The sequence below is a fragment of the Chiloscyllium plagiosum genome, unplaced genomic scaffold (assembly GCF_037043375.1).
Source record: "Chiloscyllium plagiosum isolate Xiang-an unplaced genomic scaffold, Cpla_swu_hap1 HiC_scaffold_25, whole genome shotgun sequence".
Lineage (NCBI taxonomy): Eukaryota > Metazoa > Chordata > Chondrichthyes > Orectolobiformes > Hemiscylliidae > Chiloscyllium > Chiloscyllium plagiosum.
Window position 1 is genome coordinate 51,044,684 of NW_028270163.1, and position 72,089 is coordinate 51,116,772.

Here is a 72,089-nt window from a genome sequence, read left to right on the forward strand (position 1 = left end):
CATCCCTGCTGCAGATAACACCCTCAGCAACAGGCCAGACACTCACTGCTGCAGATAACACCCTCAGCAACAGGCCAGACACTCACTGCTGTAGATAACACCCTCAGCAACAGGCCAGACCCTCACTGCTGCAGATAACACCCTCAGCAACAGGCCAGACCCTCCCTGCTGCAGATAACACCCTCAGCAACAGGCCAGACACTCCCTGCTGCAGATAACACCCTCAGCAACAGCCCAGACCATCCCTGCTGCAGATAACACCCTCAGCAACAGGCCAGACACTCACTGCTGTAGGTAACACGCTCAGCAACAGGCCAGACCCTCACTGCTGCAGATAACACCCTCAGCAACAGCCCAGACCCTCACTGCTGCAGATAACACCCTCAGCAACAGCCCAGACCCTCACTGCTGCAGATAACACCCTCAGCAACAGCCCAGACCCTCACTGCTGCAGATTTGCGGGCGGCAAGGTGGCTCAGTGGTTAGCACTGCTACCTCACAGCGCCAGGGTCTTGGCGATTCCAACCTCGGGCGACTGTCTGTGTGGAATTTGGCACATTCTCCCCGTGTCTGCGTGGGTTTCCTCCGGGTGCTCCGGTTTCCTCCCACAGTCCAAAGGTGCGGTCAGGTGAATTGGCCATACTAAATTGCCCATAGTGTTAGGCGCATTAGCCAGAGGGGGAGGGTTACTCTTCAAAGGGTCGGCATAGAATTGTTGGGCCGAAAGGCCTGTTTCCACACTGTAGGGAATCTAATCTAATCTAATAACACCCTCAGCAACAGCCCGGACCCTCACTGCTGTAGATAACACCCTCAGCAACAGCCCAGACCCTCCCTGCTGTAGATAACACCCTCAGCAACAGCCCGGACCCTCCCTGCTGTAGATAACACCCTCAGCAACAGCCCAGACCCTCCCTGCTGCAGATAACACCCTCAGCAACAGCCCAGACCCTCCCTGCTGCAGATAACACCCTCAGCAACAGCCTGGACCCTCCCTGCTGCAGATAACACCCTCAGCAACAGCCCAGACCCTCCCTGCTGTAGATAACACTCTCAGCAACAGCCCAGACCCTCACTGCTGCAGATAACACTCTCAGCAACAGCCCAGACCCTCACTGCTGCAGATAACACCCCCAGCAAACGCCCGGACGCTCCCTGCTGTAGATAATACCCTCAGCAACAGCCCACACCCTCCCAGCTGCAGATTACACCCTCAGCAACAGCCCAGACCCTCCCTGCTGTAGATAACACCCTCAGCAACAGTCCAGACCCTCCCTGCTGTCGATAACACCCTCAGCAACAGCCCACACCCTCCCTGCTGTAGATAACACCCTCAGCAACAGCCCGGACTCTCCCTGCTGTAGATAACACCCTCAGCAACAGCCCGGAACCTCCCTGCTGTAGATAACACCCTCAGCAACAGCCCGGACCCTCCCTGCTGTAGAAAACACCCTCAGCAACAGCCCAGACCCTCTTTACTGCAGGTAACACCCTCAGCAACAGCCCGGACCCTCCCTGCTGTAGATAACACCCTCAGCAACAACCCAGACCCTCCCTGCTGTAGATAACACCCTCAGCAACAGCCCAGACCCTCCCTGCTGTAGATAACATCCTCAGCAACAACCCAGACCCTCACTGCTGTAGATAACACCCTCAGCAACAGCCCGGACGCTCCCTGCTGCAGATAACACCCTCAGCAACAGCCCGGAGCCTCCCTGCTGTAGATAACACCCTCAGCAACAGCCCAGACCCTCACTGCTGCAGATAACACCCTCAGCAACAGCCCAGACCCTCACTGCTGCAGATAACACCCTCAGCAACAGCCCAGACCCTCACTGCTGCAGATTTGCGGGCGGCAAGGTGGCTCAGTGGTTAGCACTGCTACCTCACAGCGCCAGGGTCTTGGCGATTCCAACCTCGGGCGACTGTCTGTGTGGAATTTGGCACATTCTCCCCGTGTCTGCGTGGGTTTCCTCCGGGTGCTCCGGTTTCCTCCCACAGTCCAAAGGTGCGGTCAGGTGAATTGGCCATACTAAATTGCCCATAGTGTTAGGCGCATTAGCCAGAGGGGGAGGGTTACTCTTCAAAGGGTCGGCATAGAATTGTTGGGCCGAAAGGCCTGTTTCCACACTGTAGGGAATCTAATCTAATCTAATAACACCCTCAGCAACAGCCCGGACCCTCACTGCTGTAGATAACACCCTCAGCAACAGCCCAGACCCTCCCTGCTGTAGATAACACCCTCAGCAACAGCCCGGACCCTCCCTGCTGTAGATAACACCCTCAGCAACAGCCCAGACCCTCCCTGCTGCAGATAACACCCTCAGCAACAGCCCAGACCCTCCCTGCTGCAGATAACACCCTCAGCAACAGCCTGGACCCTCCCTGCTGCAGATAACACCCTCAGCAACAGCCCAGACCCTCCCTGCTGCAGATAACACTCTCAGCAACAGCCCAGACCCTCACTGCTGCAGATAACACTCTCAGCAAACGCCCGGACGCTCCCTGCTGTAGATAACACCCTCAGCAACAGCCTGGACCCTCCCTGCTGTAGATAACACTCTCAGCAACAGCCCAGACCCTCACTGCTGCAGATAACACTCTCAGCAACAGCCCAGACCCTCACTGCTGCAGATAACACCCCCAGCAAACGCCCGGACGCTCCCTGCTGTAGATAATACCCTCAGCAACAGCCCACACCCTCCCAGCTGCAGATTACACCCTCAGCAACAGCCCAGACCCTCCCTGCTGTAGATAACACCCTCAGCAACAGTCCAGACCCTCCCTGCTGTCGATAACACCCTCAGCAACAGCCCACACCCTCCCTGCTGTAGATAACACCCTCAGCAACAGCCCGGACCCTCCCTGCTGTAGATAACACCCTCAGCAACAGCCCGGACCCTCACTGCTGTAGATAACACCCTCAGCAACAGCCCGGACCCTCCCTGCTGTAGAAAACACCCTCAGCAACAGCCCAGACCCTCTTTACTGCAGGTAACACCCTCAGCAACAGCCCGGACCCTCCCTGCTGTAGATAACACCCTCAGCAACAACCCAGACCCTCCCTGCTGTAGATAACACCCTCAGCAACAGCCCAGACCCTCCCTGCTGTAGATAACATCCTCAGCAACAACCCAGACCCTCACTGCTGTAGATAACACCCTCAGCAACAGCCCGGACGCTCCCTGCTGCAGATAACACCCTCAGCAACAGCCCGGAGCCTCCCTGCTGTAGATAACACCCTCAGCAACAGCCCAGACCCTCACTGCTGTAGATAACACTCTCAGCAACAGCCCAGACCCTCCCTGCTGTAGATAACACGCTCAGCAACAGCCCAGACCCTCACTGCTGCAGATAACACCCTCAGCAACAGCCCAGACCCTCACTGCTGTAGATAACACGCTCAGCAACAGCCCAGACCCTCACTGCTGTAGGTAACACGCTCAGCAACAGCCCAGACCCTCACTGCTGTAGATAACACCCTCAGCAACAGCCCAGACCCTCCCTGCTGTAGACAACACCCTCAGCAACAACCCAGACCCTCATTGCTGTAGATAACACCCTCAGCAACAGCCCAGACCCTCCCTGCTGTAGATAACACCCTCAGCAACAGCCCAGACCCTCACAGCTGTAGGTAACACGCTCAGCAACAGCCCAGACCCTCACTGCTGTAGATAACACCCTCAGCAACAGCCCAGACCCTCCCTGCTGTAGATAACACCCTCAGCAACAGCCCGGACCCTCCCTGCTGCAGATAACACCCTCAGCAACAGCCCGGGCCCTCCCTGCTGCAGATAACACCCTCAGCAACAGCCCAGACCCTCCCTGCTGTAGATAACACCCTCAGCAACAGCCCAGACCCTCCCTGCTGTAGATAACACCCTCAGCAACAGCCCAGACCCTCACTGCTGTAGATAACACCCTCAGCAACAGCCCAGACCCTCCCTGCTGCAGATAACACCCTCAGCAACAGCCCAGACCCTCCCTGCTGTAGATAACACCCTCAGCAACAGCCCAGACCCTCCCTGCTGTAGATAACACCCTCAGCAACAGCCCAGACCCTCCCTGCTGTAGATAACACCCTCAGCAACAATCCAGACCCTCATTGCTGTAGATAACACCCTCAGCAACAGCCCAGACCCTCATTGCTGTAGATAACACCCTCAGCAACAGCCCAGACCCTCACTGCTGTAGATAACACAGTCTGCAACAGCTCGGAATCTTCCTGGCTGCCTGTCTGACAGCAGGTGGTGACTTTACTCGCAGGAGCCGCCAAAGAAATTAGGCCGAAGAGGATAACCACTCCCAACATCAGCTGCCAAGTGAATATTAAGAAAGGCTGCCATCCAATAACTATTTAATTCCAAAGCTCAGCTCTGTCTGCCAAGAGGAGATTACTTCACGGCCCTCCAACTGTTCAACCGATTTGCAGTCTTTGAGCACATCCTGTTAAGTGCTCCTAAGCAGGTTAATGTCTCTGACATTATTGTCTCATCTGACCCGAAAGGTTCAGGACCCACTCCCGAGAGCTGAGTACATATTATTGGCTGACCATCCAATGCTGTACTGAGGAGCTGCTATCTTCCACAAAATAGATCAAACTGAGCTCCTACTTGCCATCACAGTTTAAAGATTTTATCACACAGAAGAGCAGCTGGCTTCCTCTGGTGTTCTAACCTATATTTATCCATCAACCCAACAGGACCCAAATTACCTGTGTTTATATTACATTGCTGTTTGTAGGAAATTGCCCCTGTACAAATTCACTGCCACACTTTCTACATTAAATCAGTGACTACATTTAAATAGTGCCAAACCCAAGAAGCACTAAACTGCCCAGAGTCCAGCATTAATCCCGATTGGAATAACTCCACAGAGGCTGGTATTCTGTCACCAAGTCACCCTCAGTTATTTACAAAAGTCCTTGACACTGGTCCAGCTCCCTCAGAGGCAGCTCTCAGAGTGTGAGAATGTCTGACGCCCTCTTTTTTCTTCTTTTTCCACTCAACCTCCTGTTTATTGTTTTTTTACCCCCACACTGCCACCTAACTGCGGTAGTGCTTCTTTTCTCCCCAGCACCCATGTTCTGTGTGTGTGTGCAGGTGTGAGACACAGTGAGAGACACAAGGTGACGTCCTCTTTTTCAGGTCTCTCTGATTGGACCAGGTTACCACCAATCCCAATCAAGGATCTCATATTCGATGAGACTAGATTAGAGTGGTGCTGGAAAAGCACAGCAGGTCAGGCAGCATCTGAGGAGCAGGAAAACCGACAACCTGCTGTGCTTTTCCAGCACCAGTCTAATCTAGATTCTGATCTCCAGCATCTGCAGTACCCACGTTTTTCTCATATTCGATGAGGTCCACCTAGCTGACCTACAATCACTACATACAACGATCATTGAGTTCCTCATAGTCTAACGCTAATTCCAATGGTTAGTAACAAGACCATCTCTTTGAGAAACTGTAGAACTGATTAATGCAGGAACCTTGGTTTGTTGATCTGGAATTGTTGAGGGTACTCTTTATGATTAAGTTTCTTTTAAGCCTCTATTTTTAGGGAACAATAAAAAAAACTTACGAAAGTTTTGAAAAATTGAACAATCTATTAAGATCACCAAATGTAATCCCTATTTTTGGACCAGATTACTTAAAAACAAGATAGTGAAATCATCAGACAGATAATTAGAATATTTCAGGCCCAAGAGGAAAATGAACAAAAGAGATAGGACGTTGATTTGCACAACTACTAGTAACAAAATGTAGAACTTTAATCATTCATAAATATACAAAACATGGTCCAGTACATATTATAACAAAAACTTGCATCTACAGAACAAAATTAACACAATACAATGTCCCCAAGTGCATAAGATATGGAAAAACTGTTGGCACCAAGTCAAACAAGGGTGTAATAGGAAAGATAACTGATAGCTGTTAAATAAGTAGGTAACTCCCTGTCTTACTCTGGTATTTAAAGTGCAGCAAACATTGTTCACCACAGTTTTAAAATTTTACGTTCACTTAAGTATTATGCTTTGTTCTAAGTGGTATTAATTACAGCGATAGCTGGAGGTAAGTCATTGGGAGACCCTGGATATATAGGAAGCCGCAGGGATAAACAAGGAATCACAGCAAATTAAGACACTAATGTTTGTAAGACTTGTCATTCTTCAGATCATTATAGGGGCTGGCAAAAACAGTCAGTGCTAAATATGATCATTGAAAACCTTGAAATGCTGACAGTTGGCAGCAGAAACGGAAAATTCTTTAAACTTATCAATTAACCCGTTGATAGCTTCATTCAAAAAGACTGGAAGCAATGATATTCAGAGAGTCAAAGTTCAAAAGGAAATGAACTCAAGCAATTATGTAGATGATTGAAGAAATTCTGCAGATCTCACATTGCACTTGCAGCTCACAAACCTCTCCAGGCTGACAGAGGAACATTAGCACTTTTTGTCCAGAGTCACAGACTGAACATTGGTTTATGCTCTTGGTGCTAGTCATGGTATGTTGTCTGGTAGTGAAATATGCCTGAATCAGGGAGTGCTCTCAGCCGTCCCTGAGCTCAAACAGTGCCCGCAATTTGACATCTTTAGGATCAATAAGGTCCTTGGGCAGCTCCCCATCATCATTTGCCACGTCCGCTCTGGCTCCCTGAGACAACAGGTACCTACATGGGTCAGACACAAATGAAATACATGATTTTTACCACAGAAATATCCAAGGTTTCATTTATATAGTACCTTTCACACAACTACAGGACTCTCCATATTTAAATCCAATGAAATACTTTTGGAGTCTAGTTAACTGCAGTAATGTAGGATATATGACAGTCAATTTACACACAAGAATCTCCCAAGGTCAACAATATGACAATGGTCATCTTTAAGGTACATAAGAGCAGCAGTAGGCTATTCAACCCCTTTATTCTTTCTCTGCCATTCCAGATCATGGCTGAATATGAACCTGTACACCATGTTCCTGCTCCATCCCCGTATCGTTTAATGTCATTAATAAATAGAAATATGTCAAACACTGTGTTGAATGTTCTTCTCAGCCAAGCTTCCAATGGTGTCTGAGGTACAAAATTCCAAACTGCCACCACTCTGAGTAAAAATGTTCCTCCTTATCTCAATCTTAAATGACTTCCCTTTTATTTTGAAACTGTCTTCCCTGTTTCTAGACCCCACACCCTGGGGAAATATCCTTTGTGTGTTTACTCTGTCCCATCCCTTCAAGAATTTTGTAATTTTTCTGAGATCTTGACATCCAATCTTATAAATGCAAAGGATACAAGTCCATTCTCCTCATCTCTCCTCCCAGGAGTCAGTCTAGTGAACCTTTGCTGTACTCTCTGTGTGGCACGTATACCCTTCCTTAAACAAAGAGAACTGTGCACTAAACTCAAAGTTTAATCTAACCAGTGTTTCAAACAATTGGACCAAGATTTCTTTGCTTCTGTACTCAAATTCTTGAAATAAAAGCTAACGTTTGCTTTCCAAATTGTTTGCTCTATTTGCGTGCTCATTTTTGTCTCTTTTTTTTAATTAGGTTATTTTTCCTAATTAGCCTGTTCAAAGATGTTATTACACACCTCTGGAACAGGTGGGACTTGCACCCAGGTCCCTCAGTCCAGGGGTTGGGACATTACCACTCAACTCCAGAGAGCCCCTGCCTGCATGCTAATCATCAGCAATTTAGGAACAATGACACCGCTCCCTTGGGCATCCACACATTCTAATCTCTCTCAGTTTAAGAAACATTCTGCTCCTTTGTTCCTCCTGCCAAAGTGGATAAACCCTCACTTATCACATTATATTCCATCTGCCATGCTCTTGCCCATTCACTCAGCCTGTCTAAGTCACTCTGAAACCTCTGCATTTTCCTTACAACTCATTCCCATCGCATTTTGTTTCAGCTATACGTTTGGAATGATTACAATTGGCCCACAAAGCATTGATATAGATTGTGAATAATTGGGGCTTAAACACTGATTCCTTTCAAGGGCAATAGGGGAATTAAGGGATGGGCAAGAAATGCTGATCTTGTCAGTGATGTCCATTTTACCTGAATTAATAAAACAAAAAGGGCTGATCTTTCATCTCCAAAACGTTCCTGCCCAATCCCTGCATTCCTCAATATCCTAAGAATGTAAAATTCTTATGAAACCCTCTCTTGAATACAGTCAACGACTGAACTTCCACAATCTTCTGAACTAGAGAATACCAGAGATTCACGACCTTCTCACTGAAGAAATGTATTCTCCCTCAGTTCTAAACAATCAAACATCTATTCTGAGACGGTGACGATGTGTTCTAGATTCTCTAAGGGATAGGAGTGGTTTTCTAATGTGTACCTGATCAAGTCGCTTAAGCACCTCATATATGTTTTAATTAAACATTTAGCTTTTAATCCTCTTCACAGAATGTTCTATTGATGTAAAATGTGTGTGTACATGTGTGTGTGTGATTGTGCATGTGTGTCTGTGTGTGTATGCCTATGTGTGTGTGTGTGTGTTTGTATCTGTGTGTGTGTTTGTGTGTCTGTCTATCTGTGTGTGGGTGTGGGTGTATGTGTCTGTCTGTCTGTCTGTCTGTGTGATTCTTACTTTGCTACTTCCAAGTGCCCGTCACTGCAGCTCATGTGGAGTGCAGTCCATCCATTCTCGTCCTTCTGCTCAATATCAGCCCCATATTTGATCAGCAGTTTCACACATTCCAAATTTCCGGACAGGACTGCTTCGTGTAGCGCTGCCATTCCTAAAATCAAAATACAAACCAACCATTTAATTAAGAAAAGAGCTTCCAAAACCCACTGTCAGAGCAATTCTTTAATTTCACAGAAGTAAATCTGACAGCAAATTAATTTCAGAATGCATTGCAATCTGTACAGTTCACATTTCATTCTGGAGGCAGCCAGAGCACACCAGACAGATAATATGCCCCAGCCAGAGGGCTTCATTACTTGCAGAGCAGCTACAGTAATTGAATCAGACTTTTTAGAGACCTTTCAGCCCGTTGGGTGCACACTGGTCATCAAGCATCCATCCATTTTAATCTAATTTTCCAGCACTTAGTTTTATATACTATGGCATTTCAAATGTTCAACTAATTTACTATAAATGTCTTGAGGATTCCTGTCTCTACCACCCTTTCAGGCAGTGGGTTCCAGATATCGGAGTGAAAATAACTTTCCTTAAATCCCCTCTAAACTTCCTGCTCCTGATCTTAAGCTGTGCCCCCTGGTTATTGACCCCTCTACTAATGGGTAAAGTTTCTCTGTTGCCTCTATCTATGCCCCTCAGAGGTTTGTACACCTCAATCAGATTCACTACCCCTCAGCCTTAAATACTAGAGTCAAACTATGGGCTAGGAAAATCCCACAACTCTGTCTGTAAATTGCTCCCCCCGCCATATACGATTCAGCATTTAATATAGAAGCTGTTTGTACTCCTGGAAATCTGGGACCAAAAACAGGGTAACTGCGATAGGGGCGGTGTGTAACAATGTGACAGTAATATTGGTGCAATACAATAGGTGTGGCAGAGAAAGTGTGAGCATGTAATAATGATAAAGTAACAGGGACTAGCCCTTTGGGCTCAGTTGGCTGGTTGCAATGTGGACCAAAAGCATGGGTTCAATTCCCGCACCACCTGAGTTACTATGAAAGATCCCACTTCTCTCCTCACTTGAGGACCCTCAGGTTAAACCACTACCAGTTGTCTCTCTCTCTGATGAGAGTTTGCCTATGCCATAGAAAATTGCAGTATTTCGACAGGCCTTTAAATAAAGATATATTTATTGGGACAGATGCACAAAAACATTTGATGGTTTTAATTCAAACAGATGCCACTGAATTTTCTTTGTAAATCTCCCTATTTGCCAACAATGAGTGGTGCTGGTGGGAACTTACTCCCCAGCAGCAACTTCCCCATTCCCCTCTCTCCCTGTGTGGGAGAAGGGTAGGCATGGACTCATAGAGATGTAAAGCATGGAAACAATCCCTTTGGTCCAACTCATCCATGCCGGCCAGGTATCCTAAATTAATCTTTCCCATTTGCCAGTATTTGGCCCATATCCCTATAAACCCTTCCTATTCATATGCCCATCTAGATGCCTTTTAAATGCTGTAATGTACAGGCCTGTACCACTTTCTCTGGCAGCTCATTCCATATACATACCACCCTCTGTGTGAAAGCAATGCCCCCTAGATCCCTTTTAAATCGTTCCCCACTCACCCTAAACCTATTTCCTCTACTTCTGGACTCCCCCTGCCTGGAAAATGACCTTGGTTATTCACCGTCTCCATGCCCCTCATGATTTTGTAAACCTCTATAAGGTCACCCCTCCAACGCTCCAGGGAAAACAGCCTCAGCCTATTCAACTTCTCCCTATAGCTCAAATCCTCCAACCCTGGAAACATCCTTGTAAATCTTTTCTGAACCCTTGCAAGTTTCACAACAGCCTTCCAATAGTCACTGAGCCCTGCTGTACTCACTGGTCAGGTATAAGGTCCTACAGTCACTGAGCCCTGCTGTAATGACCAGTCAGGTATAAGGTCCGACAGTCACTGAGCCCTGCTGTACTCACTGGTCAGGTATAAGGTCCGACAGTCACTGAGCCCTGCTGTAATGACCAGTCAGGTATAAGGACCTACAGTCACTGAGCCCTGCTGTACTGACCGGTCAGGTATAAGGACCTACAGTCACTGAGCCCTGCTGTACTGACCGGTAAGGTATAAGGTCCTACAGTCACTGAGCCCTGCTGTACTCACCGGTCAGGTATAAGGTCCTACAGTCACTGAGCCCTGCTGTACTAACCGGTAAGGTATAAGGTCCTACAGTCACTGAGCCCTGTTGTACTCACCGGTCAGGTATAAGGTGTCCAGCTTCACCTTGCTTGCTCTGATGAAGCGCCCGATTTGCTGTAGGTCACCCTGGCGGATGTGATCCAGGAAGACTATGTCATTGGGGAAGTGGACTGTGCGGACTGGCTTCAGTCTGCTAGTTGGCACCGCACACCTGGAAACTTCTGTGTAGTATTTCATAGCAAAGCCTCGGACCACCACTGAGTATTTAAAGACAGAATAAGCGCCTGTCCTTTCTCCCTCTGTTGAGTGGTGAGCTGCACTGCTGCTGCTCAGTAAACCATCCCCCTGTCAGTGAGAAGATCCCAGCTTTATACAGCAGCTTGCTCTATTTCTGGGGACAGAGAGCTGACTCACTGAGGGAGGACAGAGGGCGGACCGACACTCTCTCTCACATGTGCCTGACGTACTCGGCACCTGTTGCAAGTTACATGTTATGGAGCTGATCCACTTGCCTGTTGCAGAGCCGGGAGGGGGAGGATCAGAAGGTGAATGAGCCTTCCCAAAACAAGATCTCACCCCAGTCTCACCTTGGGCGTCCTCCTCCAGTTAAATTGATCATCTCACCAAACACAAGTTGCAACATCCTCAAACTTCAGCTGCTATCCCGAGGGAGATTACACAGTTCTGCAACTTGGCTGTTTATAGTCATGGTTTTTGCTGTGTTCAGGGGGACAGGTTGTCCCTGTTTATCAAGTTCAGTAGAGGGAGAATGAGAGCTGGGACTTTCATTCGGTTACAGAGAATGTGCACATGACATGGGCGGGTTTGTGGTGGGTGGGTAGGGGATGAATTCCTTATTATTCCAGATGCAATCATGGGAGCAGGATGGCCAAAACCTCCTCTACAAAGTATTTCCTCTGTAACACCCTGGTCCACTCTTCTGTCACTCCCATTTGATGTATGTAAAATATTTCCAAGTCAGGTTGGTGAGTGGGTTGGTGGGAAACTTGCAGGAGGTGGTGGTCCCATGTATCTGCTGCCCTTGTCCTTCTGGATGGAAATAGAAGGACATTGGAGGTAAAGAATGTGGGGAAATAGATGGTGACATATTGAAAAATATCCATATTGCAGATGAAGAAGTGCTAGGTGTCTTAAAATGCATAAAAGTGGATAAATTCCTGGGACCTGATCAGGTGTACCCTAGAACTCTGTGGAAAGCTAGGGAAGTGATTGCTGGGCCTCTTGCTGACAGACAGAGGGTGGTGGTGGGGGGGGGTTGCTTTTCAGATTGGAGGCCTCTGACCAATGGAGTGCCACAAGGATCGATGCGGGGTCCACTTTTTTTCGTCATATATATAAATGATTTGGATGTGAACGTAGGAGATATAGTTAGTAAGTTTGCGGATTATACCAAAATTGGAGGTGTAGTGAACAGCAAAGAAGGTTACCTCAGATTACAATGGGATTTTGATCAGATGGACCAATGGGCTGAGGAGTGGCAGATGAAGTTTAATTTAGATAAATGTGAGGTGCTGCATTTAGGAAAAGCAAATCAGAGCCGGACTTATACACTTAATGGTAAAGTCCAGGGAGTGTTGCTGAACAAAGAGACCTTGGAGTGCAGGTTCATAGCTCCTTGAAAGTGGAGTCGCAGGGAGATAGGATAGTGAAGAAAGCGTTTGGTATGCTTTCCTTTATCGGTCAGAGTATTGAGTACAGGAGTTGGGAGGTCATGTTGCGGCTGTGCAGGACATTGGTTAGGCCACTTTTGGAATATTGTGTGCAGTTTTGGTCTCCTTCCTATCAGAAGGATGTTGTGAAACTTGAAAGGGTTCAGAAAAAATTTACAAGGATGTTGCCAGGGTTAGAGGATTTGAGCTACAGGGAGAGGTTGAATCGGCTGGGGCTGTTTTCCCTGGAGCGGGAACCCCAGGAGGTTGAAGGATGACCTTATAGAGGTTTATAAAATTATGAGGGGCATGGATAGAATAAATAGACAAAGTCTTCTCCCTGGGGTGGAGGAGTCCAGAACTGGAGGGCATAGGTTTAGGTGAGAAAGGGAAAGATATAAAAGAGACCTAAGGGGCGTCTTTTTCACGCAGAGGGTGTTACGTGTATGGAATGAGCTGCCAGAGGATGTGGTGGTGGCTGGTAAAATTGCAACATTTAAAAGGCATTTGGATGGGTATATGAATAGGAAGGGTTTGAAGAGATATGGGCTGGGTGCTGGGAAGTGGGACTAGATTAGGTTAGGATATCTGGTCGGCATGGACAAGTTGGACCATAGGGTCTGTTTCTGTGCTGTGTATATAAATAAATAAATAACTCTATGGTCATGGGTTTAGAAGGTGCTGTCTGAGGATCTTGCAGTGAATCTCTGCAGTGCATCCTATAGATAGTACACACTGAGCTGCTACTAAGCACCAGTGGTGGAGAGAGTGGATGCTTGTGGATGTGGTGCCAATCAAGTGGGGGCTGCTTTAACCTGGATGGTGTCAGGTTTCTTGAGTGTTGTTGGAGGCTGCACCCATCCAGGCAAGTGGGGAGTATTCCATCACACTCCTGACTTGTGTCTTGTAGATGGTGGACAGGCTTTGGGGAGTCAGGAGGGAGTTACTCACTACAGGATTTTTGCCAGGCCTCTGACCTACTCTGACCACACGAATGTGGCTAGTCCACTTCACTTTCTGGTCAATAGCAATGCTCAGAATGTTGAGAGTGGGGGTTTAACAATGATAATGTCATTGAATGTTAACGGGAGGTGGTCAGATTCTCTCTCGGTGGAGATGGTCATTGCTTGGTATTTGTGTGGTGCAAATGTTACTTGCCAGTTGTCAGCCCAAGTCTGGATAGTGTCCACCTCTTGCTCCATTTGAACATAGATTACTCAGTGTCTGGCGAGTCCTGATTGAACATTGTGCAATCACTGATGAACATCCCCCATCTCTGACCCTATGATGGAGGGAAGGTCATTAATGAAGCAGCTGAAGTTTGTTGGGCTGATGACACTATCCTAAGGAACTCCTGCAGAGATGTCCTGGAGCTGAGATAACTGACCACAGGCATCCTACTGAGTGCCAGGTATGAATCCAACCAGTGGAGAGATTTCATGCCTTTTCCTCACTTCCCTGCCCCCTAGGACTTGTTGATTCCAATTTTGCCAGGGCTCCTTGAAGGCACACTCTGTCAAATGCAGCCCTGATGTCAAGGGCTGTCACTCTCACCTCACCTCTGGGATTCAGTTCTTCTGTCCATGTTTGAACCAAGGCTGTAATGAGGTTAGGAGTCGAGTGGCCTTGGTGGAACCCAAACTGGACATCATGAACAGGTGCTGTTTGACAGCACTGTCAATGACAGCTTCCATCACTTTACTGATGATTGAGAGTAAATTGCAGGACTATAAAGCTTAGATCTAATCCATAGGTGGTGGAATCACTTGTCAATCACTGACTGAGGATGCTGCTTGACACACAAGTAGCTCTCTGCTGTAGCTTCACCAAGTTGCCACCTCTTTGTAGGTGTGCCTTTTGCTGCCCCTGGAATGCCTTCCTCCACTCTTCATTGAACCAGAGTTTATCTCCTCACTTGATGGTAGGGTGGGGGTTATGCCAGGCCATGAGGTTGCAGATTGTGTGGGGTATGTGATTCTGCTGCTGTCGATGGCTCATTGTGTCTTGTTGAGGCCCAGTTTTTTAAAGTTGCCAGATCTATTCACAGTCTATCATGTTTAGTGTAGTGATGGCATCCTATAAGACAATGGGGTGCTTTCTTAATGTGAAGGCAGGACTTCAGCTCCTTAAGAAATGTGCGACAAACAAGGCAGGGCAGAATGGTGAGGATGAGAACCAGCATGTTTCTGCATCTTCACAGCCACCTGGTAGAGACTGGGTCTCTTCCCAGTCTAGCGGCTATGGCCTTTAGGAATTGACTAGCCCACTCAGTAGTGCTGTTGCTGAGCCACGCCTGCTGATAGATATTGAAGCTCCCGCCCAAAGTACATTCGGTGGTCTGGCCACCAATTGGTGTTCAACTCACTGGAGTACTGCTTCACCAGCCAAAATGGTGGTATTTGGTAATCAGTAGGAGGCTTCCTTGCCCATGTTTGACCTGATGCCACGAGACTTCATGAGGCCTGGAGTCAATGTTAACAAATCCCACTTGACTGTATACCACTGTGCCACCAGCTGGGTCAGGGCTGTCCTGCCAACAAGATTGGACATGCACAGGGACAGAGGTATTACTTTGGACATGACGATGTCAGGCTAGTCTGTGAGAGAGTTCTACCAATTTTAGCACTGGCCCCGAGATGGTTTCATTCTTTTCTATAAAAATACTGAAGCTGTTGGACATAACAGGCTTAGTCATTTCAGAGTCAACCACATTGCTGGGGTCTGGGGTCACATGTCCACCTGAGAGGTGTCCTTCACCAAAGACATTAGTGAACCAAATAGGGTTGATGGTCACCATTAGTATTTTAATTCCAAATTCAAATTCCGCCAACTGCTACCCTGGCATTCAAACTAACAGGCTGACACTGAACTGGAAACTTTAACTGTTTCTCTCCACAGATGCTGCCAGACCTGCTGGGTTTCTCCAGCAATTTCAGTTTTTGTCCAGAGCAGTATCTGGGTTGTTAGATTACTAGTCCAGTGGCAAAACTCTATTACATCGTTGCCTCCCCCCTCATTTCTGCTTGTGGTAGACAAATTATCTTACAGGATTCCTACTTTAAAACAGTGACGATAATAACTGCACTGCCTGCAACATGTTTTTGAACTTCAAGGTCATAAAAGGTAGTCAAAGTTAAAATCACACATCATCAGATTATAGTCCAACAGGTTTATTTGGAAGCACTAGCTTTTGGAGCGCTGCTGCTTATAAGGCCTCAAGGAGCAGTGCTCTGAAAGCTAGTGCTTCCAAATAAATCTGTCGGACTATAATCTGGTGTTGTGTCATTTTTAACTTTGTACACCACAGTCCAACACCGGCATCTCCACATAATAAAAGGTAGTAATATTAGTGTACGTTCTGCCTCTTGTGCAGTGGTAGTGTCCCTGTCGTGGAGCCAGGAGGCCGGGTACAAGCTCTGCCAAATCCAGAGGTATATTACCTTGCATCAGAACAGGTGGATTAAAATTATTAATAAACGCAAGTCTTTTCATATTCTCATACCAAATCCATCTGCTCTTAAGCCTACCAGGATCAACAACTGAATTACATGTAGAGAGACCTTTAGTCCCAGCCTGTTACCATTGGACCAGAGCCCCACCAGTCTGTAAATAAACTCCCGTTTAAGATTTACAGAGGACTTAGCAGCTGACTGATCTGATTGCGGCTTTAACTCCATTTTCTGGTCTGCAATCCATAACCTGCAACTCCACTGTACCATCAAATATGTTCAAATTTAATTTAATACCTCCACTTCCCTTTTGCAGAAAAGAATTCCATTTATTAATAACCAAGAGAGGAAAAGAAATCATCTAATCGGTTTAGAATAAATGGTCTCCCTCTCAAGACAATATCCCTTGATTTTATTCTGTATCAAAAGGGGAAACATCCTCCTAACAATCCCTCAGAATCATACATTTCAATAAGATCATTCTTTCTAAACTCTGATAAGTATAGGTCCAACCTATTTGAACGTTCTAACTGTACAGCTAATTAGAAATATTATTTAGAGCAGGTACTGGAATCCAAGGTAGACAAGCAGGAGGCTGGGAGAACACAGCAAGCCAGGCAGCATCAGGAGGTGGAGAAGTCAACATTTCAGGTGCAACCCTTCTTGGGTACTAGAAATATTATAGTTGGATTACTACAAGGACAAGGTTTGAATGGCAATAACACAGAAACTAATTCAACTTGAGATCAACAAGTGTAAGATTGCATGTCAGACAAAAATAGGTTCACCAAGTTTCATGACCCTCCAAAGTTTCTAGCCACTCTCAGCAGTAGACAAAATCCTTCATTCAGTCAGCGTGAAGTGTCCTCCTCATTGCCCTGATGGGTCAGCAGACAGTCTGCAGGTGGCACTCCCACCTGAGGCAGTAGGTTGTGCCTTCACAGACCACTTCAGAAACTGGAAATCAAAATTCAAGCTCACACCGGCTTGTTGACGTTTGTCCCATCCAGACAAGGTCCAAGATCTCGGGAGTCCCCGGATTGTTCTCTGAGTCAGACCGAAAACAATCCACAGCCATCATTCGGAATTTCCCCCATTATTTATCCCCAAACCAACATCATGAGAGTCATCAATCACAATCTGCTTTAAGAAGTGCAGAAATTCAGCAGGTAAGGCAGCATCTTGTTTTGAGTTAAATAGGGCATGTTTTTGGAAGAAATTAAGAAAATTCTTGAATAATGCAGTAAATGGAAAATATTTTTGGATTGCTCCATGGAGAGCTGGCATTGATTCGATTGGATGAAAGATCTCCTTCTGTTCTGTAAATGATTGGGATAGATCATTGACCCAACTGTCACCTCTCCTGCTCAGTTTAAAAATGTAATTTTTTTTTTAACATTCCTCTTATTTATAGCTATACTCCCCTCTCTGCTCTGAAGCAGGTATACACATGACCTCATCTTCCCAAAAATGCCTGACCCAGCGTGGTCTCAGGATTTAGGCTCATTCAGCTCCATCTCATTCCTCACGAATTTGCACGTTCCTCCCTTTACCATCACCAACATCTTTGAATATCACAGTCTTTTCAAAATAAAAATCAACTCTCTCCCGGTTTCATGTAATCGCACCTTCAACATACAAATGTATGACTTTTCAAATCTTTGAAATCTAAAACACAGATTTAATCCACTTCCAGCTCATCTTCCTGATTAGTGTGGGCACCCTTTCCCTTCCAATGGCTGGCCTGTGCCAGGTCCTGAATGGATTATGCCCAAAACGTCAACTCTCCTCTCCTGCTCCGCTTTTCCAGCACAACACTTTGACTCCAGCAGTTTCAGTCCTCACTTGCTCCTGCTGCATATCTAATCAGTTATTTTACTGCCAGCTTTCCCCCCAAAGATACTGATTCCTAAGCAGGTATAGTACTCATCTGCCTAATAAAAAGCAAGTCTGTCTGCTTTATGGGATTATACAGTACACGTCAACTGCCATGTTTCACAAGCCCACTTCAAACCAATTCATTGACTGTATTGTTGACACATTACATCTCCCCAAGCATCAATGCAAGTTTAAGGCTGTTACTTGCAGGGAAGATCACAACCAAAGGGAACAATAAAGGCATCTTCTGCAGACACGTTAAAGGACGCACTAAGTGAGAACAGGAATAAGATATTGATGGGATTAGATAGAGATCAACTTGAAGCTTTTAACACCACAGACTGGCTGGCCTGCTTTTGTGCTGCAAATTCTGTCCCATCCTAGCAGCTTCCTGGTCACCAATGGACAAGGTTAAATTTAGACTGCTGTCCCCTGCCTGCAGTTTAAGAATTCATGATCTGAAATGCACATGATTAAATTGCTGAGGTGAACGTTTACATTATAATACAAGGAACTACATGTCATATGACTGGGAATACGCAGTATATGGCTCAAGCATGAAGGCCAGGATGCCCATTCTGTCCTATATTCACCGAGACTGAGATCAGTCATGTCAATATATCATTAACAATAACACCAAAGCAAAAAGAGGTTTTAAGCTTACAAAAATTCATTGGAACAATTCCATTGCTCTGGTCAGTTAAGTGATAAAACATATGCTTTAATCAGGAACAGCTTTAGGAAGGGGAAATTCAGGGGTACTTTTTAAAAATGCAGTTTTATTGGATAAAAGTATAATTATAAAACATGGCTGAAAGCAAGTAGTTAGTAACTGGATAACTAGAAGTAAAAACTTGTAGCTATTAGAAAGAACAGGTACTACGAAACAGCTTAAAGCATCTTTGGGTATTTTAAAGGACAAAATAGAGGAATTTGGGATTTGTGTAACTTGCCCTGAATTTTGCTGGCAGCAAACCAGAGAGAATTGGGCGAGGAGTGAGTTCAGGTTGTTTCCCTCAAAAAGAGATGTTAAAACACAATATTTCTTCCTTGTCTACAAATGTTAATGGTAGCACAGGTCCAGCATTTATTGCTTGTCCCTAGTTGCCCTTGAGATGGCAGCAGTGAGCTACATTCTTGAACCACTGGTCATCCTGGTGCTGAAAATTGACCCATAATTGCCTTAGTGAGGGAAATTTCAGGATTTTGACCCAGATGCACTGAAACAAGTGATGTATCTCCAAGGCAGGATGGCGAGCGGCTTAGAGGGGAACTTGCAGGTGGTGTTCCCATGTGTCTGCTGCGCTTCTCCAACAGATGGAAGTGACGGTTTTGGAAAGTGCTAACGATTCCAGGTGAATGTCTGCAGTGCATTTCCTAGCTAATACACACTGCTGCTACTAAGCATTGAAGTGAATAGAGTTTTCTGTACTTAGTACCAATCTAGTGTGCTGCTGTCTTCTGGATGGTGTCAAGCTTCAAGTGTTGTTGGAAATGTACCCTTCTAGGCAAGGAGAGGACTCCACACTCACTTGTTGTTCTTGCTGCAGGATTTCTAGCCTCTGCCCTGTTAGTGTAGCCAGTAGTGATGGTAAATCTAGTCAACAGCAACTCCCAAGATTTTGACAGTGGGGGAATTTGGTGATGGTAACAGCACTAAAATGTAAATTGGTGGTGGTTAGGTTGCTTTGTACTGGAGGCAGTCATTGCCTGGCACAAACAATACTTGCCATATCAGCACAAACCTGGACATTGCCCAGTTTTTGTTGCATTTGAACATGGACTGCTTCAATATAAGAGTCACAAATGGTGCTGACCATTGTGCAGACATCTCCACTTCTGATCTTATGACAAGGCTGACCATCTACAGCTGCTCAAGTTCCAGAAAGATGCACAGAATTCCAGGTTTAGTACATGGCGACACTTCTATTTAATTTTAAACACCAATCGCAAGCTGGGAGGTCAAAACAACATGGTGGCACAGTGGTTAGCACTGCTGCCTCAGTGCCAGAGACCCTCAGGTTCAATTCCCACCTGAGGCAACTGTGTGGAGTTTGCACATTCTCCCAGTGTCTGTGTGGGTTCCGTCCAGGTGCTCCGGTTTCCTCCCACAGTCCAAAGATGTGCAGGTTCGGTGAACTGGCCATGGGAAATTGCCCATAGTGTTCGGTGAAGGGGTAAATGTAGGGGAACTGGTCTGGGTGGGTGGCTCTTCGGAGGGTCGGTGTGGACTTGTTGGGCTTAAGGGCCTGTTTCCATACTAAGTAATCTAATCAAATATCAGAACAGCTAAGTCAGCATGTTTACCTGGATTAGAGGCTCATGTGATTCACATTACCACAAACCAAGCCTTGAGAAGGGAATTTTAAGAGCGCTCAGGATTGTGAAAGAGTTCACCATCAGGTCAGTTTGCCAGCAGCTGAAGGCAAGCCCCAAAGCCCTTTGGTATTCACTTCACAGGGACATGTACAGACTCACAATCCAATCAAATTCATCAACTGGGCCTTTTCAAAGATGGTACTAGATGATTAACCTAGTGCTCAAGGTAGCAGCTCACCACTGCCTTCAAGGACACCTAGGATCAAGAAATAAACAGGTCCAGCCAGCAACAAGAAAATCAAAAAGAGGTTATAGAGTCAGATGTACAGCATGGAAACAGACCATTCGGTGCAACCCGTCCATGCCGACCAGATATCCCAACCCAATCTAGTCCCACCTGCCAGCACCTCGCCCATATCCCTCCAAACCCTTCCTATTCATATACCCATCCAAATGCCTCTCAAATGTTGCAATTGTACCAGCCTCCACCACATCCTCTGGCAGCTCATTCCATACATGCACCATCCTCTGCGTGAAAAAGTTGCCCATCTTTCCCCTCACCCTAAACCTATGCCCTCTAGTTCTGGACTCCAACCCCAGGGAAAAGACTTTGCCTATTTATCCTATCCATGCCCCATAATTTTGTAAGCCTCTATAAAGGTCACCCCTCAGCCTCTGATGCTCCAGGCAAAACAGCCGCAGCCTGTTCAGCCTCTCTCTGTAGCTCAGATCCTCCAACCCTGGCAACATCCTTGTAAGTCTTTTCTGAACCCTTTCAAGTTTCACAACATCTTTCCGATAAGGTGACCAGAATTGCATGCAATATGCCAACAGTGGCCTAATCAATGTCCTGTACAGCCGCAACATGACCTCCCAACTCCTGTACTCAATACTCTGACCAATAAAGGAAAGCATACCAAACGCCTTCTTCACTATCCTATCTACCTGCAACTCCACTTTCAACGAGCTATGAACCTGCACTCCAAGGTCTGTTTGTTCAGCAAGACTCCCTAGGACCTATAAGGTTCATTAGAGTCAAGGAGCTGAATCAGATACAGGTAGGTACACTGAAGATAGATTAACAGAAATTAGATGATTTAGCACCCCAAGGTCTAACATTTAAATAGTTAACTATTGCTTGCTTCAGAATGGCTGCTTTCAGCAATAGAAAAAAATTGTCACGTTAACAAGATTTTCCCAGTCAAACATGAGAAACTTAACCCTTGTGGCTCATTTTCCTGACTTTCCCCTTGTTGAAAAAGCAACTTATAGACCAGCATATACATATGCAAAATGGAGAGAGTAATGATTAAACAAGTTCTTGTATGCTAGCCAGGCCAGAGGTATTGGACCTTTACTGTGGACTGGGCAAGGCAAGTGATCTTAAACAGGTGCAGACTAAACTTTCAGATGTTGATGTCCTGTCACCATGTAACCCTAAAACAGTTCTTCACATGGTCTGATACCACCAGGTTTCCATGATGCACTGAAGTCAGATCTTAGACAATCACATCCTCACCCATTATTCAAACACTCATCAACCCTGATCAATTCCCAACTGAAGTACTGTCAAATAAGGGTACCCTTACTGCTGTCCAAACAGGTCAGGATTTAGATAATTTATTCCAACTTAACTTAGATGCCATTCTCAGGTCAGTACAACCTGAGCAGAGAATCCTTGACCAGTTCATTAAGTGGAATCTGTAGGGGTTGGAAGTAATTATGTTTCACTGACCTCCAAACAACTGTGCAAGCTGCTGTGAAGTACAATTAATCTTGGTGCATAGGGAGCAGCCTGGTTTGAACTATGCTGCTCCTGAATAGATCCACCAAATAGAAAGGTGTATCTGAACAAGGTGGGGCAGCCCAGAAAGGAAAGAGCTAGCAAGGTTTAAAGTCGAGATGAGACATTATGGACAGGTCATTCTGAAACACAGCTTGTGGGTCTACAAATCCAGTACACTGGATTTTAAAGCCCAGTCATGATCAACTTGGAGTCAGACTTGCTGAGAGACTGCACTATAAAGACTGCAGGTAGCTAGTTTCTGGAGATTATTCTATTCAATTTGAAAATGGCTGACCAGCAATCCCAACACAACATCTTTAAGATCAACAAGCCTCAATACAAACAAGAATTTTTTTTTTAAAAAATGAGCTAAACAGAATGAAAGGAGAAGTCACAGAATGGAGAAAAAAAAGGTTTAATTTTCCTTTAATTTTATCCTGACCACCAAATCTTTTGCCTCTGTTTAAACAGCTCGGAATGCTCAAAAGAATTGCACAATTCACATATGAAGCTTTGTCACCCCACCCTTCAACTGTTGCATGGTCTCCCCCCACCCCACCCACCCTTGAGCAAAAACAAAATGTTAATCAGCTTGGATCCAAATTCAAACATCAAAAAGGTTTACTTTGAAACAGAAGTGTCCCTGAAATGCAAAACTAGAAGCCACATCCTTTTAACAATACTGCAGTTGATGGATTTTAATGGCTTGTATATTTCTTCCCCCTGCCCTGCCCCAAAATCAGTGGCCCCTAGTTCAACATTCATCACTTTCTAGGCAACACAGACACTAAGTGAGAGACAACCTTCCATCACTAGTCAAATATGTAATGTTAATACAAACAAGTTTAAAAACCCTGTACAAAAGTACATTACATGAATCAGTAACAAGAAAAAAAGTCCCAAGTGTAGATATCAGTTTGTGGCTTCAAAAATTAAGGATGAAGATCCCTAATAAATTAAGTGATAGCAATCGCACTGTGTGCATTGACAATTGTTTGGATAGTCCCTGGTTTATCAACTCAGAACTTGATGTTAAATATTCCATGTTTACTGTTTGAGTTGTACAAAAAAAAAAGTAGTGTTTTTGGCTTCAATTATTTTTACAATTCATCTTTAAGATGATCAGCTTCTTCGTCTTCTGATTCTAACTCCTCTGCTTCCTCATCTTCATCAAGATCTTCAAGGTCCTGAGTGAACAGACAGATGCAGGTATTAAGCAGCAGCACCAATTTCTAGAACGAGTTGCTCACAGTATCAGTTCACACATCTTCAGTTGCCTCCCCCCAACCATCATTCCATTTCCAAGAACTGAGTCCCGACCTGCCAAATGCACACAATTTTGTCAACTGTTTACTGGCATTCTAGAATGAGAAAGGCATTTGGAGGCATCATATGCTTAAAATAGGATCAATAGCTTAAATCACACCAGTGCCCAAACATGTAATCACAGCCTCTAATGGACTGATCAGACAGCTACACGCTTCAGGTAAAAAACTCTTCCTTCAGCCCAGCCTCATTTTATGGGCTGAGAGAGAGAGAGAGAGAGAGAGAGAGAGAGAGAGAGAGAGAGAGAGAGAGAGAGAGAGAGAGAGAGAGAGAGAGAGAGAGAGAGAGAGAGAGAGAGAGAGAGAGAGAGAGAGAGAGAGAGAGAGAGAGAGAGAGAGAGAGAGAGAGGAGAGGGAATGTGAGCATTGAGGAAGGACAGAGAACCCTAGATGACTTATTCTGTGACCCATCCAATCATTTAGGGTGGCGGTTCCTGAAATGAAGATTGGTTACTCAAATGCAGATTTCAACAGAATAAAGCTCTAGAAAAGCCTGGCAAGCATGTTCTTAATCACTTAGTCCATTGTTTTTGCCAGGGATCTAGATTTTGACTAGATAGTTAAACACCCAATTCCCCTTCAAGTAGGACAATCTCCCTTTCAGGACTACCAGATGCCAGTTTTCCCCCTTAGATGCACTATTGCAATCAATGAGAGTTGGTCATTTCCATCCTAGTCTTTCATCTTGAAAGCTGTAATAGAGTCACAGTCATACAGCACAGAAACAGACCCTTCAGTCCAACCAGTCCTTGCCAAACAACCCCAAACTAAACTAGCCCCACCTGCCTGCTCCTGGCCCATATTCCTTCAAACCCCTTCCTATTTGGTGTACTTATCCAAGCCTCTTGTAAAGCTTGCATTGTACTGACATGCACCACTTCCTCAGGAAGTTCATTACACACACAAACCACCCTCAAAAACATTGCTCCTCATTTCTTTAAAAAGTATTTCTCCTGTCACAAAGTGTAGCCCCAATCTTGAAATTCCCACCCTAGGAAAAAACATCTATACACTCGTGAAAAAACATCCCAGCCTCCTTATAACTCAAACCTTCCATTCCTGGCAAATCTCTTCTGAACTCTCTCCAGTTTAATATCCTTCCGGCAACTGGATGACCAGACGGACACAGTATTCAGAGACCTCACTAACGTCTTGTACAACCCGAACATTACGTCCTAACTCCTTAATTCAAAGGGCTGAGTGATGAACACAAGCATGCTAAACTCTTTTAGCCACTTTAGATAACATTAAAGCAGTTAGCAGGGATTTGAAGGCAGCACACTTGACCAGCAAAAGACAAACAACAATGTTAGAGGTGTCAAAGACATACAGCTATTTAAGTTTAAAACTGGTCAACATTTTTTTTTTTTTTAAAAAATCAACACCAACATGCACCCGTCCTTCCACTTGATCAGATTTGACTACCAGGAAAGCAACTCTGACTATTCTGGGAAGATCAAATTGTCTAAGGACAAAGGAATGTGGATTGTATTTGTCCAACGGAGGCCAAAAATATACCGAGTGCTTTTAAAAATAGTATTAAGTATATTTAAATACATGTTATTTTCTCCCTCCTAAATCCCTCCAGCTTCCTCACATTTCAGCTCTGAACCATTGTTCAAAGAAATTAACAAGAAGTAGGGTATTACAACATGCTATCCAGATTAGTATTCCCCAATGCAATAAAACCATGTGATGAACAATACGTCCAACTCTAATAGCAGCCAGCATGATCTGGGCAAAAGTGTCACACTGCAGCCACATGTCATTACAGTGAAGCTCACTGCATACCACACTAGAACTAACATCTGAGAACAGCACAAGTTCAATATTACCACCTTCTAGGTCACAGTCAAAACCAGAGTACCTGGCCAGACTGGTTCATACTTACTTCATCAATGGTACCTCCATCCTTTCCTCCACTCTCTACAAATTTGACAAAAGATTCAAGTGTCCTCTCACCATTGAAATCTATAATCTGTAAACAGACATTAAACTTAAGTTAGAGAAATGGTAAGTGTAAATATTCATGTTAAAGACATTTCATCATTATGTTTAACTCAGTAACTGGAGAATCAAATATTTTCAGCATCTCCTGTGAAACAGCAATGCCACGTCTTATTGCAAGTTAAACGTCGAAAATGAAAATATCAGAGCAACAAAACATTGGTCTCAGAGATCTGTGGACCAACACTCACCGTTCGCTCAGAGCTGGCAGGGAAGAATTTGAGTGTGGGGAAACTGTGGATCTTCACAGATTCAATTTCATTGGCAGTGGCATCCATCTTCGCAATTACTATTTTATCATTATCTTTGTACTTTTCTCCCAGAGATTCCCAGATAGGAGCCAGCTGTTTACAGTGACCACACCATGGAGCATCTGTGGCAAAAGAATGTTTTATACCAGTAAGTTACCCCCAGATTGCAGTTCCTGGCACATGGGTTCATGGGCCCATGTAGAATTCATTTCATTACAAACTGTACCTTCCTAAAATCAGAGGGATCTCATCTGGTACCCATAGCACTTTCAGCTTTCCCTGTAGTGACTCTAGATTGATCTTTACTTTGTTATACTTTGTTCAGTTCTGGTCTCCAATTGGAATAGACATTCATCCAATTAGCATGCAAATGAAAGATAGAATAAGGTGTGTGTATTGAATACACTTGACCTCCCTTCTCCAGTCTGGCAAACACCAGTACCAAGGCTGCTGGATCATGGAAGCACAATTATTTCCAATAAAGTCTACTGCAACTCTACTTCAAGGCCTCTTAGGTGTACATGCACTAGTCACCATTTAAATGACTAAATATTACCTTAAAAGATTTGTGTTTTTAAAACTTAAAGAGGTATACTCAAATCAAACAGAAAGGCCAATGAAGAGAACCGCATTGAAGCGCTTGTCACACTTACAGAATTCAATAAAAACATCCTTTGTTTCGTCAAAGGCAACTTCCTCAAAGTTTTTGCCAACAAGAACTTTGACCGCTTCTTTGTCCCAGTCTTCAGGAACATCTTGGCTCATGAGATGAGGCTACAGGAGTCAAAGCAAAAAAAAACCTTGAAGTTTTCAGTTCCAGGATAGTCACTGCTACGTTTGATGTTAAATATTTGACAGTGAAAATGTTTAAATTGCTACCAGTGTTTGTATTTTTCAGATGAAGCACATTTAAGTACTGCTGACCGATAGGTAATACATGCCATCAGGAGGACAGTCCCCATCATAATTAAACCTGTGTGGCATCTGGCATGGAGTTGTGCATTCAACTTCAGAATAAAGATAAAGCAAAGCATTAGCTAGCTTTTATCCTCAACACTAAATGGCCTCCACATCCAGTGATAAGTTTCACTTACAACATTTTGGTACATATGTTCTACTCTAACCCTATAAAATAATCAGCCTAGTTCACTTGATATTTCCAGTTTGATTTGATTTCCTCCATTATAAATCCAAACATCAAGGCTACAGTTCACAGTCCACCGAATTAAACTCTCAGTGTCTACATAATTAGCAAGTACTTCACCAGGCTTTTATGAACCGTCCTCAGCTTTACAAGCCCTCTACACTCGCTAGTCTCAACACCCTCACACCCCTTCACCAATCATCTACTTGCTATATCACACTGGCTAGGTAGGGAAATGGAGTACTATCCACAAGTGTAAATTAATGCAACTGAAAAATGGAACACTGCATTACTATCAAATAAAGATGATACTCACTTGAGCACAGTAGAAGTCTGCCAATATCTACAACATACATCCCAGTGCACGATTAGTACTATCATAAAGGGCAAAAACGAAGACAAAAACAGAGCTCTAATACAACTACTCCCCAAATGGCATCCAGCCAAGCAGCTTACACTGCCCCAGAAGGGCATTCACACACTTTCATCTCAAACCACGAGCATATTCTTCAATTCCTTTCTCCCTGGTGCCTAGACTCCCCTTACCTGGTCAGCACTATCCACGATTCACCTCCGGTTACCAACATTCTTAAAGAAAACTACACAGTTTATAAAACAGGCTTCCACAGACAGACAGTACCTGGTGATTTGAAAGATGTCTCACCTTCAATTTCCCTTCCAAAAACTGGTTGCAGAACATTTTGACATTGTCTACAGTGATGTCCTTGCTCTCTGGCTTGTATTTGGTCATCTCCTCCTCAAGGGTGATGAGGCGAATGGCTGGGCATTCCTCTTTCTTCAAACCAAAGAACTCCAGAACCCGCTGGTTGTCCTCGACTTCACTGTCAATGTAGATGAAGAGGATCTGGTGGGAGAGTTGTGAAGGGGCAGATTCATTTGAAAGATCAAAAGGAGCTGCTTCAAACATGGGGACGGAAAGATCCTTAAAACCTAGTTATTAAGTGACAGTCATTCCCCCAAATCCAGAGATATAAACATTAATTCATATCAAATTTGGTTTCTGTATATCAGGGTGGGATTTAGTACCTGGACACTCAAGCAGCCCATGGTTAACAAGAGACAAGAAAGCACTTTACTTCATCGTTAATCATCCACTACAAAAGCAATGCACGAAGATAAAGGAATACAATTGGGTCTTAAGTGACAAATAGCACCCCAATATCTAATTCATGGCCAGTGTATATTAACTAGAATATTCCTTAAGGATTTAAAGTAGAAAATGACAAATGCAAATGTAGAAAATGGGACATAAGCAAAGTCTGGGATCATGTTGCTAAACAGCTGGAGAGTCAGCAAGTCCACTTGTGTTTCTGATGCTAAGTTAGAAACACAGTCTATAGTGTTGCAATAATGCAAGTCCAGATGAATCAGTTGCTTTGAGGATTGAGCTAACTTATAGAGCACTCAGATGATATTAACCGAACCTGATCAAAAAGGAACATAATCTAAATTCAAATGTTACGTAAACTAAGTCAGATGAAGGCAGGCAGTTAGGGTTCAGATTACAAGTACCACACAGTGGTATGGGAAAAGGGCACAAAAAAAAAGTTGTGACTGGGGTGCAGTGCATGGACTGGAGAGGAGATCCCATTTGCAAGGTATGCTGCTTGTAGTAGAGAAAGATTGGAGGTCATAGTATTTTCAGTGGCAGCTTGATGAAGCTAGCTGGTTGATAAAATTAAAATCATGGTTTCGCTCCTAAACATCCTGGATTTAAATTTCAGCCAATGCTGTTGATGGCCCCTCACCACTGGAGACAAACAAACATTCACCCTTAGCAAATCCCTTCAGTTGTAAATACTCTTCATTCTAAATTCCAGAGAACAAGCCAGTTATCAGTGTAACCCCTTCATACTCTATCATGGTGAATCTGCTCAATACAGAAGCAGCCTGATACCAAAAAAAATGGAAGATCGTGGAAGTTAATCATTAGTTGTTCGCTTGAATGTCAGATCAATCGAGATTACAACCAAAATTCCATTTGCTTCAGATGACATGTGTCTAAGCAGTGCATTAGCCACTAAATCACCACTCCAATCCAAAGTGGATGGCTTCAACTTCAGATAAGATTAAATGGGAAAGAACTCTAATTAGACCAGAATAGAGATATAGTTAGGAGATATACACAGGCTTTCCATTTTCATTAATGGAATTTTGATATTTAAGCCACGGGTTAAAACTTCACCATAATTATGTCTGATCTAGAAAAGATCAATGTCAAAGCATGCACTTACTTTGCCCTTGAAGCTCTCCGCTGCTTTCTTGAAATTGTTCAAATTTTCTTCAAAGCTTGATGAACTCTTGGGGATGAACAGCAGCATATGGGTCTTGATATCACCACCAAAGATCTTTGGTGCAGACTGCAAGAAAACATCATTCGTGAATGAACTTTCACCCAAATTGTTGCAAAACTGTTTTTACCAGCATGCTCCCCCAACATTAATACTTCACAGAATTGTGTTAATGTCCATTTGAAGTACAAAGGTGGGTCAAGCTGCAAGTCTGTGTGAAGTGACATCTTCCCAACAGCTAATTGCTGCAACACAATTATAGTACATTAATATACAGTCACCCACTTTAAAACAACATGCTATTATACACAATGGCAGCAAGAGGTTGGCAAGAGATTGTCAATTGTGCCAACTTACAAGATTTGTTCACATCTCATTCAAGGCACTATACATATTCCCTCAACATACAATGAGAAAAATCAACAGTGCCATTGCTAATCCATAGATTTTTAATCCATAGATTTAGGAGGGATCACACTGAGCACCCAGTTCCCAAAAATAACCAGATGTTTTTGTACCTGCTCAGTGAATTCAATAACTAGAGGCAGTTGGTTGCTCCTAATAAATTCAATTATATTCTCCTTTGTAACTTCACCATCATAGATATTACGACCTTCATCGAACTGAAACAGAAGTAACATTTAAACATCAGTTTAAAAAATTCAATAACCACTGAAACACTTTACATACAGAGAAAGCGGCCATTTTATTACACAATGTCCAACTATAAAATCACACTGTGGCCAGTTTTGGCCTCCTTATTTCAAGATGTAAAGCAGAGGTTGTTGAAAGGAAGTTGACCAGCTTGATACATTGAATGTTCACCTGGAAAATAATCTAAATGTGGAGCCTGCCACCCAGGGAGCACAAAACTAAAATGAATGCATTTGAGAAGCTCAAAAAGCACACCATGGAGAAGGTTATAAAACATACATTGCAGACAGTTAGTGGGCAGGAAAGTTTGGGGAGCATAAACAGCAGTGAGGACAATTAGGTGAATGGCCTGATTCTGCATTGATAACTTTAATTTGCCTCCTGTACAAAGCCTCATCCATCTAGGACGACCCTTTAGACAGATCCCAGTTTTGTCCTGAGGCAGGGAGTAAAAACATACCAGGAAAGCTGAGACCAACTCAGCTGCAATTAGAAATATCACATCGGCATTACAACCCCAGTTCCATTAACACCAGCTCATAGATAGATAGATAGATATAGTCATCCAGTAGTCACTGAGTCCCCAATTTAGAAGGAAATTATGGACATCATCTTCCTGCCTGCGCATTAAGTCATGCTTAAGGCGTACCTCCCATCAGGAAGTGTGAAATTACACACATGAGATCAGGTTTAGCAGTAGAAAGCACTAAATGAGGCTTGCACCATATCAAAGCTAAAAATAAAAGCTTGATACCTCTTTATAATTTATGCAATTAAGCTTTTAAAGAAAAGCTCCAGTCATCTTACTTTCCCTTTCGAGAGAGGATGGACAATCTCTCAGATTTGGAATTCCTACAACTAGCAGACTACACAGCAACAGTATCTAGGAAGTCTGAAGGCCACTAGTGACAAGTGAAAGGTTATTCCAGCATTCTGCCTACGTGCATCACTTCACATCAAGACAGCAGACAAGTTCTTCAAGTCTCCTAATCCTTTAAACTCAATACCCCATGGTTTGTGGCTGCTCAACACAGACTGACAAAAATAAACTACTTAAAAAAAAAAGTAAAACTTTTGCACATCTCCAGTGCACACAGCATAACTGTAATTGTGGTATCTCACCCATTGAAAATACCAGTGCTGAGCCAGAATTTCATTCTTTCCCGCACACCACAAAAATCCAGAGTTACATGCTCTTCTTTGTTAGCACAGCTAGAAGATCATGAAGCATTTCCCACTCAGGAAGGGCTTAAAACAAAAGTGAAAGTGTTGTTACTTGTTGATAGTGTTGAAATGTAAAGAAATTATTAACATTAGTAACAGGAAATTAAATGCAACTGGTTTCATTTCCCCTTTTAAAGTTTTGTGCTTTGCTTAAGATGATCATCCTTTCTGACTCAGCATTCAGTTTGAAGCCCACATTCTAAATCTGTACATCTAGTGGGATGGACTGGTGACAAGTGGATCAAACTAGTTTAAACACATGGGATCATGATCTTAAGTTAGCACTGCTCATCCCCACCTCCCCATGAAACTTAAAACCGTAACTGGAAATGGTCACTTAGAACTGAAAGCACAGCCAAATCTCAAAGGCCACACACACTGTACGTGAGTGCAGGGAATTACATGATAATCCTGTGCTTGAACTGGGACTGTCAAGACCCAACATCCAAAGCACAACAGGATTAGATTCCCTACAGTGTGGAAACAGGCCTTCAGCCCAATAAGTCCACACTGACACTGAAGAGTAACCCACCCACACATTTCACTGCATTTACCGAATCCAGGTCCGTGGTGCTGAGAGAACAGCAGTGCGAGCCAGAGCCACCGTGCCACCCACAGCAAAAGAATGAAGTGACATTAAATTCCAAATCATTTCCCAACATCTGCTTAGCAGAAAATAATACTTTGATCCCTGCTTAGTGACTCAAATATCAGGAATGACAACCCAGGAAAAAAAGGGAGCTTGCTTTCACAATAAATAGGGAACGCTAAAGTGTCCAGCCCTCAACTGGACACTGCAGAAAAATAACCTATTCCAGGTACAACCACTACCAAACAAGGGTCTTACTTCATTTACTTGCTGCTCAAAAGTAGTTCCTTAACCTCATTTTAAAAATTATTAGCTGATAAACAATAGGGCACTCAGATCACTAGTGAAATGCCAAGCAATCTCCCACAAACAAAGTTTTTAAAAAAAAAGTCACTCAGGGAAACAAAACAAACCAGATCTTTTCCTTAAAAAGCGACCATTTCAGTAATTATAGGATTGAAGGCAAACATTGGGAACTCCAGCTACTTTGCTTATTGTCTGAACAAGGAACATTCAAAATATCACTAGGTCACAATAAGGCAAAGATAGGACAGCAAACAGGACTTACAGATGAAACTTGAAGAAAAGTACTTACCTTTCTTGTAGTAGTTGCTACAACTGATAAATCAGAGACCTGTCCAAGTAAAATTAGTTTCTCTATACAACTCACCAGAAGCTTCCAGAGAAAGACAATGGAATACCAAGACCCTCGCTACCCAATGTACAATTTCAATATTGAATTGGGAAGCAATGACCACAGAGCTGACATCCCTAGATTTTCTCTGCCTCTGAACAATTTTCCTTATGTTGCCTGTGAGGGGGGAGTTCGTAGGGATTAGAATTTTAGTTAGTATTGTGCTATACGTCAATGGTTTACATCTATTTACTCATTACTTAACTTTTGTTTACTACAGAAATCTTGACTGCAGTATCAACCTTTATCTGAAAGGCACATAAATTGGGGTAGTGTGCATAATTTCAAACATTTGGTACAATTCTAGGATTAGCAGGGCTCAGTTTATGATGCTCTACCATGGGTTGTAAAACTTTCATGGTAATGATTTCCAAATAGTTTAAAAGTAATTGAATTTCAAATTTAATAATGTGGAGTCAAAGCCAAAGCCAACATTTCATAGGACCTCCAAAAAGGCTTGGATAAACCAAAGCTGGTTAATGCATTAGATCAATCCTGCCACCCAGTGGCTCCCTGGAAATTGCAGCTATAAGGATTTAGATTTAACTTCGATTTTACATCACACAGTCTGGGCGTGGTCCCCATTAACAGGGCATAGAACCAATTCACTGACAATTGCCCTTGAGTTTGCAGCATACAAGATTGTTGGGATACAACAAAGACAAGACAGTGTCGCTCAAGTTGGTATATTTCTATTATTTCGCTCAATGTCAAACCAGAGACTCTGTTCCCACTGCAATATGCCCACAGATGAGGATTTAGTCATGGGGTGAAGAAAATCTTCCACACAATTGCCCATTTGCAGAAAAGCTAAATACTTAACCCCACCTCCCCAACAACAGACCATCTAAAATCCATGCTAATGACATGACACTCAAAACCTCCATTCAAAAAGGGAACACACAAGGGAGAACAAAACCATAAAATTTCAAACTTTTCACCTATCACCAGAAACAGATAGTTCAGGGAATCCTTTGAAACTAGACTGTGCAGTGAAGCAGAAGGGAGGGTGGTTACCAGATCACTAGTTCCAGTAAATTAAAAAGTTTAAAATAAAAATAATAAATATATGATTTCCATTTGAACTGGCAGATGGGCTCTACTGATCAGAAAGGACAACTGGTTCTTGCTTTTTTCCCCTGAAAAAACCTTCAAACATTATGTTCCCAAAAACTGAACTCTTTAGCAACTAGCTAGTAACCGAGTGCATTGGGTGGATGACAGGGGACTGAAGAACCACCACCTGATACCCTGTTTACTCAGCTCACTCCAACTACAACATGGGAAACTGATGGACTGTGGCAGGTGGTTTAATAGTCCTCACCGTGGGAATAAGGATCATTCCCAGTTATTTGACCTATTTGTTTTTCCAGAGAAAATGCCAGGAGCTTTGGGTCTAAGAATTCAGATCTGCTACTTTCTCCCCACCCCCACCCCCCTCATTTATCTCTCCACCCTTCGGGTACTCTGCCTGTATTCCTGATGAAGGGCTTTTGCCCGAAACACTGATTTTACTGCTCCTCGGATGCTGCCTGACCTGCTGTGCTTTTCCAGCACCACCCTAATCGAAACTCTGGTTTCCAGCATCTGCAGTCATTGTTTTTACCTCCTACACCTTACCTCAGGGGAAAAAAAAAAGTTTCACCTTTAAAGTTAAAAAGTTAGCTGCATGACAATTTTATGCAGAAAGAAAGTGTTACAGGCAGTCTGGATATTTTTAGAACATGGAAGCATCAGAAACAAGAATTATTTAAGCTATCGTCTCAAATGCTTTCCCTTTAACATTCAAATACTGCCGCCCACTGGTATCAGGTTGTAGGCTCAAAGTCAATCAAACCTACAAAATATGCAACAGCTGCACTTAATGGCTGGAGACTACAGCTCTGCCTTGGGCAATTAACACGGTTCCAGTTTTTAAAAAATGTAACAAATAGTTACAAATTCAGCTATTTAGCAATGTGTTGGCAGCTCCAAATGGAAAAAATAGGTAACACTTGTTTGCAATTCAGGACCATGCCAGCCAGATCAATACAAATGAATGGATCACCCTGCAATCCAAAGACATTAACACAGGGGTCACATCAGTAACTGAGATGAGCTATTTATTGCACACATTAATTACTCATCATGGGAGTCACAAACTGGAATCTGAATTTAGTGCATTCAAAGAATTTTATTAACTTGTCAGTACCTATACTGGGAAAGTGTGGGACAGCTTTAAGAACAGTTCACCGCAAGTTATTTCCACCACTCCCAGTGAAAGAATCCAATCACTAGCCCTTTGGAATAAAGTAGTAAGGCAATCTCCTCATCCCTTCTGTGTCACTATCACTCAATTAGCTGGATCTGATTCTTAGCTCCATTTAACAAAATGTTCCATACACCAAAATTGGAGTTGTAGTGGTCAGCAAAGGTTACCTCCGATTACAACAGAATCTTGATCAGATGGGCCAATGGGCTGAGAAGTGGCAGGTTTGGAGGATTTGAGCTACTGGGAGAGTTGAACAGGCTGGGGCTGTATTCCCTAGAGCAGAGGCTGAGGGGCATGGATAGGAGAAATAGACAAAATATTTTCCCTGGGGTAGGGGAGTCCAGAATTAGAGGGTATAGGTTTAGGGCGAATGGGGAAAGATATAAAAAGTGATCTAAGGGGCAATGTTTTCATACAGAGAGTGGTACGTGTATGGAATGAGCTGCCAGAGGAAGTGGAGGCTAGTACAATTTGCAACATTTAAAATAGCATCCGGATGGGTATATGAATAGGAAGGGCCAGGTGTTGGCAAGTGGGACTAGATCGGGTTGGGGTATCTGGTCGGCATGGACAAGTTGGACCGAAGGGTCTGTTTGCATACTGTACATCTCTATGACTCCTTAAATCCCTTGCTGATAGAGACCCATCAGCCTTGAAGTTTTTCCAAACTAATTCTGCTTCAGCAAAGTTTTTGAGACACGAAATTCCATCACACATTGAAGTAATTCCTAGCATCATCCCTGAATGTTAAGGTTCAAAACCCTGAAGCTTTCTTGTGGACAGCCCCACTTAAAATGTCACAGATAATCAATTTTAGAAAGAATTTGATTGTACTGCTGCACTTTTCAGTCAAAATTCTCAAGAGTTGCTGCAAGAACAGCCCAACACCAACATTACAAACCTATGGTTACCTAAAGTCGAGGTCAAAAGTATGTCATCAGCAGCTTTCTAGCCGAGAGTACATCTTATTATCACTGGGCCAACTGCAGTCAGGAGTATGATTGGTCTCCACTTGGAGACCATTTGCTTCAAAATAAAACAAACAGCCAAGGCTAACAATCAAAATCTGCTACAAAGTAGATGGATTAATCAAATACCTTCTTAAAAAGGACAACACCATCCTTCTTCACATCATATTTTTTGAAAAGGTCTCCTTCTGAAGTGATTCCAAATGGCACCTCATCAAATGTCTCTGCAGCCTGCAGGAATGTTTTGGCATCGCCACCTTCCATATCCTGAAAGGGAAACCATTTTATTCAGATACATTCCCATTCCACTCAGGAGCCATGCAAGTTTGAGCTTGTTTAACAAAAAACAAAAACGGCAGGGTTTTCTTACTGTAGTAAGACCATAGAGTTTTCATTAAATAGTAACTGCATTTCAGGAGGATTAAATTAAAATCAACTTTCAGACTACATGAAATGCCAATGTCACTATCTAGCAACCATACACTAATTGAGAATACTTACACTAAAGTGAAAGATTGAGAAAGATGCAACAGGTTTTAAAGTTTTACTTCAGTGACAATTGTCTTTGAAAAAGAAACATGTCTTTTTAATAACGTTTTATACAAGTTGACAAAAATAATGATTGCATTGGTGCTCATAAAGGTACAGATGAAAAGATGTTGAGAAAGCTAAAAGAAATTCTGTTCAATAAGAACATCCTTTCAAAACGAGCAACTGAAAGACTGAAGCTGTTCAGCACATATGCACTGAGCAGCCAGTCATATACTCAAGGGCCAGGATATAGAATTAAATCATCTCATCCAGGAGTCCAAATAAGCAACTCTGCAATAGAAGAAAGCAACACGTAACAGCAATGACATAAGCAATGAAAAACTTTGTTCCTTATCTAGGAGAAAGTGAGGACTGCAGATGCTAGAGATCAGAGCTTAAAAATGTGTTGCTGGAAAAGCGCAGCAGGTCAGGCAAAGGAACAGGAGAATTGACGTTTCAGGCACAAGCCCTTCTTCAGGAATTCCTGAAGGGCTTATGCCCGAAACGTCGATTCTCCTGTTCCTTTGATGCTGTCTGACCTGCTGCGCTTTTCCAGCAACACATTTTTAAGCTTTGTTCCTTATCTGGACTATTCAATGACAGAATATGGTAAGAAATTAAGTATTCAAATCACTTCAAACTCAAGCCATCATTGCAGACACTGCACCAGTTACAATTCTCTGGTGTGATGAAAGGATGCTTCCCCTTAGGGAAAAGAACCACCAACAGGAAACTGTTTAATGAGGGGGCCACCCCTTCAACGTAGGGGGAATCTCTCCTCTACTCTCTTCCCCAGACAGCAGTGGAAACTGTCACAATGCGATTTAGATTTTTGATTGATGAGAGTTGAGAATTATGGAGAAAACAGGCAAGTGAAGTGAAGTGAAGTGACTGCTGGAGTAAAATCAGCCATGTTATTGGATGACAGCAGATAGTGATCTACATGGCCTTAAATCACAACAGGGGAAAGTGAAAGACAGGCTGCACAGGATTAAAACACTTCCATCATGGGTTCAGTTGGGCTTTATGACCCTTTGTAATGTTCAGGAATAATAAAATTAGAACTCTGACCTATAGTAATTAGGAAGAGTTGATGTCAAAGCTTTGTACTGGATACAAAGTTAAACAGCTTGCATTTTTCTAGCACTCATACAAGAAGGAACATCGAAGACAATTAAGAGTGGGTTAAAACAATTATTTTTCTTAAAAATAAAGGCATCAGGACTAAGTTGGATATGTAGTGGTTCAATAAGCATTTATCAAAACAAGGGGAGAAAAGAGATTCTGTTGTAGCAAAAGACATCTGAAGGGTTACAAAGCTAGAGATTGAGACACAGGCTGGGACTAGATTATAAAGGGCAGCAAGAAATTTTGACTTGCTAAATGTAAGGGAGCCAGTGTAAACTGGACAGTTGAAGTTACAGATCCAAGACTTTGCTAGAAGATGATCAATTTTAAATTTGGGAGGACTGGTTTAGAGCTGCTGTTTTAGTACAGTTCAAATCAAGACTGCAGGTAACAAGAGTACAGATTGCATGCAGCCATTTAACACACACAATGCAGAGGCAAGAAGAATCAAGGAAGAGCAGATCAGCAGAAATGAGTGGAACAGTATTCCCTAAACTCCATCACTAGTCTTTAGTGACAATCTGTGTCAGGACCAGTAAAGCATTAATCCTGGCAAGAGTCAAACTGGAGGAGAATGTCAGTCTCAAATCTGAAAGAGACAGAGGAATAGCACTGGACCTCATGGTACACACTGAAGCAAAATCTGCATTTCTGCAGAGAGAGGAGAGAGAGGAGAGAGTGTAGAGACTACTTTATTTGTTAAAAAAAATTTGTTCATAGCATGAGAGACTCACTGATTGCACAAGCATTTATTGCCCATCCCTAGCTGAAAGTAATGAGTTGACTTCTTGAACCACCAATGTCCATTTGGTGAAGGCGCACACAGTTAGGGAGGGAGTTCCAGGATTTTGACCCAGGATTATGTTGCCAACCAAATACTGATGACAAGCTGTTAACCAAAAACCATTTACTGTTTCTCTATTCATGGATGATGCCTGATCCATGGGTATTTCCAGAATTGGAGTTATACTTTAGAATCTTCAATACAGTTTGTGCAACCTACAAATAACAGAATTTAAAGTATTGCTAAACTTTTACCTTTTAGTATTATCGCAGCAAACAAAACTCAATCCTCTAACCTGTTGCTGCAATAAGTGTGCATAGAGGAGCAGGGGACAAATAAACCTAGCATCTTTATCATTTAGTCTCTCTCAGCCTCCACTTGCTACATGCTCAAGACATTCTTTAATTGCTATTCTATTAGAATCCCATACAGAAGCAGTAGCATGTAAACTTGCTAATTTGCAACATGTTAAAACTTCTATCAAGGCTACAGTGTCAGTTTAATTTGGGGAAACTCCAACCACCATCAACCTGACTTTCAATCTACTTCTGTGGAAGTAATGTATCATTCAAGGAAAAAAAAAAGGGGAAGCACGGGGCAGGTCTGCCTGTTTCTTGCATTAATCATCTGCAGCCATTAGCTAGAAAAAGAATCTGCTGCAAAAAAAAAACTTCTCCCAAATCACGAGTGGCTAATATAGCACTTGGCCCTTACTCACATGGTACTACCCTCATGGTGGTAAATCCACAACAGTCTGCCCGAAAACTTAAATAATCAGTACCTTGAAAAACCCAATAACCACCACTTCTGATGAGTCCACAAGTTTCTCAGCAGCATCTGCTTCTTTAATGGTGTCTGCTGCAGGTCCCATACGCTTCTTCAGCCAGTTCATGATATCTTCATGCTGTCGTCCAGCTAACAAAACCAAAGATCAAAGAATTTTTTAAAAAAAGGAATACTTGTTAGTGAGCAACTAGTTCATGAAGTAATGAGGATTGCCATTTGGGTCGTTGGCTAACCTTTTTATTGTGCACTTTATAGAGCCAACCTTGTTATTAACACTGGCAATCCAGGAGAAAAGCAACATTAGCTAACTCCAGGCTCTCTCATGATACAAAAAATCAAAAGATTGGAAATACAGAGCAGGTCAAGCAGTATCTGCAGACAAGCAAAGTGCAGTTTGACAACCCTTCACCAGAACCAGAGAACTTAAAAGACTTAACATTCCAGTGATGCACTGAAGGGCAAGATAGATGAGCACACAAAAGGAGAAAGAAATTAAGAAATAAAGAGCAACAAGAAGCAAACTGGAAGTTCATGTGGAGCATAAACACTAGTGTGGACCAAATGGTCTGCTACTGTGCAATGCACAAAGTATGAACAGGGTCCACACACGCAACTGTTAGGCAAGTCCTTTTGATTAGTATTGTTGAAAAATTGCTAATGAACTGGAGGCTTTGGCTGAGCGTTGTAATCAAGTTCCTGGAGCATTGAACTTCAGAGTTACTGGCTGATGGGAACTGAATAATGAAGCTTTACTCCCATTGTATAAGATAGTGCTCACTATTACCATTTAAATGCAATGGCATCTTTGTTAAAATTGAGAACTAGCTAACTTCTTTCAAAGCAGGCCCAAAGGAAAGAGCTCTGCAAATAGCTTAGTTTCTGGGAAAGGTTGCTAATGAAGAGGATTATTTATTGTTCTCGGGATGAATTTTTGAAACTGCAAAGTGTCTTGGCACCCCCCCCCCCCAATATTGTTAAACACAAGTTAAACAGGTTTCCGTTTAAAAATAAACCAAACCATTATAATCAGACTTTCAAAGTACTGGCTTCAGAAGATCAGAGTTCCAGCAGCCAGCACCCATTACCTTGATTACTGCAGCAATATCCATACTTTTGGGACTTAATGTCAAAAATCAGATCTGTTCTTGCCATGTTAGGTTTTGTAGTCAGATAGGGAAAATAATTTTGTATAAAACATCAGTCTCAATATGCAAGAAATCTTATCAGTAAATCACAGTATGAATCCTTATGACATGGTACTGAATTGACAAGAGATGCTGCAGAAGTGGGAGGGAGATAGAGCTCTTTTGTTAAGTAGTGCAGGGAATCACTTGGCAATTCAAGAAGAAAGTCACAAGGTTCACAGCTGAGGTTCTCCCTTCCCAGAGATCTTCCATGTCCAAAGATGCTTGCCACACTATCCAAAATCAGGTTCACATGATTGGACATCAGCCAAGGTCCAAGTGGAATTAAAACAGATGCCCCCCCCCCACCACCAATAAGCCGCTCACTGCAAGGTTTATACCGGTATACTACTAACTAGGATGTGAACAATAAAGAGAAAATGAGGTCTGCAGATGCTGGAGATCAGAGATGGAAATGTGTTGCTGGAGAAGCGCAGGTCAGGCAGCATCTAGGGAACAGAGGTAAAAACAATGACTGCAGATGCTGGAAACCAGATTCTGGATCAGTGGTGCTGGAAGAGCACAGCAATTCAGGCAGCATCCGAGGACAGGCAAAATCGACGTTTCGGGCAAAAGCCCTTCATCAGGAATGAAGGCAGAGAGCCTGAAGCATGGAGAGATAAGCTAGAGGAGGGTGGGGGTGGGAGAGAGTGGCATAGAGTACAATAGGTCAGTGGGGAAGGAGATGAAGGTGATAGGTCAGGGAGGAGAGGGTGGAGTGGATAGGTGGAAAAGGAGCTGGGCAGGTCGGACAAGTCCGGACAGGTCAGGGGATCGAGTTTCTGGAGGTTAGAAGCTAGGATGAGGTGGGGGAAGGGGAAATGAGGAAACTGTTAAAATCCACATTGATGCCCTGGGGTTGAAGTGTTCCGAGGCGGAAGATGAGGCGTTCTTCCTCCAGGCGTCTGGTGGTGAGGGAGCGGCGGTGGAGGAGGCCCAGCACCTCCATATCCTCGGCAGAGTGGGAGGGGGAGTTGAAATGTTGAGCCACTGGGCGATGTGGTTGATTGGTGCGGGTGTCTCGGAGATGTTCCCTAAAGCGCTCTGCTAGGAGGCGTCCAGTCTCCCCAATGTAGAGGAGACCGCATCGGGAGCAACGGATACAATAGATGATATTAGTGGATGTGCAGGTAAAACTTTGATGGATGTGGAAAGCTCCTTTGGGGCCTTGGATGGAGGTGAGGGAGGAGGTGTGGGCGCAGGTTTTACAGTTCCTGCGGTGGCAGGGGAAAGTGCCAGGATGGGAGGGTGGGTCGTAGGGGGGCGTGGACCTGACCAGGTAGTCACGGAGGGAACGGTCTTTGCGGAAGGCGGAGAGGGGTGGGGAGGGAAATATATCCCTGGTGGTGGGGTCTGTTTGGAGGTGGCGGAAATGTCGGCGGATGATTTGGTTTATGCGAAGGTTGGTAGGGTGGAAGGTGAGCACCAGGGGCGTTCTGTCCTTGTTGCGGTTGGAGGGGTTGGGTCTGAGGGCGGAGGTGCGGGATGTGGATGAGATGCGTTGGAGGGCATCTTTAACCACGTGGGAAGGGAAATTGCGGTCTCTAAAGAAGGAGGCCATCTGGTGTGTTCTATGGTGGAACCGCTCCTCCTGGGAGCAGATACGGCGGAGGCGGAGGAATTGGGAATACGGGATGGCATTTTTGCAAGAGGTAGGGTGGGAAGAGGTGTAATCCAGGTAGCTGTGGGAGTCGGTGGGTTTGTAGAAGATGTCAGTGTCAAGTCGGTCGTCACTGATGGAGATGGAGAGGTCCAGGAAGGGGAGGGAGGTGTCAGAGATGGTCCAGGTAAATTTAAGGTCAGGGTGGAATGTGTTGGTGAAGTTGATGAATTGCTCAACCTCCTCGCGGGAGCACGAGGTGGCGCCAATGCAGTCATCAATGTAGCGGAGGAAGAGGTGGGGAGTGGTGCCGGTGTAATTACGGAAGATCAACTGCTCTACGTAGCCAACAAAGAGACAGGCATAGCTGGGGCCCATACGTGTGCCCATGGCTACCCCTTTGGTCTGGAGGAAGTGGGAGGATTCAAAGGAGAAATTGTTAAGGGTGAGGACCAGTTCGGCCAAACGAATGAGAGTGTCGGTGGAGGGGTACTGTTGGGAACGTCTGGAGAGGAAAAAACGGAGGGCTTGGAGGCCCTGGTCATGGCGGATGGAGGTGTAGAGGGATTGGATATCCATGGTGAAGATGAGGTGTTGGGGGCCGGGGAAACGGAAGTCTTGGAGGAGGTGGAGGGCGTGGGTGGTGTCTCGAACGTATGTGGGGAGTTCCTGGACTAGGGGGGATAGGACAGTGTCGAGGTAGGTAGAGATGAGTTCAGTGGGGCAGGAGCATGCTGAGACAATGGGTCGGCCAGGGTGGTCAGGCTTGTGGATCTTGGGAAGGAGGTAGAACCGGGCAGTGCGGGGTTCCCGGACTATGAGGTTGGAAGCTGTGGGGAAGCATCTAGGGAACAGGAGAATCGACGTTTCGGGCATTAGCCCTTCTTCAGGAATGAGGAAAGTTTGTCCAGCAGGCTAAGATAAAAGATAGGGAGGAGGGACTTGGAGGAGGGGCGTCGGAAATGTGATAGGTGGAAAAAGGTCAAGGTGAGGGTGATAGGACAGATTGGGGTGGGGGCGGAGAGGTCAGGAAGAAGAGTGCAGGTTAGGGAGGCGGTGCTGAATTTGATGGATTTGACTGAGACAGGCTGGGGGGAGGGGAAATGAGGAAACTGGTGAAATCCAAGTTCATCCCTTGTGGTTGGAGGAACAATAATTGTGAACAATAAAGGCCATAGGAACGATATCCCAAAACAAGCATCTAATGCCTTCCAAGGGTAACCTTGAAGAAACTCACAGGAATTTCAAATCCCTGCCCCAAACAATGAATAGCAAATCAGGCAGCACTTGTAGAGAGAAACAGTTAACGTTTCAGCCCAATTACCTCAAGTCGGAAAAATTGAAAATGCAAGACGCTATAATAATGAAAGAAGGAATGAGACAGCAGGGAGTGAGACAAAACAGATAGGAGAGGTCTGCGAAAGATGTGGGTGGTTAGATGTGGAACAGGACAATGGTGCAAGATAAAAAGGAGCTAGTAAGAGGTCAAGGAAAAGTAAAAGTGCAGGTAGCAATAGTGGGATAAAGATCAGTCCTGGTTGATAGAAGCGTAGGTCAAATATAGCTCCCTCCATTTTCTTCTTCAATTTGAATTAATTTCTACTTCAAAAGGATTTTAACCATTTTGATGCTTCAGGTGACTAATTTTATCACTGGGTCTGGATCAAAATTGCTCAAGTCATATCCTGAAATGCAAAATGCCCAAAACATTTCCAACCTTAAATTCCTTTTCTGCAGCCCTCAGATGTAAATTTCACATTCACAATTATACATTCAGAGATTTAAATGAGAATACTAGCCAACACAAGTGATATAATTTTGGCATCATGTTCGAGTGTGAAGTACTAGGATTTCACTTCTAAGACACTGACAACAAACCTGAATGAAACAGGATTTTCAGTCTCAAAGTGAAACAAAAACCATGTAATAAATTGCACAAAATGTAAGACAAAGATGAATGAAACCACATGAAGGAAATCAAACTTGCTCATGCTAAGAGAATGCTGATCAAACACTATCTACATTTCTGCAGTACAGAAATGAATAGTTACAGTCTAGTCGGTCCAACCTGGGTAAAGGACAAAATATTGGGATCAGTGTCCATTAGAATGAGTTTATTTGGAAAGGCGTGGATAATCAACATGGCTTTAAGAGAAGGTAATGTCTGACCAAGAATTCAACGTTTTGCAGAAATAACTAGGATTTACAAAGGCAGTCCAATGGATATTTATACAATTTTAGTACAGTTTTTGACAGTCTCATATGGGAGTCAAATTGCAAAAATGAAAACCCAAGGGACAGGGAAAGTAGCAAGTTACATCCAAAATTGACACTGACTGGAAACAAAGGATAACCGTAGATCTGTGTTTGCAAACCGAAAGTGGTTTCCTGTCATGTTGCACAAGGCTCAACGTGGATGTCTTGTTGTGGTTATGTTAATGAATTAGATTGGAGCACAACTTAGAAATTTGCAGAGTAACCAAGTAGCTGATACTGAAGAGGATAACTATTGACTATAGCACAATGTCCATGGTTTGGATGAATGAATTCCATTTACCATTTTTTCAACATAACGTGAAAGGTTATGCATTTGAAGGCAAACAAGGGAATACACAATAAATGGAGGATATTAAGAGGTGTAGAAAAAAAAAAAAGACCTTAAAACCAATCCATAGGTTCCTGAAGGGGTTAGTTTTTCAATAAAGTGCTGTCTACCTTCATTGACCAAAACAGGAAAGACATCATTGGCCTACAGGAGATTCACAGGAATGTTGCCAGGACTTGAAAACTGCAGCTATGAAAGTTTGGATAGACAAGGGTTGCTTTCCTTAGAGGCAGAGAGGTGTGACTTGAAGCACAAAATTAGCAGAGCCCCAGATAGATAAAAATGGTAGGGAAGACCTACTTCCCCTAATTGGTGAATCAATTACCAGGGGATGCTGAATGCCTGGAATTCACTTTTCAGTGATGGTTAAGGCAAAAAATCTTAAACTCACTCATTTTTAGTAGTAACTAAAAATGGCACCTGAAAGTCTAGAACCTGCAAGGCTAAGTTCAGGTGATGGAAAGTGGATCTGGATAGTTAATTTAGTGCAGTCAATGGGTTGAATGGCCAATTTCTGGGCTGTAACTTTGAAGAGGTTCTAGTTAGAAATTCAGACAAAGAAAGGACAGTGGCTAAAGAATTGGCAGTAACAAAAAAAAAAGCAACAATTAGTTTGAGTAAATTTAGTGCATTGTTTCAACTGTGATCAGTTCTATACCATCCATGTGCAATTAAGTTGCAAATGGAGCTGATCTACACAGACCGCACAGCCCAATTCTGACAAGTTAGCCACTAACAAAAGTTGATAGCTCAAGTTCAGAAGTGGGAAATTAAATAGTTGAAAAATACAATCCAAAAAGTTATTTATACATTAATTGGACCATGTATTAATGTTTAAATATTACCTGAATAGTCCTTAGGGTTGCTTTTATCGCCATTTTTAAAAAACTTAATGGTTGGGTACCCCCGTACTGAGAACATCTGTGCAAGGTCAGACTCCTCAGTGGCATCCACTTTTGCAAGTCTGATCTCAGAGCCTTCTTCTTTCAGCTTTGCAGCTGCTTTGGCATATTCAGGAGCAAGCGCCTTGCAGTGTCCACACCAGGGAGCATCTGTAGGGAAAGCAAACATTTCAGGCTACAACTGAAAGTGTACAACAAAGCCTGCACTTAGAACAAAAGCTAAAATGTCATCGATTTTTCTGAGATGCTGCATTTCAGCATATTTCCTATCCAAGGATTTCCAATACAAAGTCTAAAACATAGAAAGAATACAGCTCACCCCATTTGCTTTGAAGTGTTCAAAACTCAAATTTTAAAATTAGCCTTTGCCATATTCTAAGAAAGTGGGATAAATATTGCAATAGATTAATGGCAGTAGGATACATATTTAGTTAGGATTATATTTAGATATTGCAATGAGTTCAGAAAGGAAGACAAAATTCACACATACGTGAACTAACTGCATTGAACATAAGATTAGAAAGCTAGGCCATTCAGCCCCTTAAGACTGACCCACCATTCAAGAGAATCATGACTGACCTACCCAGGCCTCAACTTCTTAATTCAGAATAGCCATCGGATTTTTGGAATATCAAAAGATTAAGTACTTTATAAAATCAGCCTCCACAACTGGTTAAATTTACTTCAGCCAGTGGTTGGGATACAATGCAATTAGTAGGATAGCATGCAAGAGTGGGAAAAGCAGACAAACATACCATCCGCAGGGAAATAGAGTTCCAACCTCTCAAATGATCAATAAAGTCTTCGGTTCCACACAACACTCCCTTGCAATTGTAACTGCTGCAATGCATATCCTTCTCTTCTACAGGGAACTCAGCATTTACAAGAAAAGTTCCAGAAGATATGCATCAATGTAGCAGCTGGTTACAACAAAACCACACAATTCAAACAAAACGACAGCAGTGAAAGCATAGCAACACCTTCATTCAATGCAGCAAATCACAAGCTCATTGTATGCATTCTTCCTGTCTGTACTGACCATTGGGAAACTCAATACAGCATAACCACTTTAAATTCAGCTCACTACAACCAAACAGGACGGTAGGGAAAAAGCTATTTCAGAGGGAAAAACTTGCCACAGAAATCCAACACCCAGACAGTTACTGGCATTTACTCACATCCTGAGTCATGTTCTCCAACCAACGTGAGCACCATTTTAAAGTATGGTACAAATTAACTCCATAGGTTGGGTACTACTGGGCAGATGACCTTCAGATCATTTCAGTATCACTTTGTAGAAACACAGTCAATATGAGATGGAAGTGACAAATTAATGGGACAGTACACCAGTTAACACATCCTATACACCGGGAGCAACGGTCCTTTGCTCAGCAACAGTAGAGAAGCAATTGTGACAGTTTGCGAACACTGGGTTGCAAAAAGACCGACTGCTCCAAGAGTCACTCAAGTCAATGGACAGGTTGTAACATTTAGCAATGCCTTTACATTACTGCAAGGGGCCAGCAACATTTAAAACAGATGTTAGAAAGCACGATCGCAGGCAGTGTCCTCCAGGACAGGAGGGAGGAAAGAATAAGGTGATACAATTGCATCTTTGCCTCACCTGCACTCCCCATCAGGGCACATCTGATAGTGAAGATAGATAAATCTAGTCCCAGAGGACTGTAGGGCTACTCGCTCATGAAACAATTGGTAATGGATAAACGTGAGGATCACCACACTTCTGGCAAGGAGAACATAGAACATTACAGCGCAGTACAGACGCTCCGGTCCTCAAGGGTTTCACAGGTTGGTGCAACAATCAGAAGCCCATCTAACCTACGCTATTCCAATATGATCCATTTGATCATCTAGTGACCATTTAAATGCCTTTACGGTTGGAGAGTCTAGCATTGCAGGCAGAGCATTCGACACCCTCACTCGAGTAAAGAGACTACCTGACATTTGTCCTATATCTGTAATCCCTCAATTTAAAGTTATGTCCCCTCATGCCAGCCATCACTAATGAAGAAAAAGGCTCTCGCAGCTCACCCTAACCTGATCATCTTTTAGGTCTCCAAGGTCACCTCTCAACTTTCTTTCTAATGAGAGCAGCCTACAGTCCCTCAGCCTTTCCTCATAAGACCTTCCCTCCATACCAGGCAACATCCTAGTAAATCTCCTCTGAACCAGTTCTAATGCTTCCACATCCTTCGTATAATGCGGTGACCAGAACTGTACGCAATACTCCAAGCGCGGCCGCAACAGAGTTGTGTACAGCTGCAACATGACCTCGTGGCTCAATCCCGCTATCAATAAAACCTAAAACACAGTATGCCTTTTAACAGCACTATCAACTTGTGTGGCAACTTTCAGGGATCTACGCATGGATACTGATCTCCCTGCTCAAAGAATCTTACCACTAGCCCAGTATTCTGTATTCCTGTTATTTCCTCCAAAAGGAATCTCATTTTTCCACATTAAACTTCATGTCCCACAGCTCAACAGCTTATTGATGCCCCTCTAACCTGCAACATGCACAACTCCACCAGCCTTGGTGTCATCCGCAAATTTACTAATGCGTACTTCTATGCCTTCATCCAGGTCATTTATAAAAATGACCAACAGCAGTAGCTCCAAAACAGATCCTTGGAGTACACCACTAGTGACTGAACTCCAGGATGAACATTTCCCATCAACCACCTTCTTTCAGATGGAAAATTTCTGATCCAAACTGCTAAATCACCCTCAATCTCATGCCTCCATATTTTGTGCAATAGCCTACCGTGGGAAACCTTAAGTGCTTTACTGAAATCCATATACACCACAGCAATGCATTACCCTAATCCACCTGTTTGGTCACCTTCTCAAAAGGAAGGTTTGGAGGCAGGACCAGTTCTTCACAAAACACTTGACTACCCCTAATAAAATCATTCCTTTCTAGATTATAAATCCTCTTATAATCGTTTCCAACACTATCCACAACCAAAGGAAGGCTCATTGGTCTATTACCAGAGTTGTCCCTACTCCCCTTCTTGAGCAAAGGGATAACATTTGCTATCCTCCGTCTTCTGGCACTATTCCTATAGAAGGGAAGGGTTGAAAGAGCCTTTCATGGAAATCTGAGCTAGTGCAGGAATTGAACCCATGCTGTTGACATCATGGTCACAAAATTGCCATCCAGCTAACTGAGCTACCCAATACCCTTGACATGGAATATGAGGGAACGGTCTCTGGCAGATTAAGCAGCCTGATTATCCAGATAAAAGTTTAGCCAAAATCAGTAGATTGGCTAATCAACATCCTATTACATCTCAATTGTGTATTCAGCCAGTAATTATGCCCCTTCAACCATGCAACCTTAAAACTGAGCAGCTAATAATAATTAATTTTTCATGGGAGATGAGCTATAGTGAGCAACTTTTCAAGTGATGGTGCAAAGCACAGGTTAGAATAGTGGGAGCATTGAAAGGATGAGCAGTCTGGGTATGATTATGCTTTCTGCTCTAGGCACAGAAGTATTTTTGCAGTTTTAAGTTAACTAAGATGATCAGTGACAAGAATGATTTTTAAAACATGGTAGCACAATGATTTGCTCAAGATTATCCTTCACCTCTGGTCATACCACCTAGAATTGTCAGAGAATCAAACCAGGCAGTATGTACAAACTTCAATGAACACCTTTGAGCAAGTCCACGAATGCAACTGGTCTGCACTTCACCTCAAAATGCAATGCAGCATTGAACCTGCATCACACCAATCTAATGCCACAACACCGCAAGGCTGCTTGTCTACCCTTAAACAGTAGAGTGGCAGTCTGGCAAGCCAAGGCAGGCTTCTACTCTAAACAGAACTCTGCATTTATACACTGCTCCAATTCAAAGCTTGGATAGGAAAAAGTCAATATTCAAAAGCACTTTACCCAACTTCTGACATTTATTTTTAAATACGCCGTTAAAAAAGTGACCCCATAATCTGACAAGAGGATAGCCAGCAAGTGTATAGGGGAAAACCAACTCCTGGGCCTAACGGCAATCCCACTCACTGAGGACGAACGATCAGTGCTCAGCAAAGGACTCACCTTCACCCCCCTCCGTCCACACATCAATGAATTTAATACACGCCGTGACATTGAACACTTCTTCCGTCGCCTCCGCCTCCGAGCTTACTTTCACAATCAGGACTCCCGCCCATCTTCCGAGGACCCCTTCGCCCACCTCCAACACACTGCATCCACTTGGACACCCCGCGCTGGCCTATTACCTGCCCTCTACCTCTTCATTCCCAACTGCCGCCGGGACATTAACCACCTCAACCTGTCGACCCCACTCCAACCTTTCACCCTCACAACGCGCAGCCCTCCAATCCCTCGGCTCTAATCCCAACCTCATCATTAAGCCAGCGGATAAAGGAGGCACAGTGATAGTCTGGCGCACTGATCCAGAATCATGCAGTTATATTAGTTCACTTGTGGGATGTGAGTGTTGCTGGTTGGGTCAGCATTTATTGCTTGTCCATAGTGACCCTCAAGGGAGTGGTGAGCTGCTTTCTTGAGCCACTGCAGTTCATGTGCTGTAGGTAGACCACAGTGTCATTATGGCATTCCAGGATTTTGATCGAGGAACTCCTGCAGTTAGGATTACTAGCATCCACCACCACCCCAAATATAACTATCCAGAGAGGTCCCCCCCTTCCCCCCGTCAATTCCCACTGACTTCCAGTTTTGTTAGGATTCCTTGATGTTGCATTATCAAATGCACCCTTGATGACAAGTGCATGCCACCGTGGATGAACTTTTTGTTCATGTTTGAACCAAAGCTGAGGTGGTTATGAGCTCATTGGATGTGGTGGCAGCCAAATTAGACATCAGTAAGCAGGTGCTGTTAGTAGCAATGTTGATAACATTTTTCATCACTAATGATCAACAGGAGACTGATGGATCGACAAATCGGCTGCTACACAGGATTCGCCATGTATAACTTGACATACCTGGTCAGTTTTCCACATTGAAGTCAGTGTTACAACTTGGCTAGGGATGCAGCTAGTTTTCTGGAGCTCATGCCTTCAATCCTATTGCCAGAATGTTGTCAGAGACCATCGCCTTGTCATTTCCAGTGCCTCCAATCATTTCCTGATATCATGAAGTAAAGCAAAGGGACTGGTGACTGATATCTGTGATGCTAGAAACCATTGGAAATGACCAAGATGAATCATCCATTTGGCACTTATGGATGAAGATTGCTTTAAATGCCTTAGCCTTGTTTTACACACTAGATGCACTCTATTCCACCACGGAGGATAGGGATTTTGTGGAGTCACTTCCTCCAATGAGTTTTTAGTTGCCCATTATCATGTGGCAGGACTGCCGAGGTTGGATCTAATCTGTTGGTCTGAGACTACTAGCTCTGTCCACTTGCTACCTATACTGTTTGGTACACAGTAGTCCAGATTTATAGCTTCACCAGGTTGAAACTTAGTGCTGCCCCTGGCATGTCCCCTGTACTCTTCATTCCACAAAATGTAAACATTTTCATACAAAACCAAAAAGATTTCAGTTAGAAAGCCTCAGAATCCAAAATTGCCATTTTCTATTCTTTCATTCATAGGATATGGGCATTTGTTGCGCTTGAACCAAATGGCTAGTTAGGCCATTTTAGAGGGCAGTTAAGAAAAAAAAACACCACTGATGTTCAATGTGGATCAAGTCACATGCAGGCCAAACTGGGCAGGGAGACCAAAGATGCTTCACAAAAAAACTGAACTAGATATTTCATGGGCATGATTACAAGAACTAGTTTTTTATTCCAGGTTTTAACTGAATTTAAATTCAACCAATTGCAAACTTGTCACAAAAAGGCTGTAGTGACAGCTCAGTTCAGTGCTTTCCTCGGTATGGTAGTCCCGGAGGTTAGACATTGGTTGGAAGCAAGAATGTTTCATGCAGATGAAAAGCAGCTTCTGAGTTCATAGCCGTTGAGCAGCAACTGATGAGCATTTCATACATTCTCGGGAACAGCAGAGAGCAAAGGCCTGCATTAAGAAGTTGCTCAGTACAGACCCTTCCAAACCACTTTTCAGACATTTTTAAAAGATGTGAATTATGTCGCTTTGCACTGAAGTTACCTCACAGATAGCAATCTGTATCAGAGACCCTAAATGAGAGAGATCTTTCATTGCAAGGAGGGCCTCTTCATACTAATGAAGTTGTGGAGTTTTTTGAAAAATTCTGTCAATACAAGTTTCATAACAACTGACCGACAACCTGGAGTCAAGGAATCTAACTCCAATCCCTTTCTAATTACCATTGATATAAAAATCAGAACAGTAGATTTGTTTCAACTCCATCCAACAGGTGCTAGCACCTTACTAGGGATAGGATCGTCTACACAAAAATGTAATTTTCAGGGTATTATTTCTAAGTTCCTTTAATCTATTTGGTAAGATCAGAAAGGAGTACAGAACATGGCTCCCAACTAACCACAGAAACTCATTTATCTTTGTAATGGCAAAGTCCACTGTAAAGTTACACCATCACTAAAATAGTTGCAGCAACAGAAAGCAACATCTTAATCCAAGAAAACAAGAGATAACTAGAATATCAGAGCCACTGCACAAACATTCCATAACAATTCAGCAGTGATTTCAGGCAAACACTAAATTTTCCCCACCCTTTTTCTGTATGCTCAGCTATCAGATTACATTGAACCTGCATCAGTGTTTACACAGTTCAAAAGGCTCCGCCCATTACATCAGCATCTTACTTCATAACTTCCCATTCTCCCCCCCCTCCCAAACTCCAACACATCTTTGTTCCCCTAAATCAGCCTCAACCATTCCATGCAGTACATTTTAACCCTGCCCTGGATTAAGAAGTTTCTCTTAAAATTCCTATTTCACCTATTTAGCAATTATTGCATTATGACAGCCAGCTTTGATCTCCCTACTCAAGCAGGATATCTTCATCTGTATCTATATCACCTTGTCACACCCTCAAAGATCTTGCTTCATCTTAGTCTTTTCCAGTGCCCCAATGGATCAAATCCTATGCTGGAACCATTTACAACATCTCTGGCACCTTCTTTATAATTTGCAGTCTTAGTCCCAAACTGTCAACTTGACAGAAACGATGTGTAAGAGGTACTTCAATACAGGGTTTAATTCAACTTCTTACAAGACAAGACAATGATCACATCGTATGCAAAAGTGAGCACAGTTTACAATTATACCAACATTCCAAAGTAGTCAAAATTAGAAACTTTGAAGCTAGAGGCTGTGGCATGTTTAGGCTTTCTATACAAAACCCTTACCTCTCCCTGTAATTTAAGGATTTTGCTAAACAAGTCAGTGTGCAAGCCAAGTAAGTTTTGACGTCAAGTATTTGACTAAGTGAAGGAGAACAAAATTCTCATGAAAGTAGATAGAATGTAGGAAACAAACCTGCTGTACATTAATGGTTCACGTCTATTAAATCTACTAGCAATTTAAGCTAGTTAGCTTCCTTTTACTTTTTAAAATGCCTTATGCAAAAATTCTACTTATGGTGCCTGCCACATCTGATCTTTATTTGTAAGAGGACTTGCAAATCCTGATTCCAGACTTCAACTGATTTGGTGCAATGAAATAAAATATTTGCCAACTTCTTGATTTTCTGTAAGCAACTGGTGCCTAAAGCATCTTTGACAAACACTTTCAGCAGATTTTGCATTGATAATCATGCACAAAATTAACATGTTAAAAAAGTCAGGTGTTAACATATCTTTAACAAGTAGATATAGTGCAAGCATAGATATACATACAGATAGCCAGCTGCACTGGCCATTAAGATTATAGAGTCAGATGTACAGCATGGAAACAGACCCTTCGGTCCAACCTGTACACGCCAACCAGATATCCCAATCCAATCTAGTCCCAACTTCCAGCATCCAATCCATATCCCTTCAAACCCTTCCTAATCATGTACCCATCCAAATGCCTCTTAAATGTTGCAATTGTACCAGCCTCCATCACATCCTCTGGCAGCTCATTCCATACACTTACCATTTTCTGCGTGTAAAAGTTGCCCCTTAGGTCTCATTTTTCCCCTCTCACCCTAAACCTATACCCTCTAGTTCTTGACTCCCTGATCCCAGGGAAAATACTTTGTCTATTTATTCTATCCATGCCCTTCAATTTTGTAAACCTCTAAAAGGTCACCCCTCAGCCTCCAATGCTACAGGGAAAACAGCCTCAGCCTGTTCAGCCTCTCCCTGTAGCTCATATCCTCCAGCCCTGGCAACATCCTTTTAAATCTTTTCTGAACCCTTTCAAGTTTCACAACATCTTTCCCATAGGAAGGAGACCAGAACTGCACGCAATATTCCAACAGTGGCCTAACCAATGTCCTGTACAGCCGCAACATGACCTCCCAACTGCTGTACTCCACACACTGACCAACAAAGGAAAGCATAACAAACACCTTCTTCACTATCCTATCTACCTGTGATTCCATTTTCAAGGAGCTATGAACCTGCACTCCAAGATTTCTGTTCAGCAACACTCCCTAGGACCTTACCATTAAGTGTAAAAGTCCTGTTAAGATTGGCTTTCCCAAAATGCAGCACCTCGCATTTATCCGAATTAAACTCCATCTGCCACTTCTCAGCCCATTGGCCCATCTGGTCCAGATCCTGTTGTAATCTGAGGTAACCTTCTTCGCTGCCCACTACACCTCCAATTTTGGTGTCATCTGCAAACTTACTAACTATACCTCTTATGCCCACATCCAAATCATTTATGTAAATGATAAAGTAGAGGACCCAGCACTGATCCATGTGGCACTCCACAAAGAGATCTGGATCAATGAGGTTAATGGACTAAGGAGTGACAGATGGAGTTTAATTTAGATCAATGCGAGGTATTGCATTTTAGTAAAAGAAATAAGGGTAGGTCTTATACAATTAAAAAGTAGGGCTTTGAATAGCGTTATGAACAGAGACTGGGGCACAGGTACATAATTCTTTAGAGTTTGCATCAGATAGATAGGATGCGACAGGCTTTGGGCTTCGCACGCTCGTTTTCGTTGCTCAGTCCGTTGAGTATAGGAGCTGGGAATGTTATGTTGCAGTTGTACAGGACGTTGTAATGCCTCTCCTAGAGTACGTGTCCAGTTCTGATTACCTTGGTATAGAAAGGATATCAAGCTGAAGAGGGTTCAGAATAGATTTACAAGGGTGTTTCTTGGAATGGAGGCTTTGCATTGAGGAGAGGCTAGGTCAAGAGCATAGAGGTTGAGGGGGGTTAGCTTATAGGTGTTTATAAAAATCAAGGGTACAAACAAGGTGCCTTTTCCATAGGACGGCGCATTTCAAGACTAGGGGGCATATTTATAAGGAGAGAAGAGAAAGATTTAAAAAGGCAATGAGGGGCTTTTTTTTATTTTTTAAAAGAGTGGTTTGCATGTGGAATGAACTTCCAGAGGAATTGGTGGATACATGTATAGACATTTGGAGAAGTACAGTAAGGAGAAATGTTTGGAGGGATATGGGCCAAACACAGGCAGGTGGGACCAGTTTAGTATTATGGTCAGCAAGGATTGGTTGGACCGAAGGGTCAGTTTCTGTGCTGGATGATTAAATCACATCTTTCCCAACCTGTAGCAATTTCTTTTTTAAAGATCACATGATTGACATTTTAAGCAAAATATCAAGGCTGGCAGAAACTTGTGCATGTTGGGAAGTGAAAAGATTGACCCCAACCCATTTATCTTGATTGCACATCCCAAGTCTGTAAGTGGCTTAACACAAGTGGAATTGGTATTTCACACAAGTGTTGTACTCTATTCCCTTCCTTCTCACCACACAAACAGTTTGTCCTTCCATATTAAAACGGTCTTCACTTACAGGATCCATATCCCTCTATTTGCTTCCTTTTCAGGTATTCATCCAGGTGCTTTGTGAATGCTGCTATTTTGTGTCTGCTTCCACCACCTCCAGGCACTCACCATCCTAGAGAGAAAAACGTGCCTCGCAGATCGCTTAAAAACTTAACCCCTTGCACCTTGAACCTAGAAATTAAGACACCCCACCCCCAAAAAAACCTGGGGAAAGCCTCACTTTCCACCCTATCCATCTCATTCACAATCAAACTTCTATTAGGTTGCACCTCAATCTCCTACATTCCAGTGAAAACAAACTCAGTCTATTCAATCTTCCTTCATAGCTAAAATCCCCCATAACAAGCAACACTGGTAAATCTTTTCTGTACCCTCTCCAAAGCATCAAGACCCTTCAGCAGCATGGCCTAACTGAATCTCTAAAAAGCCTGGCATAACTTGTCTATTACACTCCATGCCTCTACCAATGAAGGCAAACATACCATAGGTCATTTTTATTACCTTACCTACCTGCACTGCCACCTTCAATGATCTGTGGACTTAACACTCTGCACTCAACACTCCCAAGGGTTCTGCCATTCACTAATTTCCACCTTTACCTGACCTTCCATATGCAGCACTTCACTTTTGTCCAGAGTGAGCTCTAAGTTTTAAAAAAATTTCATGGCATCTGCAGCATTTTGCCTTCACAATTGATTTCAGACATGTCCTAAAGCCAGCCCTCACTTTTGCCACAAACAGGGATCTTTCAATTTCCAAATTCATTGGATCAAAGTAAGGTCACTAACTAGAAAGACAGTAAATGCTGACAATACAGTACTTTATATTAAATAGGCAACTATCCCTCAAAGAGCCTTTGCATTTGTTAGAAGATTACACATCACACTGGAGTTTTTAAAAAAATTGCAAATAAAAAGGGGACGCGTCAGCCTAACTTTAAAACGGCTAGCTGAAAGTACTGCCCATAGACACTCCCTCTGCGGTCCACCGTGGGGGTCTGGAGAGCAGACACTCCCCCACCCATTGACTCTCGTACACGTCAACATTCCCAAGTTGCAGAAAACCCGCCTCCTTCACTTTTGATTTTGCGGGTCGCTAGTGGCCGACAGAACTGTCAGTTAGTTCCAGTCGTGCCATCCCTCCTGCTTTAAGTACGTGTAGTTTAAACACGTACAACCTCACCCGAAAAAGCAATAAAAAAAAGGCCCTGCCTCCTCCAAAAAAAGTGTCCCGTCTTCACCGAGCTTGAACCATGAACCCTTTCACTCTCCAATGAAGTGTTCAACGTTTTCCGCTTTTCATTTACATTGCCAACATCCGCAGGGTTTCAGTTTCTAAACACAGCTTTTGAAAATAAAGCACATTTGCTTGTCTGCAACACCGGAGGAAAAACAGCAACCTCGCTCCCTTTTTAAAAGTAATTAATTCCAGACAGACAGACATAGCCAGAAACACAAGAGGGGCAACATAAAATCAAAAAGGGAGTACAAAACCAGGGGCTAGAGAGCACAGCTGGTCAGTGAGCTGGCGAGAATATCACGGAACCGGTCTGGCTACCTGCGCTAGTGGAAACGCAGGGAGTATGTGACCAGTTTCAGAATTGGTACACAAGACGAAGCTATCCAAATGCAGGCAGGGGAAAGGTGCAACTCAACGTCTGGGGACGAGTGGATGAAACGAGACCCAAAAGACAAGGTTTAATTACAGATTAGTTAAATCAATTACACGTTAAATATGTTACCATTAGTTGTTCTCATCAGTGGTTTATTGCTGGTTACAAAGGGAACAGCTATCAGTAACAGACAGCGCATATTACTCAGTTACAAGCGAAAAAGTGGCTGGTTACAGAGATTTGTTGTTAGTTAGAATTAGATTTGGTTACAGATGGTTTATTATTAGTTACAGGCGTGGTTTAGTTGCTAGTTACAGGTTTATTTTGCGTAGATCCAATTGTCAGTCAGATCCCATGCTGACTAGTTATAGCCCACATTTAATACACAGACTGGTTACTAGGCCCCGGGTTAACCAGCTGTGGCCCCAGTCACTTACAGAACTCCACCAGGAGGTGTTGGTATTTCTGAAGCGCCTCCTCGAAGTTGTCCTTCTTCAGCACCAAGACCTCATCCTCCTCGGGAATGTCGGCGGCCAAGGCCAGGGCGGCCAGAGAGAGCAGGCGGACGGGCCACATGGCGTCTCCCGGGGGTGGTGGTGGTGGGGGGGGGGGGGGTCAGTGCGACTCCGGTAGCGGGGGTAGAGGCGGCGGCGGCGGGGAGGCTGAGGGCCCGGTGACCCTGAGGGAAGGCGGGCACTCTCTCTCTCTCTGAGGGGGGGGGGACGGTGTGTGCGCGCGCGCGCGGGGGCAGGGAAGGCAGAGCGCGGGCTGGCGGTGACCGAGAAGCCGGGCTCGGTGCTCCGGGCTGAGGGAAGAGTGCGGCCTCGGGGCTGACGGACTGAGGGAACGTGGCGACCGAGAGAAAACGCCGCGACTGCGCACGCGCTTAAATGCCCGCTGAGCGGCTCGTGGAGAAAGCTGATTGGCCGAGCCTGTCCCCCCCCCCCCCCGGATGTGGAACTTCCACGCCGCCCGCAGCTTCCGGATCAACGGTCAGGCCCCGCCGCTGCCAGGATCAAAGATGGCGGCGACCATGTCCAGGCACAGATTCAACACTCCACTTACACCACCCCCTCCACCTCAAATATCTCCTCAATACAGGCAGAGACTTCCACAGCACCCCCCACCATACAGAGAGAGAGAGATCCCCCAGCACCAAAACCCTGTATAAAGAGATAACCGTTAAAATTACTTCTCCATTATCACCCATAGAGAACCCTCCCCCACACCAAATCTCCATTAACAGAAGGCGAGACCCCAGCTCCCAAATGCCCCATACAGAGACCCTCACACCAAAGCCCCCAAAAGGATACACTTGTCCATATCAACTCCTCTTTAAAAAATGCTCCCGCCACAAAGATAGAGACCCTCCCCATCAAAACCACTAAAAAGAGAACCACACACACACAGGACCCCCTCCTACAAAGCAAATCTCCCAAAGACAGATACGACACCAAGAGAGAGACTCTCACACCTATCCGTCTCAAAAATAGCAACCCACCCCATAGAGAGCTCCCCCCCAACACTAACAGCCAATGACCACCAAACCCCCACACTGTTCCCACAGAGGCCCCTCCCACATCAAAGCCAATTCGCTACACACTCTTCTATTTTTACTTTAAACGACTTGTTCAGACATATTGTGATACAACTGGGACTTGAACCCAGACCTCCTGACTCAGGGGTGGGGACACTACAACAGTGGCGCAAAGCCCTGATACACTCTGTTCTACGGCAGGCCTGTTAACATGACCCCTTATTCTGTGATGTTAGTATACTGTGACACTGCCAGGATTGCTGAATCCTCCGATACACTTTTATCTGTCAGATATATTATTGTACTGGCTGCTTTCTATAATGTTAGGTTTTGACCCTTCTCACACCGTTTAAAGGAAATCTTATATGCAGACAAAGCTTGACAGGTGCCATTTCCTGGAATTCCTCAGTACTGACCCTTGGTTACAAATTTCCTACTTTGACGTATGGAAAATAACAATAGCATGTGTATTTTGAAAAGACACAACTGAAATGAAAAAGAAATTGAAAGGTGGAACTGAAACTAAACATTGAGTCTGTTTCTCATCTGAAAGAGAAAGACCAGCTGATGCTATGGTTTTGACCTTTCACTAGGAATAAGAGTGAGTTGGGAAAAACCCTTTATGGGTCTGACCCAAACAACAAAAAGTGACAACAGCGTGAAGAAATTGAAGGCACACTGAGACAGTTACTGAAAGTAGCAATAACAAGCGGAAATGAATTCTGTCACATTTATTTCAAATTAAATACATTCACAAATATTTAAGGCACTTGCAGTCTAAGTCACTGTTGGTGACAGGGATACAATAACATATCTGATATATATGGTGTGTTTATACCATGGGGTATACATGCACACATGTAAATACATAATAGGCACAAAACATTTCTACCATTTGCAGTGTTGTACTTGCAGTCCATACATTTCTGATAAGAGATATTACTTTGTTGCTGGTAATTGTTTGAGGTTAAGTCTGACTCATCAAGTAACATCGGTGCTATATTTGTTCTCAGATTGAGTTTCTAACCAGTTAACCCCCTCATCTCACCAAATGTTACTTTCCACATCAGCCACAATCTGATGTTAGGTTGTTCAGGACTTTCTGCATTTGAACATGGACTGCTTCAGTATTTGAGGCCCAAATGGTTCTGAACATTGTGCAATCATCAGCAAACATTTTCAGTTCTGACCTTATGATGGAGTGATAGTCATTGATGAAACAGCTGAATATGGTTAGGCCTAGGACACTACTCTGAATAACTCCTGCTGATAAATCCTTGAGGCTTTTTTTAATTCACTCGTGGGGCATGGACGTCACTGACTGGCCCATCCCTAGCTGCCCCTGAACCAAGTAAGAGAACAAAACTGCAGATGCTGGAATCCAAAATAGACAGGCAGGAGGCTGGAAGAAGACTGGCTTGCTATGTTCTTCCAGCCTCCTGCCTGCCCTTGAACCAAGTGGCTTGCTTGGCTATTTCACAGGCAGTTGACAGGCAACCACAACACTGTGGGTCTGGAGTCACATGTAAGCCAGACCAGGTAAGGATGGCAGATTTCCTTCTCTGAAGGACATTAATGAACTAATTGTGTTCTTCCAACAATCAGCAATGTCTTCACAGTCATCATTAGATTCTTAATTTCAGATTAATTGTTTTATTGAATTCACTGTGGGGTGGCACGGTGGCTCAGTGGTTAGCACTGCTGCCTCACAGCGCCAGGGACCTGGTTTCAATTCCCCACTTGGGCAACTGTCTGTGTGGAGTTTGCACATTCTCCCCATGTCTGCGTGGGTTTCCTCCAGGTGTTCCGGTTTCCTCCCACAGTCCAAAGATGTGCAGGTTAGGTGAATTGGCCATGTTGAATTGCCCGTAGTGTTAGGTGGATTTGTTAGGGGTAAATATAGGGGAATGGGTTTCTCTTCGGAGGGTTGGTGTGGACTTGTTGGGCTGAAGGGCCTGTTTCCACACTGTAGGTAATCTAATCAAATTTCACCATCTGCCATGGCAGGCTTCAAACCCAGGTCCCCAGAGCATTAGCAGAGTTTCTGAATTGATAGTCTAATGATACTAAACCATTGCCTCCCCAATGACTAATGAGATACTTTATACTGGATATGGTTCCAACCAGCAAGTGTTTTCCCTGTTTTTTTTTCACTTCTGTTTTGTTGGGGCTCCTTGATGCCATACGCAGTCGAATGGTGCCTTAATTCCAAGGGCAGTCGCTCTCACCTCACCACTGGAATGCATCAGTATTGTCTGGCTATAGATTAAAGCTGTAATGAGGACAGGAATCATAGAGTCATACAGCACGGAAACAGGGCCTTCAGTCCAACAAGTCCATCCTGACCATAATCCCAAACTGAACTAGTCAACCTGCCTGTACTTGGCCCAATCCCTCCAAACATTTCTTATACATGCACTCATCCAAATGTTGTAATTATACCTGTATCCACCACTGCCTCTGGCAGTTCATTCCATTCACAAATCACTCTGTGTAAAAACATTGCCCCTCATGTCTTTTTAAAATCTTTCTCCTCTCCCCTTAAAAATATGTCTGTAGTCTTGAAATCCCCAGCCTAGAGAAAAGACCATTGCTATTCACCTTATCTATACCTCTCATGATTTTATAGTCTCTATTAGGTCACTCCTCAACCTCCCAGGCTCCAGTGAAAAATATCCTAGCCTGTTCCAGCCTCTCCTTATATCTCAAACCCTTCATTCCCAGCAACATCCTGGTAAATCTCTTCTGAACCCTCTCCAGTTTAATTATATACTTCCTTTAGCAGGGCATTAGATGATTCTCGAACCCAGTGAGGAGCTTGTTGCTGAGTAAGTGTCACTTGTTATGATTGTCAACAACATCTTCCATCACTGCTGGTGACGAGAGTAAACTCATGTGCCAATAATTATCCAGATTGTTTGAGCTGCGTTTTGTGGGCACAGAAGACCTGAACAATTTTCCATACTGTCAGATTGTAGTTGGAGATTTTTCAAAATTTTCATTCAAAGGATGAGGGCGTCACTGGCTAGGCCAGCATTTATTCCCCATCCCTAATTGCCCAGAGGACAGTTAAGAGCCAACCACATTGCTGTGGGTCTGGAGTCACATGGTCAGCTAGACCAGGTAAGAATAGCAGTTTCCTTCCCTAAAGGACATTAGTGAACCAGGTGGGATTTTCCTAACAACCAGCAATAGTTTCACAGCCATCATTGGTGGGCGGCACGGTGGCACAGTGGTTAGCACTGCTGCCTCACAGCGCCAGAGACCCGGGTTCAATTCCCGACTCAGGCGACTGACTGTGTGGAGTTTGCACGTTCTCCCCGTGTCTGCGTGGGTTTCCTCCGGGTGCTCCGGTTTCCTCCCACAGTCCAAAGATGTACAGGTCAGGAGAATTGGCCATGCTAAATTGCCCATAGTGTTAGGTAAGGGGTACATGTAGGGGTATGGGTGGGTTGCGCTTTGGCAGGGCGGTGTGGACTTGTTGGGTCGAAGGGCCTGTTTCCACACTGTAAATAATCTAATCTAATCTAATCAGACTCTTTATTCCAAATCTTTGTTTTGTTGAATTCAAACTCTACCATCTGTCATGGCAGGATTCAAACCCAGGTCCCCAGAACATTAACAAGGTCCCTGGGCTAACAGTCCACCAATAATACCATTATGCCATCACCTTCCCTTGAGTGGATCAATTTAGCTAGGGAAACAGCTAGTTCTGGAGCTGGAAGGTTCAATACTTTTGCTGGAGCGATTTGCTGTTTGGCCATCATCCCCAACTTCTCTTACATTGCTTCATTCCCAATCCGATAAATCCTTACTTTTTAAAAAATTCCTGTCCCGATTTTCAAATCCCTCCATGTCCAACACATTCAAAAGCAAGGTGGAGGAGTGAATCCTGAGAAAGCCTAATTGGTCACTCACAGAGTGCTCTGAGTTTGATTCTCATTCTGAAGGTCTCGCTGCTTCACTCAATGTCCCTTTGCAAATGATGAAACCAGCTGCAGGTTTAACCTTATTTGCTGGAATAAAAAGCAAACCAAACAATGCGAGAGAGAGATGGGAAACTGCAATCGTGCAGTGATCATTCATTCAGTTGGGATATGTTAGCTGTCTCTTTGATTTCATTCATAACTTGGTTCCACTTGGGAGATGGGTGTGATGTAAACAATCTGAGGTTGCCATGACTTAGTACGGTTTCAGCTGTTCATTAATGGGCTGCAAGTCTCATTGATCCATTTCATTTCAGTGAAACTCTCTCGGATTTGATTTTGTTTGATTTAATGTTGTCAAGTGTACCTAAGTACAGTGGAAAGTTTTGTTTTGCGAGCATTACAGGCAGATCACAACATAGAAGGACATACAGATTATAGAGTGCTCAGACAGAGCGAGGATTTTTTGCAGACTTAGAATTTAGGTTTAAAAGTGTGGAATAGTTATAAAAAAATATGAGAATAAGATGCTGCAGTGAGCTTGCAAAGAGTCACCCAGTGTTGGCACCATCTTGAAAGTTCTTGCACTCAGCGCTAGATGTCCTTGATGTTGGGCCACCCTCTAGACTAGGAAAAACTGAGGACTGCAGATACTGGAGATCAGAGTCAAGAGTGAGGTGCTGGAAAAGCACAGCAGGTCAGGCAGCATCTGAGGAGCAGGAGAATCAACGTTTCAAGGATAAGCCAAGAGCTTATGCCCAAAACAGCGATCCTCCTGTTCTTCGGATGCTGCCTAACCAGCTGTGCTTTTCCTGCACCACACTCTTCCACTCTCTAGTCTGCCAGCTCAGTTCTGAGGACGGCAATATGAGGAGAGATGGGAGGCTGCAGGGAGCAGAGGGATTGGGGGGGGGGCGGTGGGCAGAAGGGCTCATCCTAACGTGGGTAAGAGCGAGAGGCCACTTGGAAGGATTTTAACTGGGTGGAATGTCAATGAGAGGGAGGTACCATGAGGTCAGAGGAAAGGGAGGGGATGTCTGATTAACAATGCAGGGGAGGCAATGGCCTAGTGGTATTATCACTAGAATATTAATCCAGAAACTCAACTAATGTTCTGGGGACACGGGTTCAAATTCCACCACATCAGATGGTGGAATTTGAATTCAATAATAATCTGGAATTAAGAATCTACTGATGACCATGTGTTGATTGTCAGAAAAACCCATCTGGTTCACTGATGCCCTTTAGGGAAGGAAACTGCCGTCCTTACCTGGCCAGGCCTACATGTGACTACAGACCCACAGCAATGTGGTTGACCCTCAACTGCCCTTTGAAATGGCCTAGCAAGCCATTCAGAGGCAACTATGACGGGCAATAAGTGCTGGCCAGCCAGTGATGCCTATGTGCAAATAAAAAAAACTGAAAAGAAGAAAGCAAGTTCAAGCATTTGGGTAGTGCCATTCACAAGCTCACGATGTCAGAAAACAATTTGAAGGCAGACTTCACCAGCTTGTAGTCTCAGCACCACCCCTTCCAATGAGCCTGACTTACTGTCTCTGTCATAATAATCTGATGTGGTCCTCAAACCTTATCAACCACGCTTGTAGCTAAGATCACCTTAGCAATAAGATCTATTGAAATGCCTTTAGACATACATTGTATCTTTAGACGGGAAAACCAATTTTTACCTTGACATTCAATCTGGCTTGCCTTTGAAATCCTTTGAAGGATAATGTTTCTAATCATTGTCAAGACTTTTAAAATAAATAATAAAAAGCTCGTCTAGTGCTACTGCAGCAATGCGCTTTTCAATTTCCAAACTATTGTATACTGGCCTAAGTTACAATCAGCTGTTTTCATACTGTTCTCTGACCTCTTGATAATTTCACCTTTGAAATGAATGAAGTATTTCTTTTGAGGTCAATTTTCCTATAGTTAAAAATCACACAACACCAGGTTATAGTCCAACAGGTTTAATTGGAAGGACCAGCTTTCAGAATGCTGCTCCTTCATCAGGTAGCTGTAAAATATTCCTATAAACATCCCAACTTAGTTAGTTCTTAAAACATCGCATTTTTGCAGCAATTTTCACAGTTAGTGAGTTTTGGGAAGATTTGTAGCTCAGATTGAGTTTCTGGATGTAGTTTTGCTTGCTGAATCTTACAGCTCAGCGAACAAACCTACATCCATATTCACAGTCTTGGGATGTCACAATGTGTTTACAGCCATGTAAATATTTCCAACGTGCCAACACTGTTGTGTTATGGGACGCATGGCAGACAGTTCAATGAACGACCATGTCATTTGTTTCCTGATGTTAGTAGAGGGTTTCATATCAGTCAGAGTACCACAAGATGTCTCTTGCTGTTTTTCAAAATGCTATAACAGGATCTCTGACGGCCACTTCTGATAGGGCATCAGTTTAACACTGGGCCTGAAAGATGACATCTCCCACAGTGCAGCACTCCCTCAGTGCTGAGCCATGGAGTCAGCCGAAATGATAGGCTCATGTTGGAGTGGGCACTGAACCCATGACTCTCATGAATCAGAGCTACTTAATGAACTGTAGCTGACAAGCAGCTGTGAACAGATATACTTCAATCACCTTTTCTTGTTTGGATATATTATTAGTCAGATATAAATATCTCCAGCACAGTTTCCGGCAGAGAGAAAAAAATAATATCAATTAATAATTACTTCCTTCTATGGTCATTCAATTGTGAACTATACTCTGAAGCTATCGTCATTTTCTGGGTGGGTGGGGGCTTGGGATCGGAAAGAGGTATCATTTCAGACTCAAAACATTAACTCTGTTTCTCACACCACAGATGCTGTTGAGCTTCTCCAATACTTTCTGATTTATTCCTATTTACATCCCGTCCACGGGGAATTATCTGATGGTTGGTAAACATATCTATCTACAAAGAGATTCTCATGAGCAGAACGATGAATACATACATGTAAACTCAGACACACATATACACATACACTCAGACACACATACACTCAAACACACACAGGCACGTGCATTCACACATACACACAAACACACAGACATATACACACATACACTCAGACACATATGTACACAGACATGCACATACATACACTCAGACATACATACACTCAAACACACACAGGCACGCATTCACACATACACACAAACACACAGACATATACACTCTGACACTCTTACACGTATACTTGTACACTCAGACACATATACACAGGCACAAGCATGCATACACACACACATGCACAAACACACATACAGACAGACATACAAATGCATATTCTCAGACGCACGTATACACAGACACACATACACACACATGCATATACACACATACAGATAGACATAAGCTTGCATATACACACGCATTCACATACTGATACACACACACAGACACACATACACACTTATACTTAAACACACATGCATGTACACACATACAGATCGACATAAGCTTGCATATACACGCACATTCACATACTGATACACACACACAGACAGACACACAGACACACACACACACAGACACACCCATACGCACACAGACACACACAGACCTTCATAATATTCCAATCAGTCTGAGGCGCAGAGCTTCAGGAGGAGGTGGCTCTGCCATTATGACAGTGATTGTAAATCTTTGGAGATCTCTACCTGAGAGAGAAAAAGACAGTCATTGTTTATATTTTAGGCTGAAATGAATAGGCCCTTGGGCACAGGTGGAATCAAAGCATTTTGAACATTTCAGATACTGAGGGGTCTTGACAGGATCAATGTGGAGAAGATGTGGAGAACGTGGGAAAATGTGAGGTCATGCACTTTGGTAGGAAGAATAGAGACGAGGCACGGACTATTTTCTAAATAGGGCAAAAATTCAGAAGTCTGAAGGGCAAAGAAATTTGTGAGCTTCTAGTCCAGGATTCTCTTAAGATGAACTGGTAGATTGAGTCAGTAATTAGGAAGGCAAATGCAATGATGGCATTTATTTCGAGAGGACTAGTATATAAAAGCAGGGATGTACTTCTGAGGTTTTATAAGGGCCTGGCCAGACCACATTGAGATCACTGTGAGCAGTTTTGAGCCCCATATCTCGGGAAGGATGTACTGGCCTTGGAGCATGTTCAGAGGAGGTTGACGAGAATATTCCCAGGAATGAAGAGCTTAACATATGAGGAACATTTGAAGACTCTGGGTTTATACTTGATGGGGTTTAGAAGATTGAGGGGGGATCTGATTGAAACTTTCAGAATACTGAATGGCCTGGACAGAGTGGACATTGGGAAGATGTTTCCATTGGTAGGAGAGACTAGGATCTGGTGGCACAGCCTGAGTGTAATGGGAAGACCTTTTAGAACGGAGATAAGCAGAAACTTCTTCAGCCAGAGAATGGGGAATCTATGGAATTCACTGCCACAGAAGGCTGTGAGGCCTGGTCATTGAGTATATTTAAGATGGAGATAGGTTCTTGAGTATCCAGGGGATCAAGGATTACGAGGGAGCAAGTGGGAGAATGGGTTTGAGAAATTTATCAGCCATGATTGAATGGCGGAGCAGACTCGAGGGCTGATTGGCCTAATTTCTGCTCCTATGTTTTATGGTCTTATGTTCCGTCTTCAGGAGTATCTATAACTAGGCCTGACTACTTTAAAAGTCCTTGAATATTTTTAATGCAGAGGCAGATAGATTCTCTCTGAGTTCTGAAGAAGGATCACTAGATCCGAAACGTTAACTCTGCTTTCTCTCCACAGATGCTGCCAGACCTGCTGAGTTTCTTTAGCAATTTCCGTTTCTGATTTCCAGCATCTGCAGTTCCTTGGATTTTTCTTGTGCAGATAGATTCTTGTTCAGCAAAAGGGAGTGAAAGGTTACTGGGAGCAAGCAGGAATGTGGATTTGTGTTTATGGTCAGATCAGCCAATGATCTTATTGAACAGAGTCAAGGGGCCAAGTGGCCCATTCCTGCTCATAATTTAAATATATGTATGAGTATAGAATCCCCACAGTGTGGAAGCAGGCCATTCAGCCCATCGAGTCCACACTGACCCTCCAAACAATGCCCCACCCAGACCCAACCCTATAACCCTGCATTTCCCAAGGCTACTCCACCTAGCTTGCACACTATGGGTAATTGAGCACGGCCAATCCACCTAACCTGCACATCTTTGGACTGGGGGAGGAAACCCACACAGACACGGGGAGAGCGTGCAAACTCCACACAGACAGTCGCCCAAGACTGGAATTGAAGCCAGGTCCCTGGCGCTGTGAGGCAGCAGTGCTAACCACTGAGCCACTGTGCCGCCTATAGAGTGGGAAGGAAGAGTTTAGGTAGTCAATCATTTTTGAATGGTGTAGCAGACCTGAGAGGCAGAATGTCCAACAACTGCTTCTGAGTTACATTCTGATATCTAATGCTACTCTATGCTGAGCACTAGGTATATGAGTGTATATTCTTATATCGACTCTCCTAGTTCTGCTTTCTGAAAGCTTATTATTCCCAAGCGTATGTGTTTCCTCATTGGTTGTCTGATGGTCTCCTGCTTTCCAGCAGATTAGAAGGACCCACAGACAGGAGACTTCAACAATGCCAGTCAGTTCCAATGTTCTCTCCATCCAAGCGTGAGGTGCCTTTGGTAAATTCAGCAGCTGATTAATCCAGGTCCTCAGTTGAGAGAACTGGGTAATGTAAAATATTGAAACTCCAATAACTTTTCTAAAAACAAGAAACCATCACAATGGTGAGCTGCTCACAGCTGGTGTTTTGCACAAGAGACACCATGAAGCGATCAGACAGTCCCTCAGGGACGTGTACAGCTTGAGACAGATCACTAAGTTACAACTTTTTCCAGTCCTATTTTTAGCAGAAATATTTTTATCCTCAAATTATATTTAAAATATTATTAATTGTTCAGTAACTTTGAAATATTATAAGTATAATCATGCCACAGATCAAAGTATCATAAACCCAAAACAACAAACATAAATATTATTGATATTTAAATATATCAAAATATATCCACAACTTCATATTCTCACACGCCTCCATATCTTCATGCACTTCCATATCCCACACACCTCCAAATCCCACACACCTCCATATCCCACACACGTCCAAATCCCACACACCTCCATATCCCACACACCTTCAAATCCCACACATCTCCAAATCCCACACACCTCCATATCCCACACACGTCCAAATCCCACACACCTCCATATCCCACACACCTCCATATCCCACACACGTCCAAATCCCACACACCTCCATATCCCACACACCTCCATATCCCACACACCTCCATATCCCACACACGTCCAAATCCCACACACCTCCATATCCCACACACCTCCATATCCCACACACCTCCAAATCCCACACACCTCCATATCCCACACACCTCCAAATCCTGCACACCTCCAAATCCCACACACCCCCAAATCCCACACACCTCCAAATCCCACATTCCTCCATATCCCACACACCCCCATATCCCACACACCTCCAAATCCTGCACACCTCCAAATCCCACATTCCTCCATATCCCACACACCTCCATATCCCACACACGTCCAAATCCCACACACCTCCATATCCCACACACCTCCATATCCCACACACCTCCAAATCCCACACACCTCCATATCCCACACACCTCCAAATCCCGCACACCTCCAAATCCCACACACCTCCAAATCCCACACACCTCCATATCCCACACACCTCCATATCCTCACACAACTCCATATCCTTACAAAGGCCCAACAACGTCTCTTCTTCCTCAGGCAGCTGAGGAAATTTGACATGACGGTGAATACCCTCACCAACATTTATAGGTGCTCCATCGAGAGCATTCTGTCTGGATGTATCACTACCTGGTATGGCAACTGTACCATTCAAGATCAGAGAGGGTTACAGGGAGTGGTGAACTTGGCCCGGACAATCACAAAGGCTAACCTCCCATCTATAGAATCCATCTACCAGGCCCGCTGTCAAGGAAAGGCCGCCAGCATTCTCAACGATCCATCCCACCCTGGCAATGTTTTTCTACAACCACTACCAGCGGGGAGAAGGTACAGAAGCCTGAACACACGCACCAGCCGGTTTCACAACAGTTTCTATCCTACTGTTGTTAGAATACTGAATGGACTCACAAACTCTTCACATTCGTCTGTACCTGTGTTTTTGTTTTTGTCAATGTTTGCCTATTATTTACTATCTATGTTACTTAACTCTATGATCTGCCTGTATTGCTCGCAAGACAAAGCTTTTCACTGTGCCTCGGGACACGTGACAATAAATTCAATTCAATTCAAATCCCACACACCTCCATATCCAACACACCTCCATATCCCACATAGTTCCATAGCCCAGACACCTCCATATCCCACACAGTCTCATATCTGATACAACTTCTTATCTCAGACTTAATTCCATATCCCACACAGCTCCATATCCCTCACAATTCCATATTCATATACCTCCATATCTCACACACTTCCATATCTCACGCTACCTAGGTTAAGAAAGTGGGCAAAAAGTTGACAAATGAAGTATAATGTGGGATAATGCAACGTTGTTCATTTTGGAAGGGAGCACACACAAAAAATAAATGAGGTGACCTACAGAAAGCTGCAACACAACAGAAATTGGGGATACATTTGCTTGAATTATGAAAAGCTAGCACATAGGGGCAGCAGGTAATCAGAAAGGGGAAGGCGATGTTGGTCCTTATTTCAAGGGGATTGGAGTATCATGCAACAAGATCTAGACAATATCCAGGCTTGAGCTGTCAAGAAGCAAATAATATTCTCGCTGCACAAATGCCAGGCAATGATCATCTCCAATAAGAGAGAATCGAACCAGTGCCCCTTGACATTTACTGCATCAGTGCATGATCATCACTGAATCCCCCGCTACCAACATCATGGGGATTACTACTTACCAGAAACTCAGCTGGACTTGCCACGTAAACACAGTGGCTATAACACCAAGTCAGAGGCTAGGAATACTGTAGTAGTAACCCACCTCCCAGCTCCCCAAAGCCTGTCCACTATTTATAAGGCACAAGTCAGGAGTGTGATGGAATACTCCCCACTTGCCTGGATGGGTGCAGCCTCCAACAACACTCAAGAAGCTTCACATCATCCAGGACAAAGCAGCCCCTTGACTGGCACCACATTCACTCCCTCCACCACTGATGCTCAGTAGCAGCAGTGTGTACTAAGTACAAGATGCACTGCAGAAATTCACCCAAGATCCTGAGACCGTAAGTTCCAACCCATGACCAAGCATCTAGACTGACAAGGGCAGCAGATACATGGGAACACCACCCCCTGCAAATTCCCCTCCAAGCCACTCCCCACCCTGACTTGGAAATATATCGGTGTTCCTTCACTGTCGCTGGGTCAGAATCCTGGAATTCCCTCACTTCAGGGCATTGTGGGTCAACCTACAGCACTTGGTCTGCAGTGGTTCAAGAAAGCAGCTCACACCCACCTTCTCAAAGGTAACTATAGATGGGCAGTGCCCATATTCCATGAGCGAATAAAAAAAATGAGTAGGGAAGTCTTACTGTAACGGTAATTCCACATCTGCAGCACTCTCAGCAGTTTCTTTATTTAAGAAAAGACATCATTTCAATGGAGACAGTTCAGAGAAGGTTCCCTAGAATGATCCCCTGTATGGAGGGATTGTCTTATGAACAAAGACTGAACAGGTTGGGACTCTGTCCACTGGAGTTTAGAAGAATGAGAGGTGATCTCTTTGAAACATATAGGATTCATAAGGACTTGACAGGGTAAATGTTGGGAGGATGCTTTCCCTCCTGGAGGAGTCTAGGACCAGGGGGCATAGTCTCAGAATAAGGAGACTCCAATTGAAGGCTGACATGAGGAGGAATTTCTTCTCTTAGAGTCTTTGGAACTCATTGCCACAGAGAGCTGTGGGGGGCACAGAGAGCTGGGGGGGAACAGAGTTCTCTGTATCCTTAAGGCTGAGATAGATTCTTGATCAGTCAGGGAATGGAGCAAGAAAGTGAGGAATGTCAGATCAGCCATGATCTGGATGAATAGCAGAGAGGCTCGAAGGGCTGAATGGCCTACTCCATTTCCTATTTCTTTTGGCCTTAACTCCATATCTCGCACAGCTTCACATTTCACACACTACTAAACCCCACATATCCCTCCATCCCAACCATCCCCATATCCCACACATCACCAGACCTCATAAACCTCTAGGTTCTGACAAACTCCATAAGCCACATAATGCCACATCCCATTCATTTCCACATCACATAGTTCCAGAGTCACATACATCTCCAAATCCCACTCTGCTCTAACCCCATATATGGCTGAATGTTATCTTTCTTTGTCCAAGTTGTATCAAGTTTATTGGAAGCTTTTCTATGGAGCTTTCCAGTGGCATTCCTCACTGTATCTCACCTCATTAACCACCTACCTCATCCCTACATCATCCCTCATGTCCAATTCCAGCCCTATCTTACCTCGAAACATTCCAGAACAACTCATCCCTCAGCAGATATCCACCGAGAGACCAGCATCCCTTGGGTCGGTGCCATCTTTAGAAGGCTGCTATGGACCTGGATGAGAACCAGCATTCCAAAGCTACCTACTCAGTCAAGGACTTCTCCAGAGGATGTTGGATGAAGGGAAGACAGCACTGCAGGGACCTGGAGATCCTGGTCAATCTGTAGGTACAAAGGAGAGGACTGGCACGGGAGCCCATGCCAACAGGCTGAGGTTACCGCCTGGTCGATGCAATCTCCAGGGTGCGGTAGAACAGCCAGCAGGTGGCATAAGCTCAGTGACCTCTGCTCTGCCAGGGTTGGTGCCATGTTTGGATAGGTCAGGCTCTCTCTATCTCCGCTACTGGGCCCAGCTCCCAGCAAGGCTCATGCTCCACCACTCTCATGTAGCACAGAGTCATAGAGTTGTACAGCAAGGCTTTCTCTCACTCACTGTCACCCACCCCAGCCCCCGCACCACCAACCCAGCCTGGCCTCTGTGCTGCTTACTCAGTCCTTAGGCGTACCTCATCACCATCCCTAAACCTGCACGACACACACAGAGTGTGCCACCCACTGTTACTTCATTACTGCCCCCATCCTCTTTTCTGCCCTATTGCAGGAGGTGGCAGGCCATACCCCAGGGTATACAGAGCTAGTGTGGGGTGGAGGGATGCCCTGTGTCCTCACCCCCGATGAAAGAGAACCCTGGCCCTCCACTTGGCTGGTTCAGCCTGTGCCAGATCGATCGCAGTGCT

General features: G+C 43.9%; 2 protein-coding genes across 2 annotated transcripts; both read right to left on the reverse strand.

Annotated features, from left to right (window-relative positions):
• Positions 1-5,746: 5,746 nt before the first annotated feature.
• Positions 5,747-11,210, reverse strand: LOC122562256 (protein phosphatase 1 regulatory subunit 27-like). Its single transcript, XM_043715015.2, has 3 exons — positions 10,871-11,210; positions 8,614-8,764; positions 5,747-6,675 (listed from the first exon to the last, which is right to left on the reverse strand). The coding sequence occupies exons 1-3, from the start codon at positions 11,049-11,051 to the stop codon at positions 6,555-6,557; spliced, it is 453 nt and encodes a 150-aa protein (XP_043570950.2). The 5' UTR covers positions 11,052-11,210; the 3' UTR covers positions 5,747-6,554.
• Positions 11,211-22,315: 11,105 nt separating this feature from the next.
• On the reverse strand, positions 22,316-57,189 carry p4hb (prolyl 4-hydroxylase, beta polypeptide). Its single transcript, XM_043715016.2, has 11 exons — positions 56,776-57,189; positions 44,799-45,005; positions 38,560-38,693; positions 35,465-35,602; positions 29,474-29,578; positions 28,899-29,024; positions 27,308-27,508; positions 26,153-26,273; positions 25,440-25,621; positions 25,133-25,219; positions 22,316-23,103 (listed from the first exon to the last, which is right to left on the reverse strand). Exons 1-11 carry the CDS (start codon positions 56,912-56,914, stop codon positions 23,017-23,019), a joined length of 1,527 nt encoding a protein of 508 aa, XP_043570951.1. The 5' UTR covers positions 56,915-57,189; the 3' UTR covers positions 22,316-23,016.
• Positions 57,190-72,089: the final 14,900 nt, after the last annotated feature.

Coding starts and splice junctions, on each gene's coding strand:
- LOC122562256 (XM_043715015.2), bottom strand. CDS start 11,051: ATGAAATACTACACAGAAGTTTCCAGGTGTGCGGTGCCAACTAGCAGA. Junction 8,765..10,870: donor GGACACCTTATACCTGACCG/GTGAGTACAACA, acceptor TTTTGATTTTAG/GAATGGCAGCGCTACACGAA. Junction 6,676..8,613: donor GGGCACTTGGAAGTAGCAAA/GTAAGAATCACA, acceptor TGACCCATGTAG/GTACCTGTTGTCTCAGGGAG.
- p4hb (XM_043715016.2), bottom strand. CDS start 56,914: ATGTGGCCCGTCCGCCTGCTCTCTCTGGCCGCCCTGGCCTTGGCCGCC. Junction 35,603..38,559: donor TGGTTATTGGGTTTTTCAAG/GTACTGATTATT, acceptor TTTCCCTTTCAG/GATATGGAAGGTGGCGATGC. Junction 25,622..26,152: donor GGATGTTTTTATTGAATTCT/GTAAGTGTGACA, acceptor CTTTTGCCACAG/ATGCTCCATGGTGTGGTCAC.